This window comes from Glycine max, chromosome 2, assembly GCF_000004515.6.
Source record: "Glycine max cultivar Williams 82 chromosome 2, Glycine_max_v4.0, whole genome shotgun sequence".
Taxonomy (NCBI): Eukaryota; Viridiplantae; Streptophyta; class Magnoliopsida; order Fabales; family Fabaceae; genus Glycine; species Glycine max.
Window position 1 is genome coordinate 2,262,172 of NC_016089.4, and position 72,089 is coordinate 2,334,260.

General features: G+C 31.7%; 7 protein-coding genes and 1 pseudogene across 11 annotated transcripts in view; 4 read left to right on the forward strand and 4 right to left on the reverse strand.

Moving 5' to 3' along the window:
• Positions 1-1,918: 1,918 nt before the first annotated feature.
• LOC100784688 (protein SHORT HYPOCOTYL IN WHITE LIGHT 1) lies at positions 1,919-5,036 on the reverse strand. The gene is made up of 4 exons (XM_003519186.5): positions 4,529-5,036; positions 4,243-4,449; positions 3,322-3,387; positions 1,919-2,303 (listed from the first exon to the last, which is right to left on the reverse strand). Exons 1-4 carry the CDS (start codon positions 4,832-4,834, stop codon positions 2,169-2,171), a joined length of 714 nt encoding a protein of 237 aa, XP_003519234.4. The 5' UTR covers positions 4,835-5,036; the 3' UTR covers positions 1,919-2,168.
• Positions 5,037-5,167: 131 nt separating this feature from the next.
• Positions 5,168-8,095, forward strand: LOC100820490 (uncharacterized; annotated as a pseudogene).
• Positions 8,096-22,158: 14,063 nt separating this feature from the next.
• Positions 22,159-22,875, forward strand: LOC100305911 (subtilisin CLE36-like protein). 2 transcript variants are annotated; one of them, NM_001404665.1, is made up of 1 exon: positions 22,159-22,875. In NM_001404665.1, exon 1 carries the CDS (start codon positions 22,426-22,428, stop codon positions 22,771-22,773), a length of 348 nt encoding a protein of 115 aa, NP_001391594.1. In that variant the 5' UTR covers positions 22,159-22,425; the 3' UTR covers positions 22,774-22,875.
• An 11,237-nt stretch (positions 22,876-34,112) lies between these two features.
• On the forward strand, positions 34,113-38,482 carry LOC100794029 (serine/threonine-protein phosphatase PP2A catalytic subunit). Its single transcript, XM_003519202.5, has 6 exons — positions 34,113-35,074; positions 36,172-36,286; positions 37,031-37,139; positions 37,214-37,291; positions 37,708-37,899; positions 38,025-38,482. The coding sequence occupies exons 1-6, from the start codon at positions 34,822-34,824 to the stop codon at positions 38,196-38,198; spliced, it is 921 nt and encodes a 306-aa protein (XP_003519250.1). The 5' UTR covers positions 34,113-34,821; the 3' UTR covers positions 38,199-38,482.
• A 3,126-nt stretch (positions 38,483-41,608) lies between these two features.
• LOC100801656 (uncharacterized) lies at positions 41,609-45,142 on the reverse strand. Of its 2 annotated transcripts, none has more exons than XM_003519216.5 (4): positions 44,785-45,142; positions 44,491-44,635; positions 43,344-43,652; positions 41,609-41,969 (listed from the first exon to the last, which is right to left on the reverse strand). In XM_003519216.5, exons 1-4 carry the CDS (start codon positions 44,871-44,873, stop codon positions 41,853-41,855), a joined length of 660 nt encoding a protein of 219 aa, XP_003519264.1. In that variant the 5' UTR covers positions 44,874-45,142; the 3' UTR covers positions 41,609-41,852. The 2 variants fall into 2 exon arrangements, with proteins under 2 accessions (XP_003519264.1, XP_040866467.1); XM_041010533.1 differs by lacking the exon at positions 41,609-41,969 and adding an exon at positions 42,082-42,378 and having other exon boundaries at positions 44,785-45,006.
• Positions 45,143-47,296: 2,154 nt separating this feature from the next.
• LOC100775587 (putative disease resistance protein RGA3) lies at positions 47,297-52,711 on the reverse strand. 2 transcript variants are annotated; one of them, XM_041010168.1, is made up of 3 exons: positions 48,215-52,711; positions 47,898-47,991; positions 47,297-47,671 (listed from the first exon to the last, which is right to left on the reverse strand). In XM_041010168.1, the coding sequence occupies exon 1, from the start codon at positions 52,554-52,556 to the stop codon at positions 49,902-49,904; it is 2,655 nt and encodes an 884-aa protein (XP_040866102.1). In that variant the 5' UTR covers positions 52,557-52,711; the 3' UTR covers positions 47,297-47,671; positions 47,898-47,991; positions 48,215-49,901. The 2 variants fall into 2 exon arrangements, with proteins under 2 accessions (XP_040866102.1, XP_014619948.1); XM_014764462.2 differs by having other exon boundaries at positions 47,898-52,711.
• A 9,023-nt stretch (positions 52,712-61,734) lies between these two features.
• MYB138 (MYB transcription factor MYB138) lies at positions 61,735-64,007 on the reverse strand. The gene is made up of 3 exons (NM_001250832.2): positions 63,520-64,007; positions 63,212-63,420; positions 61,735-62,669 (listed from the first exon to the last, which is right to left on the reverse strand). Exons 1-3 carry the CDS (start codon positions 63,791-63,793, stop codon positions 62,250-62,252), a joined length of 903 nt encoding a protein of 300 aa, NP_001237761.2. The 5' UTR covers positions 63,794-64,007; the 3' UTR covers positions 61,735-62,249.
• A 5,196-nt stretch (positions 64,008-69,203) lies between these two features.
• Positions 69,204-72,089, forward strand: part of LOC100776666 (protein COFACTOR ASSEMBLY OF COMPLEX C SUBUNIT B CCB4, chloroplastic) — a 5,684-nt gene continuing 2,798 nt past the window's right edge. The window contains exons 1-5 of one of the 2 annotated variants that reach the window (XM_003519741.5): positions 69,204-69,861; positions 70,023-70,122; positions 70,201-70,274; positions 71,009-71,193; positions 71,322-71,392. In XM_003519741.5, coding sequence (XP_003519789.2) covers positions 69,557-69,861; positions 70,023-70,122; positions 70,201-70,274; positions 71,009-71,193; positions 71,322-71,392 — 735 coding nt within the window. In that variant the 5' untranslated portion in view covers positions 69,204-69,556. The remainder of the gene's footprint in view (positions 69,862-70,022; positions 70,123-70,200; positions 70,275-71,008; positions 71,194-71,321; positions 71,393-72,089) is intronic. The other variant, XM_041010461.1, reaches the window with a different exon arrangement.

Consider the following 72,089-nt stretch of genomic DNA (forward strand, 5'->3'; position numbering starts at 1 on the left):
TTTTTTCTTATTCTAAATTTCAGTTGTGTTCCCAAACATCTAAATTATTTTTTGCAAAAAACTTTTTCCAAATTTAAGTTAAGACTCTCAAACATCTAGCTTTTCATGGAAACAACTTAATGGACTAAAAACAACTTAAATGAAATTTAGTTTTCCAAACATGTTATACAATTGATTATGAGTCCAACTTAGTGTGTATTTGATATCATGTTGTAGAATTGATTTTAAATTTTGAATTGATATATATTTTTACATATTTGATTTTCTAAAAAAAGAATTTATAATTGATTCTGAGTTGAAACTTTTCATAGATTTTATATTGAATCTAAAATTTTATATTAAATTTTATTTTTAATTTGATTTTATAATAAAATCATTCAAACATAAATTACGTAACTTTAAAACTAATTTTAATCAAAATCAATTTTATAAAATCCATTGCATTCAAAATCAATTTTATCAAGGTTTCTAACACTTCCATTTTTTAATATTTTCAGCCAATTTTTATCCTATCAGACAGCGTTAATTCCTGCATAACTGTGCTGTTTTAATTCAAAACTATTTTGGTCTGTCAGTTTGAATACAGTTTACGCATAAGATGGGATTTCGTCCATTTGGTGGCGGAACACAATGTGCAGCTGTCACGATTTTTCACACGTCAACCAGAGACACTGTTAGGCAATAGGAAGAGATTTTAAAAACACTTAGGACAATCTGATTCTGAATCTAGAAACTAATTTTTAAAAAATCTTGTGATAAATCCAAGCGATGAAAGTCCAACTTTCCCGATATATACATGCACACGTCACATCTACTTTAAATGTTAGAAATGATGAACAAAATGATTCATCTAAAGCAAAACTGACAGACCTTAAAGTCATATAATTTCGCATTTCATGCACGCACATGATGGCATGACACGAAGAGTGAAACAAAAGATGTAGTAAGTCACTGCCAAAAGCTGTGTTCTTAAAGTTTAGAATCGTTAGCTGGGTTTACTCTCAGAGAAGTATGATGTGGATATCACATGCCAAAATGGTTTTATATAAGATTTGGTTTTTAATTATTAAAAATAATTAAGTAACTCATAAGATTCAGTTTTATAAAAAATAAAGTGACATAACTGATGAAAGTTACGTACTTTATATTTATTAAGAGTTGTATTGTTGATGTAATAATTACTAGTGACATGATAAAATATTAAGATCCATAACATGTGACTGTGTTTCACGATTAGAGATACTCAAAGAATATAGCTTTTGGGCAAATTTAGTCAGCACTATTAGTTTGTGTTTGATTTTTTAATTATTTTTACATACATTCCAAGTCAGTTAAATGAGAAAATATGTGACACAATAGATTAACTTGAACTTCTGCTTTGGCCCTACCAACGGATATCCAAACACACTACCAATATTAGTACCATCAAATGTCAATTGAATTATATCAAAACTTAACTTTTTTTTTTTAAGCATTTTTTAAAAATTATTAACATTTAGTTACTATTGCCGTGTGGATGAATATATAGGATTAAAACCTTACGGCTATCAAATTATATATAGTCTGATGTTTTGAATACAGCGTTGAGTTGCACTGAAAAATGTAATCGTAGCTCCAGAAAACAGTCTTGGCAGATCAATAATCAGAGCAATTATAATTGCATCATTGAGACTGACATAAAATTACACCTAATAATTCCATGTGGTAATCTCCAAATATTCGTACCCAAGGATGCCTATATTCATCTGAATAAATACATAAAAACATTTTTCATCAAGAAAATCAAATAAATTATGTACCCCAAGAAAATTCTACTTCTACTTCATATGAAAGCAATCAAAAAACTGAGGAGATATGCAAGTAATATTCAATTGGTGTGAGCCAAAGATCATAGATCTCAAAGAATAGGAAAGGAGTCTCAGAAGTAACTCATTGTGTAATTGATTGATATAATAAAGATACAGTGATAGTGTGTAAGTGCTCTATTTATAGAGCTTATTTCTATCAAAGCTACTTACTCTTAACACAATCAAACCAATCTTGGATAAGCCATTGGGTTAGTGATACGAAATTTAAATAATTGATCGTAAGTTCAAATCTCATTGTCATTGTTGGGACTACAAACGAAACTCACATAAACCGTCTTTTGTTAGAAGTTGAAGAGAGGTTTAGGCTACAGCACCAAAGGAATTCCCCCCTTGATTGAAGCTATTCCCACTTGACTGGAAGTAAGAAACTGCTGCCCAAATCACACGCAGGACCAGAATTGCAGCAAATACAGTACCTCCAAGAGTGCAGATGATCTACAATTGATAGTTAAATATTACCAATGGCCGTTATCTCCTACTTGATAAGTCACAGTTCATAGAGATTATACATTTTCTTCTTTGGTTTTGTATTTTGCTGTTTCACTGAACTTATCATTTGAAGGAAGATAATCTAAGACAGTTCATAGGAATTGCCTAAGGAATGCTGTTTCGTTTAAATAAAGAGACAGAGATATCAGATATGCATGCGTATGGACGGATTCACTTTTGTTGTAGCATTGCAAGTAGCAACACAATGGAATAAGGAAAGAAAAAAAAACCAATATTGTTTGATTTATGTTCTTTCCCTTTATTAGGTTGTGATTGGAGCCTTTTTTAAATAAATAAATAAATAAATAATAATTTAAAACAAAATGTATGAAATTTATATAAAAGGTGGGTAGAAATGATAATGTATTTTCTAATCATATAGAAGAAATTTTGCAAAGGAAATACTGAAATATGCCATAACCATAGTTCAGCCTTGCGCGTAGATTCTATGATCACAATTTGATGTCTCTTCAGCCAACTCAGAATTGAAATTTTCAATATATATTCCAAGACCTAAAAATACAATAATCTAATTCCTATTCCACCTATAGGTCATTCACATCCATCATTTCATCATTTGTTTGTAGTACTAGTAATTTAATGGGGAAAATGAGAGGTGCAATCCAATGCATGCATTGTGCATTAAAGAGTGTGCCAATTACATTTCAATACAAGATTTCTGCAAAAAACAAGTTGTTTAAGAAATGAGCGGAATGCTTTTTTCTACTAGTCACTGTAAGAGAGGTATTATTTGCTTGCACACCCTCTACTACTAGCCTTCCCTTATATCTCTTATTTACACCTCAGGAAAAGAATTGATTCAATATTTCAATTCAAGCAGTGTTTATAACAGGGAAATGCTGGGAAAATTAATAATAGGAAAGGTAAGGTAAAAGAAACTGAGATTTCAACTTCAACTAGCCATAAATTCCCATTTAAGCCATTCAGTAATGAGAAGTAATACCTCAAGAAGTGCTTTGACAACAGAAAGTGAAGCAAGTAGCAGAGTCCCATCAACGGCAAAAGAAACCTGAATTTGGCACATTCAAATGGAAAGAAATAAGAGAAAGCAGTCAAAGATTAATTCCAGTACATGAGCTTTCAGAAAAGAAGCCATAGGCACATTCAAATACTAGCCTAATGTCTAGAAATCAAAAGAAAACCAGGAAATAAGGTTCAATGCATCTAGCTTAAATTTTAGGGAGTAATTGTGTTCATTTTTTTTTATTACAAACCACTTTCTGACCCAAAATAAACTAATTAAAAAATAAGCCTAATCTTGCAAATTGAAACTTGTAAAGTACAAGACAAGTTTAAATTACTAGAAGGACAAATACTTGGAGACATTTTCATAAGTGTTTTTCGTATTGTTCTTCAATTAGAATTAAAGTTTGACATCAGTAATTTTTTGTGTAATAAAAGTTTCTATTAAATACATAAGTTATCAATGTAAAATTCTAATTCTGATTAGAAAATAATAGCAAAATCACCTAATTAACTAAGAGAAAATAGGCTATGCACTCACAGGGTAAACCGTTTTACACCATCTTCCAATCTCAACTCACAATATATGGTAAGTTTGCTGACTTTAATGATAACTATCCTAAAAATCATAACAGTATAAAACTACTTTACAATGTCAGTGCGTAATCATTAAACTCATTAACTAATTGGGATTTGAGGGGTGGGGGAAGTAGGAAACCTGAAGCTACAGCTAGAAGCAAAATTCAACAATCAATTATACACATAAATTAGGGATATACACAGCTAACTATTCATGATCTCTAATGCACTAACCTGAACCATAATTCATTAATTTAGTAGCTACAAAATTTAAACTAAAAAAATTTGATGATTTAAAAGCATTGAAGAAAGGGGCACTCACGAGCTGGGGCGATATTACAGTGGGCAAAACAGAGCGAGACGCTTTCTTTGCCCTCTTAGACACTTTTTTAAACATGCTCTGCAAGAATCTGATCAACAAATCCACGCTACTCTCTGCATCGTCCTCGTCATCACTTTCGTCTTCAACTCCATCGTACTCATCAAAACCCGCTTCATCCATCGCGTATCCCCCACCCGAGCTATTCAGCTTCAGAAGAAGAAGAAAAAAAACAAAGTGAAACAAATGAGAAATTAAAATTGAGTCACTATTCATATAAAGTATATACCTTGCCATGGCAATTGGTGATTATTGGCTTTAAACGACGGTTGTGGTAGAATCCGGAATGAAAGGGTTGGATAGAAAAGGGAGCATTGTTTGAAGAGAAGTGGCGATGCTTGGAGGAGTGTGAAGGGCGCGTGAGATTGATTAATGCTGTTGTTGTTGCAGTAGCTCCTGCCATTGGAGACAGAACATGGAGTTTGTTTTTTTTTAATATTTGATTATTATCGTTTGGACGAAGAAAGAACATGGACGACAACATTAACCTCGGTTTGTTTTTGGGAATTACTTCCTGCAGCCCCATTTTTTCCATGCACCCTGTAGAAAAAGTGAATGGACAAACATGCCCTTAATCCCAGTAGCATCCCCTTCCCTCTCCTTTGCCATCCTTGAGCCGCAAACTCTAGATCCCTGATGGTGCGTGAAGTGTGACCATCACCCCCGCTAACGTCTGTTGCCATTGGTTCACATTCGTTGTGGTTCGATGGCACAGGGAGGGTGGAAGAAAATGGAGTGGCTCAAGATAGAGAGGTTGGAGACAATTCCAGTGACATATAAGACTACAGACATTCCCAGAATCCACGACAACGTGACCCATCTTGAACCTATTCTGAAATAACTATTCTCGAATAGGAATAAAGAATCCAGAAACCTATTATGGAACACCAATTCCATGAAAAATATATTTTGGAATATTTGTTATAGAATAAGAATACTCTTTCAAAATGACCACTCCATAATAAAGGGAGGGTAATATTGGCATTTTGGAAGATTTGGAGGTGTAGGAAGTAAAAGTCTTTGGTTTTTTATTCAGTAATTAAACTTTTGCGCCTTTTAAAAGATGGGTGGGTGTTGCTAGGTGCATCTAGTATTTGCATCCAATATTTTCTCATTTTTCCAATTTTACTCTTTACTCTTACGGAAGAAGTTTCGGTAGGAACGTTTCACCGCTTCTCTGTTCTTTTCTACCCCTGCAAAACCCACTGAATGGAAGCGAATCCCACCCACCATGGGAATGACACCTCGGAGGCGCCAGCGCCGCCCATGGTGGACCCGTCCCCATCTCCGCCGCCTCAAATGAAAGAAGAGGAGATGGACGCGGAGAAAGGCGGTGACACATCTCTTCCGATGAGCGTTGTTCCGGCGCATTTGACGGTGTCCAAAGCGGCGGCGAAGAGGCCGTCGAAGGATCGGCACACGAAGGTGGAGGGTCGTGGCCGGAGAATCAGGATGCCGGCGACATGTGCGGCGAGGATCTTCTAGCTGACGCGGGAACTAGGACACAAGTCCGACGGGGAAACAATCCAGTGGTTGCTGGAGCACGCTGAGCCGAGAATCATCGAGGGGAGAACGAAAGATTTTAGCATCTCATGGCACAATAATATGTCCTTATAGTAAGAGTTCTGGTTTGTCTCATGGCACATAAAAGTGACCGAAATAATAATATGTCCTTCTAGTAAGAGTTCTGGTTTGTCTTTAGTTTTGGCATCTCATGGCACAATTCAGTTATATTTAATACACGTAGTGGATTAAATATTTGCATTATGTAAGAGTCAGGGAATGAAGGCAAAAGGAAATTCAGATTTGTTGCAGTAACACATTTGGGTTCTTCTTTAAAGTTGTGTCTTATTTGTCTAAAATCTGCAGTTGCCGTACTCATCCAACGTATGCTAAAACAAAGTTCTAGACACAATTATATGCTTTATATATTATTTTAGACGATCTTCATCACATGGTTAAAAAATAAATATAGACACATTTTTCAACAGAATTCAAACCTTCTTCGTCATGTTGCAGAAACTAAGTACATAAACTAAGTGCATATATAATTTGAAGTTAATACTATTATACATGCATTTCAATATAAATTTAGCGGATAAAAATAAAATCAAAATAAAAACAGAAGATTAATTTTGTTTTGTTAACAGAAATAATTTTACTTCAAACTAATTTTACACCTTTTGAGAACCAAATTTGCCCTTTTTCTTTTTTTTTTGCTAGACTAACCTGACTCGTTGCTTTATATATATGTCTTGATGTAACCCTTCGATGCCATGCCCTTCCTTCGCTAAATATGTTAAGATTCACACAAAGTAAGTAGCTATCAAACCAGTCAATATTCCTGGACTCACTAGTTACACAGAACCTTAATCGAGCAAATACCATCCAACACTCCCATGCACGTCACGTCGTCACAAAGCCAATTGAAAGCCGAGCTAAAGGGCACCACGTCCATTTCCTTTCAAAACCCTACCACCACTCTCTTCAACAACCCTCTCTCGGGAGCACTCAAAGGGTGCCTCGGAAGCCTCGATGGGGCATGTATATATTGAGAAGCTCTTGCTCCACTGTGCCAGTGCTTTGGAGAGCAACGATGTCACCTTGGCTCAACAAGTCGTGTGGGTGCTCAACAACGTTGCTTCCCCTGTGGGGGACACTAACCAAAGGCTCACCTCGTGGTTCTTAAGGGCCTTAATCTCCAGGGCTTCAAGAATTTGCCCCACTGCCATGAGTTTTAAAGGAAGCAACACCATTCAAAGGAGGTTGATGTGTGCCACCGAGCTTGCCGGGTATGTGGATCTAATTCCTTGGCATAGGTTTGGGTATTGTGCATCCAACAATGAGATTTACAAAGCAATAACGGGGATCCAAAGGGTGCATATTGTAGATTTTAGCATAACTCATTGTATGCTATGACATACTTTTATAGATGCTTTAGCAAAAAGGCCCTAAGGACCCCCTTCACTTAGAATCACGGTTCCATCTTGTAGACCACATGTACCCCTGATAGAACGCAGGACTTGCACCCCAAGAGGGAAGCCCGTAAACCAGCTTATTTGACGTAGACCAGTAGGTTATTATAGTAATTACGTAGCACGTAGCATGTAGTGCAGTAGCACGTAGGAGTGAGTGTCGTAAGTGCGCAATAAAGTTTTAGGATCATGTCAGTGTTGTCGGTTTGTTATTGCGTGTATGCGATCGTGCTGTAATGGAAGGTTTTAGTTGTCGAGAACCTTTAAAAAGGCAACAGTGCTCTGAATAAAAGTAGAGAATATTCACCATGCTTTTGTTTTCCTTCTTCCTCCCGGAGATTATCCTTGCTCTCGAACCCAAGGAGCAGCCCGTATCAACCCCCCTTAGTCAATATATCAATACATGAAGTTGGGTTACGTTTAGGAAATGTTGCTAAGTTCAGAGATGTCCCTTTTGAATTCAATGTTATAGGAAATACAGGACCATTAACACCAGCGGAATTGAGTGATGAATCAACTAATTTTCACTTTGAAGCAATGTTAAGTCTCGGTCGGCGGCACCCTCAATTCCGACATCCTCAGCAGCAAGACCCGAGGGAGAAGTTGACACTTCGAAAAAGCGAAGGAGGAGAGCATCAAAGAGCGAATTCATCGACGTGAACGAAAACCAGGTTTCTGTCTCTTCAGGGCTGGCACCAATCGTGCAAAGCGCGTATGAAAGTGGTGTTGGTGGTGGACTTGTTCCTCTGTGGCATGGTAACACTGCTGTTTCGGGGCCTTTCTTCATGTTCTCGAACGCTTCAAACCCAGTTCTTCCGTAAGCTTACGGACGAAAGTTCTTTTATCACGGAATAACTTCTTCCTTAATATTCTTACGGAAGAAATTCTTCTCTAAGAATTATAGAACTCCTAAGGAAGAATTTTTTTCATAATAGTGAAAGGTAAAATTAGAAAAATGAAAAAATACTGAGTGCCCAATAACAATGTTAGGTGTACTTAACAACACCTAAAATGGGCTTGAATATTAGCCCGGCCCGACCCAGATAGGTGATCAAGGAGAGAATGGTTCTCCTCAATTTTTTTTGTTGAAGAGATTGAAATTGGAATATTCAGTATTCAGTATCCAAGATATAAATGCATTAGAACCCCTTCACAACATTTTCTTCATTCAGAAACCAATTTTAAACACATTTCCTTGCATCAACACGATGAATCTTCCTAATTAAACACACCAGTAACCATTGCAAAGATTTCAAATTTCCAAAGGAAGCTGGAAGCCTTTGGAGCTGTTTGCACATGTCTAACCTCAACCAAATAAGATTTTCCAACATTCCTATTGATTCCGGCAATTCAGTAATGTTTGCCTCATGCATGTCCAAACTGGTAAGTGGTAAGAGCTTAGGGGGTGTTTGGTTTGGTTGTTTTCTGTTTTCATTTTCACTGAAAACAGAAAACGGTGATGAAAATGTGTTTGGTTTGATTTCTGAAAACATTTTCAACGAAAATGAAAACAGTAAACAACTAGAAAATGAAAACAAAAAATTTTCGTTTTCAGTATTTTCAGTTGAGAACAGAAACCTCATTTTGGTTAAAATGAAATTGCGGTGACAATGAATGTAGTTTTAAGTAAATCTAAAAATACAAAAAGACAATAAGTCAATATATCATAAATTTCCAGTATTTTTATTTCATGAAAACAGAAAACAAGAAATCAAACCAAACATGTTTTCATAATTCAAATCTTTTAAAAATGAAAACAGTTTTCAGAAAATGAAAGCAGAAAATGAAAATGTAAACCAAACACCCCCTTAGAAACCAGGGATGACTCAAGGACTTGAGAGGCCTAAAGCAAATTTAAGAATGAGGCCTTTTATTTACTCATAAAATAGTTTATTAAAATTATCATTATTTTATTTAAAATTAATTTTTTGGACTTTTTGTGATGCAAAATTATCGATTAAATTCTCGTAATTAATTTCATTTAACATTTCTTTTTCAATAGACAGTAACGCCAACCAGTTCAATCTTTGTTGAGATATTGTTGATCTTAAGTAATTTTTTTATTATTTTTAGCTTTGAAAAATTCCTTTAAGCTAACTGATATTGGTATTGTTAACATTATTCTATAAGCTATATACGTATTTGGAAAAGAATTTATTCTTTTTATATAATTAAGAATGTCAATTGGTTTATCATTTTCTAATCCTATAATTTTTTTTAAGATATTTAATTTCGAAAATAAATCTAATTCATCATCATCCAACAAATTATCATGTTTCAAAGATTTTTTAAGGTTTATGCATTTCTCTTTTAAAAGTGTACAATCTAGTAACTTTAATTTTTAAATACTAATTAAAAAATAAAAAATATTTTAATTGTTATTTACGGTACTAATAAAAAGATTAACTGTTATTTATAATATTTTAATTAAAATTTACTTTTAAATATAATTTTACAATAATTTTTTTTGAGGAATATTAATACTAAAAAATAATAATTTCAAAGCCTTCTTTTTAGGGACTAAAGCCCTTACTTGAGCTGTTTGTGCCTTAAGCGGCCCTGTAGAAACCTGAGATGCTGACCTTTTTTAATCTCAGGCTTTTCTAACATTTGCATGGCACCAATTTGATCTGGCAAATTGGTAATTTTTGTGCCATCTAGCTGAAGCTCAACAATAGAAACTAATGCTTCTATTGACACAGGCAATTTGTCATGAGAAGTGTCTCCAACAAACAGTTTCCTTAAATATGATAAAGTTAACCAATAGAAGCAGGCAATTCTTTAATTCCACTGATGTCCAAAAATAATTGTGCCAGTGAAATTAGTTTCCCAATAGAGTTTAGGAAGCACTGGAAGTAAGTGAATTGCAGCTCATCAAACTAATCTTCTCAAGTTTTTCCAAGAATCAACAGAATCTGACAATTCCTCTAATGATGTGTGATTGAGTGACAATTCTTGCAGGGAGCAGAGTTTCCCAATGAGAGAGAGAGAGAGAGAGAGATGGCTTTGAGATGTGACTTAGCTAACCAACACTAATATGCGTTTTCTTGTATTATGTCCGATTCTAATGTAGTGTTGACTTTGGTCAATGTTTATGAACTTGGGTTGGTCTCGCTTTTTCGGCCTAGAGAAATTGTTATACAGATTGTGCCCAAGCCCAATCCATAACATTATGTAACATTAATATTAGGATAAAGCTCACCAAAAAAATAATATTAGGATAAAATATGTTATTGGTGTCTCAAAATTCTGTTTTAGCCACTATAAAAGGATAAATCTACTATGAATTACTCATAATTATCAATGAGTTAAGTTATTAATCATCAAGTTAACGTTTATCATTTATTGTTAAAAAATGCATTGTTAATGGAATGATCATATGAATATGATTAATATTAGTGACCACTAAACAATATATATTTAAAATAACACGGAATGTAAGATTTTAAGTGTTGATATAACGGCGTATGTATAAGGAAACTGAACCTACGATGAAAGAAGCTTGCAAGAGAATGATGTTCCCAAGTGCAACTTTTAGTACTGTAAGCATATTTAGTGCATGCTTTTGTACCCAAAAATCTATTGGTTCCTTTGCACAGAATCATGCATTGGAGTTCCTGAAGACCCTTGTGCTTGCGACACATGTCAGACTTATTCGAGTTCCAGAACAAAATTATTAACCACATTAAACTGTAGGGGAGCATTTGGCAAAGTTGTAGTGTACGAATCCATAAAAGAAGACGAGATTCATGCAAAGGCAAAATCTGTTGCCTCCATTATGCCATATTGGGTTGTATTACTATTATCACCCTTGAGTATTTTTCTTTTTTGTTAAACAATATTGTTCTTTATCTCTCTGTCTCTGCCCCAAAAGCAGAGAGATGTTAAGACATATCTATAGGATAGAAAGAGTATCTTAGAGTACTTGCTACATTATTCAGATATACTAAGTCCCATTTTTTTCATATATATATATAGAGATATAAATTGCGAAGTAGGTGATTGAATTACATAAAGGAGCAGGATTCGAATTGTATTTGGCCACTATAAATGGGAGAAGAACAAGGCAAGTAATTTTGTTATTGATGAAAAATAGAAATTTTAATAAATTCATAATATTTTTTTATCATCATGACATAATTAATATTAGTGTGAAATATTTACTTTAATCTCGGTCACAATTTGACTTAACAATTTTTATTGGAGTCTCCTAATCTAATTATATTTTTTTTCGTTCACACGATTCAAATTTCAAAGTTTTATTTTAAAAAAGTAAGTTTAGTTTTACTCGAATTAATGATAAAAATGAATTCATAATTTATTAGTATATTTTTTTTAATAATAATATTGGTATAAAGTTGTCTCTGTTGAAAATAATGATAAATTTTTATTGAGAATTTTAAATGCATATAAAATAGATATTTTTCTTTCAAGATAATTTATTTATATCTAAGTCGGTTAAGATTTGAACTATCGACCGATTAAGATTGATTATACATTTAATTTATTAGTACGGTTAATTTTTAATTTTCCATAAATAACTAAGATTGGTTATTTCACCCTCTGAAGTGAAATTTAGTTAGACAACGCCATCATGAAATAAAGTTTTTTTTTTCTAGGGTCAGCAGAGTATGTATATGTATGTGTGCGTGTAGTATATATAATCCTGAGGACATACAGTTCTTCAAAAGCTCCTTGAAGCTTGGCATGCAAAAAAGCCAAAATCTAAATATATAAAATACTATAAAGAGTCCAGCACAAAATGAAAGTATGAAGCTGAATAATTTTTTGTTTCATACATCGAATCCAACCTTCGAAATGAAAGCAATGGTTTATCACTTCAGCGCTGTCACTATCTGGCCATAGATGCAAAAAGATTAGCCTTTTGATAACAAATCCACTAAGATACGGAAATCCAGTAATGTAGAGAGATAATCTTTCGCTTCCACTGTCTATATATGTTTGCCAGACTTGCATTAAATATCTTCCATTACCCACTTCCAGGATATATTCTCTTCATTAAAAGCATAGCTATGTTTTAGTTGCACGACTTGCTTCAACTGTTTGATTTGATTTTGGTGGTAATGTGGTACTATTATTTTATTGATTGGGCAATAAGTAATTAATAATGTATTTAAACATCAAAAACTTATACCAATGCAGTATTTTTCATAATATATGAAACTTCATGTATGGTCTTGTGGACGTGGTATTCTTTGTTTCTTTAATAGGAGTATCTTTTTTCGTTCATATTTTCCGTGTGACTAGCAAATTTACTGCATGATTTCACAAAATCTTTGGAATGAAGACTAACTAATGTGTTTCCATGTGCCCTTCAGCATAATTAATAATATCGATTCCATGAACATGGATATCTGTATCAATTGGAAAGGAATTATTCCAATTTAACCAATATTCTCGAATTTAAATTTTAAGTAAGTATATAATTATGTCAAATACTCAAAAAAATAATTTAACACATACAATGATCTTATTTGTCTCAAGTAAAATTATCTATCATACATGTAGTTTTTACCAAAAAAAATATGGGATAGTTTGCAGGACAATATGTTGTCTGGATTTCTAACTCGTTGGAATCGTTCACTACTTCACTCTGGTGAACGAACCAACCAAGCATTATAACCATGCATTATGATAATTACAAACTCACAAAATAGCAATCAAATTAATAAAGCTAGTTATGTATAAACGTGAGGCCATTTGATCCCGTTTGACTTTATCTGGTAGCAAGAGGTATACATATCATATATGAAGAGTAAGACCTTAATGTATAGCTTGGCTATATATAAACTATACAGAAAATCCTATGTCACTTGAAAATTGAAATTAATACGTCGAATAGCTTACGTATTCATTGTCCTTTAGACCAACATACCTAGTGGCCCATTGGTTATTTATAGCTCTACTGACTTATACATGCAGATACACTGAAGATTCGTATAGACTTAGGAAAGTTAATTGAAAAGTTTATTTGACTTAATGGGTTCTAAATAAAAAATGATCCTTTTTGTCTAATTTAGAATAAAATATTGTCTCAAAAACCATTTGAGTTAGTGCTTGTTAGGCAAACTTCTATAATTGATTTCTTCTTAGCATAGGATAGGTCTTAATGTAAAATCCATAATTAAAATTAATATGGACACACTTTTTGTCCCTTTCAATTCAACTGTCACGGTGTTGCTCATAGTCTTGCTTAGTCGGGTGTCTCCGACGCATGTTTCCTTTGCTCCATGACGGTAGGATTGATACTTGTAAAAACTTCGAAGCTCAATTAAGTCAATTATATATAGGCCTTGATCCAAAAGTTAGGATTTGAGAGAGACATATATGCCTTATCTTTTGTGGGGTTGGATATATAAGATGATCAATATTGATCCTAGATAATAAGGGGATCGATCTTATTTGAAAGGAAATTGATCTCTCAAAATTTGTGTAGTTGTAATGTGTGTTTGGAACCAAATCGACAACGCATATTTCTACTCTCTTTCCACGTCTATCAAAGCAACAAGAAGTTACTTTTGCAACTGTTAAGTATGTCGACGTGATTTTTATGCCGATGTGGTGGGATAATGTTGTTCCAATACTAGTTAATTTATCGTTTTAATTTAAGTAGGTAAGATGTCACATGGAAGGTTTTAGTCTATTGAGCTATCACAAACTTAGACTAACCGGGCTTCAACATATGTTTTAATCATATTTTATTCTCATCACTGAGTCGATCTTATTGATATATTTTTTAAATTACATTTATCGATCGACTCAGAATCAATTTTAAAATAAATAATAAATATTCCTTTTGTGAAAATGCTAGTTCATAAACTTTTTGAAAAAGAATATATCTCATGTATTATTATGTGCCCATCTTCTAGATGAATTAGTCACTAGCAGACAAGCCATATGAATTTTAGCCATCTGTTGTGGGACAACTCCAAAAAGTTGTCTGCAAATGAGCGAATCAGCTTGTGGCGATTTGCCCTCTGGACCTTAGCCTTATAACTCTCCATCGAATTCATTAACTTTGGTAGATGTTCGCAGGTATAAATCACTGTCAAAGTGTGAATAATATGTGTATATGTAATATTCCACACCTCAAACATGTGCCATAGGCCAAGGCATCAATTCCTAAAGCTTGTTAGAGTAATCCATCACTTGTTGCTATGATATGAATAACTAAGTTATATATATATATATATATATATATATATATATCCTCTATGTATCTTCAAGGTGAAGCTATTACAGTAAAAAGCATTGGATTCTCCAACAAAAATCACCTTTGGTCTTTCATTATTGTAAGATTCATGCATAATGGATAAGACAAAATGTGCCATATGCTTTGGCCATATGGAGAATTAAGATGTGGGACGTGTTATATATATATTCCCCTAATCACAGCCCTCATTCAAAGGAACCAGCTTCTAGCTTCTGTTTGTAATCTATTCCATACTTTCTTTTTGGGTAAACCTGATGTACCCTTTAAACAAGAGCTAAAGACGAATGTCTCATATACTAAAATTTATCTAAGAGATTGTTCTTTCTCAATAAATATTCTTTTATACATACAAATTTAAAAATTAAATCTCTAATTACATATTAACCGAATAAGTTTATCTATTAACCATAGATTCTATAGAGTTTCTGATGCATATATTCATTTTTTTTCTATTTAATTTAGCATAGAGATTCTTTATGGAAATACCTTTACGTCCAACAGATCAGAGTATATATATATATATATATATATATATATATATATATATATATATATATATATATATATATATAATTTGCAGCCGCAACTAAGAGTGGTTCACAAGATATATTAAAGCATATGTGTATGTGGGCCATTAATCTGGCAGCCACTATTAGCTGAGCATATATGGTATTAAAGATGGCAACATACTTTGATGAATAAGTGTTTAAAGTACGACTTTTTTTAACCCCAAAAAATATATTACACAAATAATATAAATTAAAAAATTATTTATCCAAATGATACAAAATATTATTTAAGATGAGAAATCGGTCCATCCTAAACCAATTTTTCACCTGCTATTTTTTTTTACTTAATTAAAAAATAGATTTTCGGGGAACTGATCTCTTAATTATTTTTTTAGTATACATTTAATGCGTTTTAAAGTCGAATTATGCCCCCAAAATTATCTTATTGACTTCATTGATATGAAAACTATGATAATGAAATATTATTTTAACCAAAATAACTAATACACATAACAATCTAGGTGCCAAAAGTTGTCCTCATGGAATGAAATCTTGAAGTTTCAGTAATTTTTTTTCTTATTTTTTATCACCTCGTTAATGCGTTTTAGAGTCAAATTGAGACCCAAAAGTTATCTTCTTGACTTCATTGACATGAAAACTACGAAAATGAAATATTATTTTAACCAAAATAACTTATACACATAACAATCTAGGTGTCAAAAATTACCCTCATGGATTTTTTTTTTATAAAAGTGTTTTTTCTTTTTATAAAAAATGTGCATGTGCATTTCTATTAAGCAATTTAATACATGAATATGCTAAACAATAAATATTAACTTAAACTCTAAAAATGTACCATTTTTACTAAATCTGACCCCTAACCCTAACCCTTACCCCTAATTCTAGACCCTAAATCTACACCATAAACTCTAACCCTAATATATTAATTGAACCATGACCACTAATCTTAGGTCAGAGATACTTTTGATTTACACTAGTACGTCAGAGAATCCAACATTTTACATCAATGTGTCAGAGATACTTTTGTTTTACACTAGTGTGTCAGAGATACTTTTGTTTTACACTAGTGTGTCAAAGACACTTATGTTTTACATAAGGGAATCTAATGCTTCAAACCCTAACCCTTGGTCATAAACCCTGATCCCTATATATAGAAGTCATATTCACCTTCATTTAACACATTTGCACCACACTTTCTTTCTCTATTACTTTCTTCCAACTTTGCAAACACAATATACAACATATCTTCCTCATTTGTTAATTGATTAGTGCACTACAATGATTAAATAATTAAAACAGATGAAGAGGAGACGTTTCAATGACCCTGCCCAACATTCTTTAAAACAAAGCAAGGTCTCACACTTAAAGCCTTGAAAAGAATAATCCACCAAAGGATCTGACTTCAACTACTGGACCAAGTCTGCGATATTTCATTTTAATACCCACAGCTAGTTGGGCATGAAATGTTCAAGTTTACAGCAGTGCAACTTATTGACGACGAAGACGTCAAAGGTATGATTGTTGTTGTTCACCAACATGAGTTTCTTACATGCATTAAATTGTATGTAAACATCTAGTTACTTACACTTCCCACCTCGAACCCTCAACCAATATCTCATGAATCTAATATTATTCAAATCCCCAGTCCCATGTTTCACATACATCTAATGCAACCCAAGAGACATTCTATTTAACCCAACCATAGGAAAATTTATTTGAACCAAACACATCTTTTTTACTTAACTTCTTTTCGTACCATTTTCCACCAATTTGTTAAACTCACAAAAATTTGGTGTTATTAAGGATCAACCTAATCCTTACTGGAGTACCCTTGCAGCAGGGCCTACTTCATTAACTCAACCAAATGAGTCTGAGTTTACAGCAGAGCCTGACTTACCAAATGAAGAACTCGGTCCCATTAGTAAGGACAAAGACAAAATTTTACACAATCAACCCCAGAAAGATCACGGGAAGAAGTTGAGCATGTTTCTCCAATAACAACCGTACCACCATACTACATGTCACCACACATGCATAACGTTGACCTTGAATATGGTCATATGTTGGATTGCAAAGAATTCCAACATTCGGTGGGGAGTCTCTTTGAAGGGATGCATTTTCAAACAAAAGAAGAAGTACAAAATTCTTCGCAGTAGTATCATGTGAGCAAAGGAGCTAACTATAAAATATAAATATCGAACTCAACAAAGCTAATTGTCATTTGTAATGATAATAGTTGTGCTTGAAGATGCAAGGCAACATACATCCCTGTAAGTAAGAAATGAGAAATAAGAAAACTCTATGAACCCCATACATGTTAAAATTCAGCAATCTCTCAAGATCATGCAAATTTGTCTTATTTGCTCATTAATAAAAACATTCATACGTTGATTGAAAATTATTCATCAACTTTAGTGCTAGCCTTGATAGCACACGTCAAAAGCATTGAAGAATACACTACCATGTACCAAAAAGCATGGTTGTCAAAGAAAAAGGTCATTGAAAACATCTACGACAAATGAAAAAGATTGTTCCATGATTTACCAAGATTGTTGCAAGTTATGTAGGAATTTCTTCCTGATATTGTTGTGCAGAAGGAAAGACTACCAATGCCACCATAAGAAGGTCAAACAATAGAGGATTTTGTGAAATTCTATCGTCTTTTTTGAAGTTTCAGACCGTGTATTAATGAGTGTCAATATTGCAAGTTTGTGATTTAGGTCGATAGAACATGGTTGTACGGTAAGTACAAGGGGACTCTCCTTGTGACAGTTGCACAAGATGGCAACAATAAAATCTTTCTAATAGCCTTTGCCATTGTCGAGGGTGAAATAGCGAAAGCATGACTCTTATTCCTCAAAATTTTAAAAAGACATGTCACTCCATAAGATGGTCTATGTTTGATTTCAAACAAGCACGAGCCAATAAAAAGTGTCTACTCAAGGCGTGATAGTGAATGGATGACATAACATTCTATGCATGTGTTCTGCATTCGACATTGCACATAATTACATGAGGAGGTTCAAAAACAACGACATAAAAAAACTAAATATCAATATGAGTGAGTATCAAACTTCTTTTTCTTCATAGTAAACACCACTTAATTTTGTATTATTAATAATAATTAAAATTATTTTTTTATAACTACTCAACATATGAAAGGATGGAGTTTCAATTCAATCACTACTATAACACTCTAAGGGAGGAGGCACAAGTTGAACTAGCAATTAATTGACTAAGGGAGATTTCGCGAGAAAAGTGGACTCTTGCATGGGATGGTGGCTGGCGATGGGGACACATGACCACCAATCTTGCTAAGTCAATTAATTCGGTACTAAAAAAACACGAACTCTGCCAATAAGTGTGCTGGTAAAATCAACCTATATAAGGTGTAATGCATTATTCAACCAAAGAGGGAGAGAAGTCACAACAATGATTATATTTGACCAAGTTTATATACAAGTACTAAACAAGGTTATGGAAGACGCACAAAGAAAAGAAAACTCTCACACTGTTCTTGAGTTCGATCGATGTGGCACACGGTTCTTAGTCCAGGAGATAATTAACTCGAGAGAGAGGTTCAACCCATTGAAAATTTTACAGTCAGACTGGATGAAAGGTGGTGTGACTGTGGCAAATTCCAAAAAATGCATATTTCTTATTCTCATGTTGTTGCTGCTTATAAGCATGTTCACCATAAGTATAAGAACTACATATATGTATACATTGGAAATTGGCTGCAACATGTACGGAGGATTGCTTAGGAAATTTTGCAACAAAGCATATTAGTTATTGTGTCACGAGCCAAGAATATTCTGCCACGACCCAAACATGAAAAGAAATTCTAAAGATCATCATGTCTCCTCTCATATACACACACCGAAAATGGATATTTAAGAATCAGGTCAATAAAAACAATGCTCTATGTGTTGCATCCCAGGTCAATCAAAAAACAAATGTCCCCACCATGTAGGTTCAAACCAACGACGTTAAGTTTATTTCATATTATTTGTATTTTAAAAATTTTGTTGTATTGTTTCAAATTTAAATATTTTATTCTATTGTTTGTAAAATTTTTTATCTATTTTGTAATTTAAATATTTTAGTTTAATTCAACTTGTTGGTTAAATATGTTTTTTTAATTTCAATTATATATTTTAATAATCAAATAAAATGAAACTATAAAGGATTTCAACTCTTAAAAAATGATAAAACATAAAATATGCAAAAAAAATTAACAACATATGTAAAATAATATTATTTTCAATTTAAATAAAACATAAATAGAGACAATTAAGAACACACAAAAAATTAAAAAATACAAAAAAAAAAATTAAAGTAAGAAATTGGTTTCTTAGGAATCAATTTCTTAACTTGGTTTTAAAAAAATAAATTAAAAGAACGTAGGAATCGATTTCTAAACGGATAAAAAAAAGTATTTATGAAATCAATTCTTGAGAAATCGATTTTTTAACTAAGAAAACAAAAAAAAAAGGTAAGAAATCGAGGGAAACTGATTTCTCACCTTGAATAATGTTTTATATTATTTAGATAAATAATTTTTAGCTTGTATTATTTATATACTTTTTATTTTTTTATAATTTTTAGGTAAAAAAGTCTTCAAAGTACTGAATTTGAGAAAAAAGAAGGAAGAGAGAAAATTTGAGAGATAGTAGAGAATTTTTTATGTTGTGTGGGCTTTAATCCCTAATAGAGTACTTATATATTGTAATGGTATTCTACTAATTTTGTATTGCAATGAATATCAAAATTTATATTATTATTATTATTACTCTAACATGAATTTGTATAAAGCCAATAATGCCAAATTGCCAATATCAAATTACTCATTTTGTTTCAAAGAAATAATTTTTCCAGCTTCTTGAATGAGCTTTTAGAAACAATTGGTTACCTAGAATTAAGCTAAAAGAAATTTCCACAAGTACAATATTGAATGCACGGGTTAATTTGAAGGCATACTTGTCCTCTTTTGTCATATTAGTAATCATGGACAAGAATATTGAATGCCCACACAATCTAACATGTTTACAGTATGATCTAATTTATTTTCGTTGTTTTCTGTACTTTTTTATTCTTAATTTACTTTTTGTAGCTTTACTTTATTGGTCAAATTAGTGTAGACTCATTGCTCCTTTTTCAATCGCACGTTACTTGTTTTTATTGTAGTTGTGTGTTGTTGTGGCATGTGGCTTAACAAGCTTCAGTCCAAGAGAGAACCAAATATTCCAATTGCAGCTTTCGTAACTAGTATTTTTCTTTTCCCTCTAATTTAAGCATTCGAAATGCTTTCCTTTACTATATAGTATTTACTTGGGAAAAATTGTCGTTGATTGGCGTGTGAGGATTTCATTACTATGCTTAGCAGTCCATCACCAATAATACAGAAAATTTTGATAATATATAATTTATTTCATGACAGTGACAACTCGTGTTATTTTAATATAAAATTGTAAATTCTTGTGGTAGCAACTAATACACATAATATCTATAAGTTTAAGAAAAAAAAATTAAAATTTTAGCGGGCCCCAAAACCTATAGCATAGATCCGTCCTTGCTTAAAGTATGAGTGAGAGACTGAGACTTCAGTTTTAAAGAAAAGATGAAGACAAAAAATGTATTTCTAACAAATATTGTCTAATTTGATGTTTTTAAAATGAAAGAAAACAAATTAGGATGATATAAATTTCATGTTTTAATCTTTTGTTTATTTTTATAAATATTATATAAGTATAAGTCTCTGAATTTAAATATAAAAAATTTACCATCTCTTTCCTTTTATTTTCTTTAAAATATCATTCCAAACATACCTATAAAAATTTTCATCTACATAAAAAAAAGTTTCTTAATCCTATATATGTTTGTTTGAATATAAATACAGAGGAAGAAAATAGAGAGCAGTCAACTAAGATGAAATTATCAAAAATTTTAATGTTTGTTTTAGAAAAAATAGGAATGAATAAAGTTTTTATGGGTCCCACATACAAAAAATATTATCTACTAAAGTGGGACATGTTTGTTGCATTTGATTTTTTTTACTTTAAAAAAACATTTTTAATATTATAAAAAATGAGAAATAATTTTATGTTAAGAAAAATAATATAGGAAAAGGTTAATTTTTTTTAATTTGTATAAAATCTATTTCTTACATTTTATTTATTTATTCCATTCAAACTTCTATGCATCTAGAATTCTAGATAACACATTTCTATTCTATTTCTCTTTTATTTATATCTTTTTAGTTTCTTATCTTTCAATTTTACTTATAATTAAACAAAACCATAAAGAATAAAAATTTGACAAGTTAATAATTTGACATATACAGGGTAAAAATGTTAAGAGGACTATTTTGTATAAAAGAAGCATTACATTAATTAAAATTTATTAAAAACTATCAAACTATGGGTATAACTTGTTAAATAAAAAGTAGAATTTACAAAAATTTATAATTTTTAATAAATTTTAAACAATACTAAAAAATGTATTTAAAAGAGTATATGATTAACATTTCTCTTTTGAATTGACGCATTTTCATGACTAAAACAACTCAAGCTGTCATTTTTTGTAGGATAAGTCAGTGTTTAAAGAGTGTTAATTAAGGAATCAATAATAAAACATTTTAATTAAAAATCACAATAAGAGTGAATTAATAATATCTTGTTTGGAAAATAAAATAAAAACTCTCCATTTTTAATTCTTTTGACCAATGTCATCATGGCATACATATTATATTTTCCATTTTGATCGATATTGTACATGAACTCAAATATTATTCCACATATATATGCTTTCCCCTTCCCTTGTGGGATTCGGGAGGCACTACTGAGAGAGTAACACTAGAAGCAAGGCAACCTATTATTTTCCTTTTACACCATTGTACGTAAAGAATGACAGGATAAGTTGAATCTTTTTGGCACACCGTAGTTGCATGAAAATACACACTCACTCACACCATCAAAGCAAAAGAATTGTGTCGTATTGGGACATCTTTCTCCGTATAAAGCAAAGGGCTTTGCCTCCATGTCACGCTCGATTCCAAACCCCTCTCTCTCTCAGTTCGAGAAAGTGCAACATATAATCCCTCCAATCTATAAAGAAAACCACACACACCCTTAATCCTTCGCAGTAAAAAAAGTTCTCATTGCCTTAACTCCACCACCCCTCTCTCCTCTTCTCTTTCCCTCTTCTTCTTCTTACCCTATTCCACTTCAATTAATCATCATGCAATCATAGATAGCCTTTTCTTCTTTCTTTTCTTTTCTCTTCATCATCCATATGTCATAGACATATCTCTCTATCTTCCTCCTATGACATAAAAATATACAAATATAACACACATAATTAGCAAGAAGAAAACAAAAACTTGCATATGGGTGGTAGTAGTAGTAGTGGTAGTAGTAGTTCTTTCCCTCCAAGTTTCTTTAAAGCACTTCTTGTGGTGGGGCTTGTTTGTCTTCTTGTTTTGGGAAGCTTAGGTAGTGGTGAAGGAACAAGACATCCAACTACACAATGGTCTCAAGAAAGGGTCAAGCATGAACGAGTGGTTGGTAGAGATAAGCCTGTGGACAGTGCAGAATTGGATTTCAACTACATGAGCAAAAGAAGAGTTCCCAATGGACCAGATCCTATTCACAACAGGTTTGTCTACCTTTTCTTAACCCAAATAAGATACACAGATTATATAATATTTTGTTTATCATCCATGTGTGTCTTTTGATTTCAACTTATGTCACTGTTCTTTACTTAATTAGATGTGTATTATGTTTGTTCAACGGTTTCTGCCACCAAGACATGCATTTCTTTTGATAACAAGACATAGTAGGTATATATGTAGTAAGTTTACTATATGATTTGTATTATAATATTGTTAGAAATTCAAGTGTGAAAGAGAAAGAATGTGCAAACTAAGTAAGGAACATATAAATATATACGTGTTTTTGGCTCCCCTGTTCCTATCATGGATATGAGGTCACCCCTGTTACTTGGCAAATATTTATCTTTTTCCCCAACTCAATTTAAAATTTCCATTGGATTATTTTCAAATATAGTAGTATTATACTACTGTTAAGGTGTTTGGTTCCACGTGTCAGACATGATTTTTTAAGTTTACTAAGAAGCTAATAATTTTAACTTCAATGTCCTAGACGTGAGTTTTTACTTCTCAACGGATTTTCAGACATGTTTTCATGTCTCTTGCGAAATAAAACTCATCAATTTCAAGTTTAGTGGTTCCTGCCAAAGTGAAGCTTAACACAAAAGGATGAAAAGCCAACTATGGGGGATTGATTACCATGCTTTTAACTGTTACATTGAATTGTTGATTTAAATTCTTTTAACATGGATACTTCTTTATAATAGATTAATACATATAAAGCCATAAAAAAGAAAGATAACTCCATCTAACAACTTTATTCCACTTCTTAATTAATCATGAGCAACTAAAGTTATTCATGTCATTCGGTTCTCTCTTCATTAAGAAACTTTTTTAACCTTTTCTTGGTTGTCTTTCTTTATTTCTATTAGCACAAGACACAAGCATGCATGGAGTGAGACCTACTATGAAACTATGTCATAAATATTGGTTTCTTGTCCATGCAATTTTTCTACTATAAATTGTATCAATTTGCATAATTATTTTGCTTAAAATTTTGTTTGATAATTTTGTTCAGGAGAGCTGGAAATTCTGGCCGACCCCCTGGCCAAGCTTAGAAGTAACAAGGGAAGCTAGACAAGCTTCAGCAACCATGCAAAAGATGACACAAAAATGTTAATTAGCCATGTACTTGTGAGAGAACTGAGAGTAGCTTCATATATATAAAAATCCCCTGACTCTGACCTTCTTAGAATTCTGTAGCTTGCAAGCAAGGGCTAATCTCTAACTTGCGGAAATTAAATTTGTTATGGGAAGAGTTGTTTGAGGCCTAACGAGGTAAGAAAAAAAAGGAAGGAAGCTTGTCCCACATGAAAAATAACCTCAAAAGATAGTTTGATCAGTTTCTACAGAAACTGCAATTTAGTGAGAGTTTTTTTTTTTTTTTTGTGAACTTAATGTGATGAGAGGGTGGGTGGGGGGGCTAGCTGTGTCACAAATTTCAATGGAATTGAGATCAGTGCTTGCATGTAAAGCAATTAACGTACCTTTAAAGTTTAAAAGCCAAGAAAGATGTATGTACAAGATGTTGTAGCAACAGCAGAAGCCATGCATGCTTTTGGAGGACTTATACAAGTTCTCTATGTTAAGGGGGGAAAAAAACAAAGGGTCTTGGCTTTGGTTTGCTCACTACTATGTTTGGAATTTTCTGTTTCTTGTTTTTGTTTTTTATTATTATTTATTGTAAAGATTAGCCATGAGCTCCTAAAGTAAAAGTAAATTCCACCATTTTAAAGGTGTTGGTGCACCTGTAAAAGAAGGGTGTTTGCATCTTGTGTTAGTCTTTTTCACTAGATTCTTTGGTGGGGATGGTGAAACTGATTGATCTATGGTCCATTCAAACATTTTAAACTGTTATTAGATTCCTATTATCTCGTGGTAACAAAAGAATAGGATTAATATTATAAAATGAAAATGAAAAAAGAGGAAACAAACAAATGGTCTTCAATGTTTTAAAGTGAAAAAAATTAAAGGATGTCAAGAACTCAAGCATTTTTATGGTGTTCTGCTTTTTTCTCGTGTTGTTTTGTTTTGATTGGATTGAGAGGCAAAGAATGTGTGCAAAGCAAGTGAGATTCAAATTGGGACATTTACCAGAAAGGGAAAAAAAAGATAAATAATTTTGAACTTGTGCTTTCTTCGTGAGATTTAAGATTGGTAAACAGCTACTTGCATTTGTGCCCCACCATTTTTTTCTTTCTGTATTTATAGGAAAATATGTAAAAAAAAGCATAGCTTATATAATGCTCATAGTCCCAAGGAAGTTTTACTTTATGAATTTGGGTGTCCCTCTTTGCGCTACGGTCATGACACCAATTGCAAATTAACAAGACCAATATACACGTTCAAACGAGAGATGATATTTGCATATTCATATTTTATACGTCATACTTGTTTCTATCTTTCTCTTCCCTTCTCAAAAATGTCTCATCGTAATTTATAATCCAAATCATTTACGTAAATAGAATGTAACCCAGAAAGAAAGTCAAAGACTCATTTCTTCGTTAATCAGAACTGAGTTGTGATGTCTGGATAATAATTCATAAGCTAAAACGATAAAAGTTATTTTTAGATACAAGAGGTCATAAGTATTAATCGCACTAATATGCTAAGAAGTCAAACTTAACTACTAGTTAACAGGCAATCACTATGTGGGAATTTATTCACACACTTGGTGATATTTATTAAAATTATTTCTTGAAATAACTAATAAATATCAAATGACATAAATAAATATGTTTAAATGATATTTTGAACTAAACTTAAATTTATTTATGGATAAAAATTATCTTTTTTTTTGGATAATTCTAATTTCAATTTTTAAATTAATTTTGAACACTTATACTTTTGTATAAACTATAATTCTATTTGATGGATAAAAATTATCATTATTTAGAACGACCAAAATAAAGATGACAAGAAGAAGGGTTCCAAAAGAAGGGCAACAACTAGTTGGCGAATCACAGTCACTTATAGTGTCGGATGTGTAGATAAGTGGAAGCAAAGAAACTAAAAAAAAAGAAGATAAAATCATTTCTTATGAAAAAGAAAAGTAAAATGTAAATTTAATAAATATTTTAAAGTAAAAAAGAGAATAACATATAAGAAACTAAAAGTCAAAATTCTACTTGAAGAAATGTTTCCTAGTAAACTACTAAAATAAACTTATTTATCAAGTATTATCATGTTTAGGATAATTGAAAATTTTGAATTTCAATTGCTTTTGCATAAAAAAAATTTGTTTGAAAATTAATTTATGTTTAAATAAATTTTTAGTAAACTCATCCAAATAAAAAATAATTTTGATTACAAAAAGTTATAACGATAATCCCTTTAATCCTTGATTTGTCATTTTGATCTCTAGTTTTTTTTAATTTTAGTCTCCATATTTTTTATAAAATCCGTAATTTTAGTATAAACTTTAATTTTACAAACGTTTTATTTAACTTATTTTGGTTGAATTGAATCTTAAGTCTAACATATTTATGTAATGTTGAATAAAAATAATTTAATTAATTAAAATATAGGTATGTACAATTGAAAATTAGATCAAACTTACAAATTTTCTAACATGTAGGAACTAAAATCATGAGAATATAAAGAGAACAAAATCTCCTATAAAAAAATTAAAGGAGAGGCAAAATTTTAATTTAGCCTTCATTATATATACATATAATCAATTATTAAAATAATTTAATTTTCATAATTATCTCAAACATTATATAATCAAACAAGTTTTCAACTAATAATAAAAGTTAAAAATTAGATTAAAATACTTCTCAAAATATTTTTAAGACATGTTAGATAAACTTCTCTATAAATATTCATAGAATTTTTTTTTAAAAAAAAAGTTTCTTTCTAAGTTAAAATTAGTTTATATCTAGTTGTATGATGTGAGGTTCAAAGCACATACACTGTCATACAATAAAAGAAAAACATTGTAATAAGTCAAATTTATTATAACTATTATTTTAGCATGTATGCTGTATAGAATAAATGTCTATTTTTATATTAAAATTTATAATAAATAAATATTTTTGCATTTATAAATTATATTTTACATTTAAAAATAAATAAATTGCGATATAAAATTAATTTTAACTATTGTCAAGTTCTTTTAAAGAATTATTGAAATCCAATTTAAAGATTGAGATAAAATGTGGGTAATTTGAAATGATTGAGAATGAATTATTTTGGTTGGTTACAATATAGTGTGTGAAATGCATATTAAAAGTATTTAATTAAAAATAGGGAAAATGAAACTCTCATTCTCCAAATTATATAATTTAAGTAAAAATATACATATTAATAAAAAGTTGAAGTGTGTCGCACCAACAAAATTTAAGCATATATATATATATATATATATATATATATATATATATATATATATATATATATATATATATATATATATATATTTGAATAAGACGTTGGCCGGCAAGCATCAAAGGCAAAAACTTGACATTCCAACTATGTTGGCAATCCAAGCTCTACCCATCACATGCTCCAAACCAAATATTATTAAAAAGAAAAGAGTATTACAAGAGATGTTCAAACCAAGGAATAAATGACATGATATTAACTAAAACGATAGTTGGGTAAACCTATTCTATCCCAAAAGAAGATGTTTCTAAGAAAATCTGAAACAATATCCCAGCATGTTGTACTGTGAAACGTGACACCAAAATTTGTAAGATGATCAACACATTCATTACCCTCCCGAAAGATGTGAAAAATAACAAAACTGATGGAACGAGTGATAACCTAGCAATTGAGGCAGTGAGTCCTAAGCCACCAAGGGAACAATTGATGAGAACCATATGTTTGAACCACTAGGGAAGAGTCACATTCAAGCCACAGACAATTCCAACCTCTCCTATGGGCAATCTCAATTGCCTCCATTGCAGCTTGTAGCTAAGCACAAAAAGTTGGGGTAACTCCTAAATGAGTTGAGAAACAACCCAAAGCACTGCCCCTATAGTCACAAAAAGTGCAACCTCCCACACCCCACCTGGGGCTCTTCTTGCATAAATTCTTACTTAAATATGTTTTAATTATCTATAATATACTTTCTTTTTCCAGTTTACTATCTATTTTTTTCATTATCTGACATTTTCAAAATTTTATTTTTGGTATCAATTGTTAATATAAATTCGTTAAATAATAACGTGATATCCTATTAACTTATCACATCATTACTTAATGGATGATGTGACATTATATTAGTTTGTTATGTCATAATTTAATGAATTGAGATTAACAAGTAATTTTTTTTGAAAAAGTCATATAGTAAAAAAAATAGATAATGAACTAAAATCAGAATATAATAGATATATAAAAAAAAAAGCATATTTAAGCCTAAACTTTTGTTGTTGTAAACTGCTTATGATTCGGTTGCCACGCCTATAAATTCACTCAACCCCTTAACTCTATTTTACCCAGCAATCTTAATTGTATCTCTTTAACTCTGTATACTCCCAATGTCCTTTCAAATATTTAATGTGTTCTTTCGCCGTACTTTTATTTTTGGTAATTAAATCATCTTCTATATCAATGGTAGTATATTAATGCATGTAAGATTTTTCTTTTCTAATTGAAATTTGATTTTGAAAGTCCACACAAGATTTGTAGGCTAGCCGATAGCCCACGCAATATAAAAATTCAGATGAAAACAACTTAAACCAAGTCAAGTCAAATAAGTTTTCTTCAATAATGTTGACTTATTCTTTATATTTTATTCAGTTATTTAGGAAAGCAATCGGGTGACATATTTAATCTGTAAGAGATTAATTTAATGAGAACATTTAAAGGATTGAAGTAATGGTAACTTCTCTTAAAAAAAACAATGAATGTAACTTTGCAAGATTAATTTGAAACTTTTCTTAAAATAATTCTAATATATTTATCCAAGCCAAGGCATCGGTCTACTCAGATAAAAGTGCAAAGGCCCAAGCCCAGTAAGAAGCTTCCATTAAAATAACACTGTTCTAGTCCAGTTTAGCTAAAGTTTTGAACAAAAATGTTTTGTTTTGGCACGCTAGAACCCCTCCCATAAAACATCAAAGCAAGGACAAAGGCTACCGTGGACCAGTTTCACAGGTGATTTATGGTGGATCATGTTTATTAACCGTTGAATTCATCTAAGATTCACAATCTTATCCTGCGTCCATTGCACCAAATTAGCCCTCAAGACAGTCTCTTCCTCTTTCGAGGCCAAACTGCCATAACCTGCAACGCCGGACCTCCGTGAGCCGCTTTGACATCTTCGCCGACGCCGACGTGTCTTGCTTCTCCTGCCATCAATTCCCCTTCCTGTGTTGTAACTTGCGAACTTGGAAAACCCCTCCATGTGTGGCTTCTGTGATTTGCTAACTGAGATTTTGGCTTCTTGGAAGTGGATCTGAACAGATCTGCAACTTTTTTTTGCTTGAACAAAAAATCGCCGCTGCCGGAAATTGTCTTCAGCGGCGATGCAAGGTGGTCCCGAGAGGTTGATGGAAAAGGAGAAAAAAGAAATAATGTAGAGTTGAGGGTATACAATAATAATGTGGGGATAAGATTAAACTAACAGTCAGGATTTGTGGGTGCACCATAAATCTCACTTGCGAGGGTGATACACCCTAGACGTCTTCCAAAATAACTTTTTTAGGTATAATATATTTTCAAAGTAGCAAATGTTTTTTAAAATATTTTAATTATTTATCAGTAATAACAAAATATTAATGCGTAAAAACATAAATGTTTATTGTTTTTGTTTTAAAAATCTTAAAAACTAAATTAATTAAAATTATTATTTGAATGATGATTTATAGATATCTTATTATACTTCATGTTGATAGAATACAATTAAATATTTCTTAAAATGATTAAAGATACTAAAAAAATGTACTACTTGCTAAGGAATGAAAGAAACATTTGACTCAATTGTCTCCTTGTAATTTTGACTTAGCGGAACCATTTAAGTTTAGTTTTTTTTATTTTCCATTCTAAAATTATCCAATAACAAGTTATATAAATTATAGGCATTATTTTACAATGATCCCTCTATGTTGAATCTTATCATCTTATGCATATTAGTTGGACCCTCAATCACTAGGTTGACTCTAATAGTTTAAATTAATATGTATTTTAAAAAAAAATCAGTTAAGGAACAAAAAAATATTAATAATATATTTCAACAGTTTTCATGCAATTTTCAATAAATTTTATTTACTTATTAACTTTTTAATTAATATGTTTAAAGTGGTATTAACAAAAGTTTTAGTTTAATTTATTTGATATGATGTTACCGAAACAAAGTTGAATTAGTCCGATGATTTCTTTTTCTTTTGGGTACTTAGACGATTTCTTTTTTTAAATCAACTACATCGTTATTGTCACAATTAATTTATGAATGATCTTACAAACGAGTTGGCTTCTCAATTAACATTGTTCTAAGCCAATAGTGGTCTATAACTATTAAGTACATAGTGATACTTACATGCAATACCTGTGACCTTTGTAAACATAAAAAAAATACGTGTAAGATATTTTTTTTATATTTTAATTTAACATAAATGATAATCGTAAAAATAATTTTAGAATAATATTTTATTTTTTATTATTAAAATTTACTATATAAATTGTTAACCTTTACATAAAATTATGGTTAAATATAAACTTTATCAAACTTAAATTATTGTACATTATATTTTTTTTCGTGTAATATGCATATTGTAAAATTTACGTAGACATTTAACAAGATTTTATCTTATTGTTATATATATCATATCAATGAATAAGATGATAGTAATATAGTAAAATGGGATAAATCTTATTGAATCTTTGTATAAGAATGTTTTACGTTTGAGTAAATTAAACTCAATAATAATTCTTAATTCTTTTACTAATGTATTGTAGTCATTTATAATATAATATACTCCTTGGTCTTATATAAGATTTAAGTTTAAAATGATGTTTGTTTTTTTTTTATAAGACTTAATTTATAATATTTTTAACATTAATTATTTTTAAACTAAAAATACTTTTAGTTAAAAGAAGAAATAAAATGTATTGATAAATCATTAGAAAAGAGAAAAGTATTAATAACAAATATAATTTTGAAAAAAGTTAAAAATTTAAGATAAATTAATTCCTATAAACTAAATTAACTATTTTCTTTAATATTGATGAATTAGGTAATCGAGTTTTATATATAGAAATAGAGAGAGTAAGGTATAACCAATTGTACGTGACAATAAATCATCAACAATGATTTATACAAGTGATAGCGACTTGAGTTTCTTAATCAAGGGGTCCAAGATTCTGTTTGACTCTTTGAGTATAAAATAAATTATTTTAGAAGGATAATGTTAAGAGAAGAGTACCCATCTTATATATTCAAGATGTTCGAGAAAGATTAATCATTACTTTCAAAAGAGATTATTTTGTAAACATATAAATAATGCTTTTTTTTTTTACTAAATAATACTTATCTCATTTTATTATGAATCAAATGTTTAATATAAGAAATAAATAGAATAGAAACTAGAGAACAATGAATGAGTATCTTCATTATCTTGTCTCTTAACAAATCATATTCCATGGCATGAATAACTAACTAAAATTTTCTATACTCCACAACAATGTTTTTCTATTCTATCAAGTTCTTACATGCAGAATTTATTTTGTCAACTACCATTTTACAAAACTTATAGCATTTCATTGATAAGCAACGATTCAATACACCTAGTAACATGATAGAAAACTGAGAGACTACGATAAGATGGATGGTGTCACTCTAGACAACCTATGAACAACACTATTTCCTTGTCTCTTTACAAAAGATTCATTTAAAACAAAGATGTTCCTACACTATTGAATAACAGAGCCTATGTCAGACTCATCTTTATCGAACTCTTCAAATTGTCTACTACCCCTTTACACAGTCCATCTCAAAGATAACATTAACATACCCTTTTGCTTGCATAAAATTTATAACTTCTAAAAGTCCCCAAGCCTCTCCTAGCTGGGCGTCCATGCAAGGCATTTTAGTCTCAGCTCTTGCCATCATTTGTCTCCCTCGCTCATCCCTTACGCAACCAGGCTCAGGTGGTATCCAATGTAGCACTTGAGAATGCTGAACCATTGAGTAGTGAGATGGTTCACTCCTTCTAGCCTTGTTCCAATTATTGAAAAACATATTTGTTCTATGGAAGACTTCCTCATTCGAAGCTTCTTTCTCCTCCCACAGCTTACCGTTCCTTCGTCTCCACATACTCCATAACGCCATAGATATTCGCTGCTGTAGAGAAGTGTTTACTGACTGCATAAGTTGAAAAAATAGTTGCCCCAAATCATCCACTCACAACAGCAAATTCTCCACTTGTTGGTGGATGTTTAAAAGATCCCAATAGCCTACATTAACATGGCATGAGGCAAAAATGTGACAGGTGTTCTCAATATCAATGTTGCATAGAGGGCATATAATAGGGAAAGACACTCCACGAGTACGTAGCTTACTTCGTGAGGGAAGCAAATTTCTGCACATTCTCCATAAAAATAGTTTAACTCTAGGGGGCACATTAATATTCCAGAGCAATTTCCAATCTCATTCAACTTTCAGCTCATCATAATTTATAAATTTCTTCATAATCATATGATAAGCACTACAGACAGTGTACATACCATTTTGATTAAGAGCCCGGATGCGTGAATCTCCTTCTACCATAGGCAAGAGAGGTGTTCTGACAATAACTTGGACATCTTGTGGTGATAAGATGTGGCTGATAGTGTTAATGTCCCAACAATGGTTGATGGGGTCAATAATACTAGAAACTTTCATGTCTTGCCCTACATCCATCATAGGTGTTATAACACAAGCATTGTATTCCCTATGAATCCACGGTTGTCCCCATATGTGAAATCCCTTCCGTTTCCAATTTTCCATTTAAATCCCTCTTTCAAGAAAATAAGCTTTTCCAGACAAAAGATGGATTATGCCCTAAGGTAGCACCCATGAAATCCCCCCTTGGATAGTATTTAGCTCTGAAGACACGTGAAGGCAAAACATCATGCATAGATAAAAGTCTCCATCCCTGTTTCCCCAACATGGCCAAGTTAAAGGCATGTAAATTTCGAAAACCCATTCCACCATCACTCTTTGATATGCACATTTTCTCCCATAAAACCCAATTGATACACCTTATGTCTTTCTTGCACGAACCCCACCAAAAAATTCATCATAATTTGAAGCTCATTCCCAAGAGATTTAGGGATAAAAAAATACTCATGCAATAGGTAGGGATAGATTGGACCACAAATTTTAAAAGAAATTCTCTACCAGGATAGAGAGTGTTTTACCTTTCCAAGAGTTGATCTTATTCCACACTCTTATATTTGATAAATTTGAACACAACTCTCCAATTTCTTCCAATAATAGATGGGAAGCCCAAGTACTTGCCACTTCCCATTCCATCTCGAACCCCAAGAAAAGAGGTTATCAAATTCCTCACAGCTCCTCCAACATTCTTACTGTAGGCAATTTTAGATTTCTCCAAATTTATCAATTGCCCATAAGCTAAGACATATTCATCAAGAATTTTATTAACAACAATAGCTTCTTCCTGATTAGCTTTGAAAAAAAGAAAGCTATCATTTGCAAACAAAAGATGAAATATTATATGAGTCCCTCTACAAATTTTTAACACCATGTAAAATCCCTCTCCTTTCAGCATCTTTGATCAAAACACATCGAGGAAAGGAAAAGAGAAAAGGAAATAGGGTCACGTTGAGGAAGCCCCCTTTATGGTGTGATAGGGCCAACAACTTCCTTTTTAATTATCAATATTTCTCATCAATAGTTTAAGTGTAGATCGGTCATTAGATTTTCATTAAGTGGAGTATTTGTTCTGTAAAAAAAAAAAAGTGGAGTATTTGTTAAATTCATATGTCATTTATTGTTTGGTTTGGATATAACGGTGTTTGAAAGTCTTTTTTGAATTGACATATATTGTATTGAATTATTTTATTTAACACTTTATGCTGATTTTTACAATCAAATTACATATTACGAAGATGCTAAATCATTTAAAGTAGAATAAATAATTATTAAAATAATATTACATGAATTAATAGTAAACTAATAACATTTTTTTTATAAAAGATTATTAAAATTATATGTTCGTCGAATTACATACATAATGAAATGCGAACTAAGAGTAACTTAAATATCTTTCATAATTAACATACAAAATAAGAATGTATTGTTGATAATATAATTTTTTTTTACATTTACATTCAATCACAAATACTATAGATCAAACTGGTCAAGATAATGTTGCTTGGTCTGGTGCGGCATCAAGAGTCTACTCCTCATCTTCTGCTTATGAATGGTTGGCCAAGATGGATACCTCCTCAACTTGGAATCCTGTATTGAGGTTCCCTATTCGTGAGAGTGGATAGTTATCTCTCCCTTAGTTTATGGCCTTAGTTGTCTTTTTTTCTTTATTCCCATGTACCAAAAAAAATCACAAATACTATATATAATTAATTTTTTATTTATAGTAATTATCTTAAAAATTATATAATAATAATTTTTAATCAAATTGCAATAAATAATGCATACAATCATTCAATAATTTTTTTGACCAAATTTCATGTCATTTGATTTGCCTTTGAGTTTCATTTTGTTAGGTTCTGGATGGCAGGCTCCCCCACCTTCGCGGCAATTTCCCTCTTCCTTTCTCCCGTTCACATATTAATCAATTCAATTGAAAACATGTAACATAAAAAACTAAAAGAAAAATTAGTATTTGTTTTTGTAATTTTCATTTTTATTTTTTAGGTCTCTATTGTTTTTGTGTACCGAGCGAAACAAAGAAAAAGAAAAGGACAGAAACAAACACACACACACGGAGCGCGGAACCAAATGAAATGATTGAGAAGAGAGAGCGAAGAAAAAAAAGAGAGCCAAACCAAACCTTTCCCGAAACGGTTCGTTTTGCCCTTCTTCGGAACCCTCCCTTCTGCGCCGCTGCTGCTGCTCCGGTCGCCGTCGGCGACTCTCCGGTAACCGAAGACCACTGCCGATCCGTCAGAAACCTCGGATCTCGGATCTGAACGAGCGAAACGATGCCGTCTCACGCGGATCTGGACCGGCAGATCGAGCATCTGATGGAGTGCAAGCCTCTGCCGGAGGCCGAGGTGAAGGCGCTGTGCGATCAGGCGAGGGCGATTCTCGTCGAAGAGTGGAACGTTCAGCCGGTGAAGTGCCCCGTCACCGTCTGCGGCGACATTCACGGCCAGTTCTACGATCTCATCGAGCTCTTTCGGATAGGAGGAAACGCTCCCGATACTAATTACCTGTTTATGGGCGATTATGTAGGTCAGTTTTTTTTCCTCTTCTCATATTCTCTATCTCTCTTTTCCTTTTCCTTTTGTTTAATTAATTAATTTCGTTAGCTGAATTTGATGTATGTAGGGTTTGGTTATTGTTTATTTATAATTGAATTTGTTCTATAGCGTGGATTTGAATTTGAAGATGGAACGTCCGTGTGTGTGTTTTGTTGAGTTTATGCTACGGTTGTTGTTTGGTGCTTTTGATGCCGTTTTTAAGTGTTAAGAGACTTTGAATAGCGTTTTGCCTTTGTTGATGTTTTCATTAGCTGGTTATATGGGTTTGGAAAGTTAACTGCTACGGAGGGGTCTGGTTGTTTTGGTTGAGGGGAATTGAAAAAAAACTGACTACTAGTTGGTTGCGTGTGTTTTTTTTAGGGATGTGCTGTCATCAACTAGTTTGAATCGGTTTTGTTAAGGCTTTTGTATGTGTCATGGTTGTTAGTTTTTGTAGGTTATTACTTATCATACTAATTGGTTTATGCTTGACTTACTTGTCATGTAAACTGTGAAATAAACTTGGTTATTTGTGTGTGTCTGGGTTTTGTGTTGTCTGTTTAACATGATTCTGCTGTTGAAATTATATAAACATCAATTTTTGAGCTCCTTGTTTTGGTTAGGGGCCGAACTAGCATTTGATGAAAGTAAAATTGATAGGTGAAGCTTGTTTTTTTCCGTGTTGTGTGTTTAACATGATTCTGCTGTTGAAATTATATAAACATCAATTTTTGAGCTCCTTGTTTTGGTTAGGCGCTGAACTAGCATTTGATGAAAGTAAAATTGATAGGTGAAGCTTGCTTTTTTCCTGCTCCCCTGTCCGTTTTATGATAGAATGATTGGCATGTGTCTGTGATAGAATTTTGCTAATGGCTGGTTTGGAATTGGAAAAGTGATGACAGAAAAGAAAAAATGTTATCAAACTGTGGATGGACAAATAAAATTGAATGTCGGTGAGAAGTCAAGGTCCTTGAAAGTCCGTTATCATCCTTTTTTTATCATGCTTCTTTTGATGATGTTCAGATTAGACTTTTTTGCATATTTGGGAACTGCTATCATTTCCTCATGGTACTGGCAAAAATTTTGTAGATCGTGGGTACTATTCAGTGGAGACTGTTACGCTTTTGGTGGCCTTGAAAGTTCGTTACAGAGATAGAATTACAATCCTTAGGGGAAATCACGAGAGCCGTCAAATCACTCAAGTGTAAGGACATTTTCTTCTCATTAGGTGTTTCTCAAAATAACTCATTGTAATTTGTGTATGTAAAGATGTTTCATGTTTAAGCAAACATTTTAGTATATAATCTATCCTGCATAAAGCTTGAGCATAAAGATTGAGAATAAGTTTAGGATATGCAGTCTCGATTCCTATATTCACTGGCTTTATGAGAAGCCCATGGGTTCCATATATCTCAACATTCACAAGTGGTTAGCATAGGAGCAGCAGTTTGACTGTGATAATACTATGGCATTCTTCTTTTCCTTGGAGCATATTTTCTTAGTATCAGGTCATTATAAAATATTAATGACTTAGTGCACTAATAGATGCATTTTGTTCTAATGAGCCTCTACAGTCCAACATTCTGACTGCTGAGGTTAGTATTATAGTCATTTTTCACTACATGTGGAAATAGTTGTGACTTGTGAAGAACATGGCGACTGGATGATGAAATTATACTCAAATTGAAATGGACCTGGTACATGGCTGCCAAGGGTTGGTTAAATAAAATGTTACGGCTAGCTTGTAATATGCATCTGAATGAATGAGTAGACATGAGTTACATGGTTTATGCTTATGAATGCCAATTTATGAGTAGTTTGTGAAGGGATGCAATAAATGGGAAAAATCTCTTTGAACACAAGAATTGCAAGGAATTTTAATATTTTATTCTAAGAATGTTTTATTTATTTGCTTACCTCTTTGTCTATATCCTTCACCTGCTTTCAGGTATGGCTTCTATGACGAATGCTTGAGAAAGTATGGAAATGCCAATGTCTGGAAATTCTTCACCGACTTGTTTGATTATTTACCTCTGACTGCCCTTATTGAGAGTCAGGTTTGAGTTAAATATGTTGCACAATGTTTCTTTGACTGCCTTATGCCAGTGTCTAACATCCTTGTATGTTACAGATTTTCTGTTTGCATGGAGGTCTCTCACCATCTTTGGATACACTTGATAATATCCGTGCCTTGGATCGCATACAGGAGGTTTGTGTTTTTAAATGATTATTGCAAGCACTTGCAATTATGAATTATTTGATATGCAGAACATTTTTTATGCAAAGTATGATGATCTTTTTGAGTTAGAAATCCTTTTTTTTAATATGGTCTGGGAAGTAATTTAATAATTTTTTTTTGTGGTTTGTAATACTTGTTTTTCTTTTAAAATGTTTCATTCTGTCTAGGATTTGCAACGATGTTTGCTTTCTCTTTCTATTTGGTTGAATTAACAATTGTTTTTTTCAGTCTTTCCGGGTGCTTTAGGCTTTTTAGGATGTCTCATGTTTTATTCCATTATGGAATTTCATTTCTGTATATACCTCTTGTCTAAAACTATATCGACGAAATTAATTGTATTTCTTGAATCTTGCCTGACAAGTGACAACTGTAACTGTGCAATGTAGGTTCCACACGAAGGACCAATGTGTGACCTCTTGTGGTCTGATCCAGATGATCGCTGTGGTTGGGGAATATCTCCACGTGGTGCTGGATATACATTTGGACAGGATATAGCTGCTCAGTTCAATCATACCAATGGTCTATCGCTGATATCTAGAGCTCACCAACTTGTAATGGAAGGATTCAATTGGTGCCAGGTGACTGACTGATCTAATATTTTGACTCAAGTACTATTAACTATTAAGTATTGGTTTTTTCATTTTAAGGATACCCATTACATTATATGTATTGATATTGATTGTTATTTTGATGAATCTTTAAGGACAAGAATGTGGTGACTGTTTTTAGTGCACCTAATTACTGTTACCGATGTGGGAACATGGCTGCCATACTGGAAATTGGAGAGAACATGGATCAGAATTTTCTGCAGTTTGATCCAGCTCCCAGACAAATTGAGCCCGACACTACACGAAAGACGCCAGATTATTTTTTGTAACTTCATATATCTCTTTGTTTGTAGCTACTGCTTTATGCTGTTACTGTAGATGTGTCTTTAAGGAGAGAAGAGTTTCACTGTTTAAGTGGACGGTTTTCATCAACATAATTCTTTCTTTTGGAGTTTGTCTGCTGTTGCCGCCGCTGCTGCGGTCTTATTTGGACAAGAAACAAATAGAAATTGACACAACTGGTGTTGTATATTTTTGATAGGAGGAAGCGGCAATAGCATGGTATATCATGTTCTGTAATTTTTTCTTAAATTAAATCTCAAGTTAGAGAGCAGATTTTTGGGTTCTGACCATCATGTTCATTTGAGACTGTTGATGGTGACAAATGCAGGTGCTGATTGTTTTTCTTTTTCTTTTTTCATTATCGAATGATAATATGATGATATCAGGGGTGGAGGGTTGAGTGGAAATGGTTGCTTCGAGACTCGAGGAATAGGGAGCTGAGGATGTGCTTGTTTTTATTTTTTTTCCTGGAGCACATTTTATTAGTAATTATCAGCTTTTTCAAAATTCGGATCGGACCAGTCTGTTCAATCGAAAACTGGTAAGTTAACAACCGAAGAATCTCATAACCTGTCAAACCAATGTAGAGAACCCGTGTTGAAACGGTGTTTTTAGTTTTTTTAAATTTTAATATTTAATCTATAATATTTTAAAATATATAAAAATGAATTCTTATATGAAAATTATTTTATCAATTATTATTAATTTTTTTATCTTATGAAACATATAATTTAATCATTTATACTGATTTATAATTTTTTAGATCCTAATTTTTTTTGTTGTAGAAATTAAATATTATTTTCACGTTTAGCACCTATAGTTGTGGATGGAAATATTATTCTGTACTTAAAATATATTATGTTGTAGAAATTATTTTTATTTAAATCTATGTAATTTATTATATTAAGATATTATTATTTAATAATTTCCGGAACGGTTAAATCTTAAATTAATGTCTTTACCGGTTTAATAATTGATCCGATTTTAAAAATCCCGGTAATTATTATTAAAACATTTCTTTGTTTTCTATTTTTAAGATTTTGTGAAGAAAGTGATTGGGAATATTTTTTTCTTCACAAAATTATAAAAATAAACGAAATATAAAGTGAAAAATAAATCAAAACCACCTAAGGATATATTAGTCAATTTTCCTTCTCATTGAGAAATAGAAAATGGACTGCTTGCTTGAAATTTAATGAAATGGTTTTATGAGAAGCCAAACGCTTATTTATCTTTGCATTTGTATAAATGTTACTAATTGAATGAAGTTTTTCATGTTAACATTTATAAATTTAATGCATATTTGATTTAATTTATTTTACCTTTTTTTTATTACTTTTGAAATTTTATTTTATTTATTTTTTGTTAGCGACTCACTTTACAATACTTATTATTTTTGGTTAAATCTCATTAAAATTATTAAATAAGAAGGGGGATTTCACAAAATTCTTAATAAATTCCAGTCGTTTTCGCTATTATTTTTCTTTCTGAGAAAAGGAAATGTCAAACATGCACTTTCTCTATCAGTCTCGTTTTAACTTATATTCACCACCACTTCGGTTGATATTAGAGAAGCAACTTTTAATTTGTACCGGTTAATTACTTTTTTTTGTAAGTAATAGTTTAAGTGGTTGAGATAATTTTTGCAATATTAAGAGTTAGAGTCCATGTGATAGTATTGTAGGAGGGTTATCATAATGTCCTAATTAAGAATTAATTTACCCTCGAAAGATATGAAAACTCACGATATGCGTAAGGATTAATTTTGCAAATTTCCTAAAATTATAATGCCAAAACTCAAAATGAAAAGATCAGAAAAGATTATGCAGAAGGCCAGTAAAGAAGCAGGATAACTGAAGTTGCTTTCTGACATTGTGGTCCTTTCCATTTCCCGTGTACAATAAAGGCAATAATTTTAAATTAGTCTTAGAAAATAGATGTGTTCAAGGATTGGATTAATCGAAAAAATTCATCCAATCTAATTACTTTAATTTCTTAATTAATCATCAATCAGTTTGATTAATAAATCCAATCCAAAAGCCGATTGGTTTTTGGTTTTATTTTTATTTTTCTTTAGAGAAAGTATTCAATAAATGGTAATATATATAATAAACATAATAAAAGATAATTTAAGATATTAAATATCTTTTTTATAAGTCAATAAACAACTAATAATAATATTAAGTATTCAAATATATATTATTAAAAGTAAATTTACATAACTTAATAATTATACTTTTCTACCTTTAATCAAATAGTTACTAAAAATCATCTTAATTCAAATGGATTTTTCATAAATAAATATAAATTGTGATAATTTTATAAATATATAAAAAAATGTAAGCATGAGTAATAATATAATTTTATTTATAAAAATCTATATCTGTATATAATTTTGGTTGGGATTGAATTAGATTTTAAAATTCAATCCGATCGAATAATTATTTTGGTTTTTTTTTAAATTGAATTAATTTGGTTTCCGGTTTATTCAACTTTCGTTTTTTTGGATTGTTTTTATTTTTATTATTTTGATTGCTTGTATAAAATTAAGAATTTTCTTGTATATTACCTGGAAATATTAACAATTTAATTAAATTACTCTAATTTGTATAATTTTCCACAGTTATTAAATAATTATAAATCAACCTGTATGATTTTTTTGAGAGAGATCAACCTCTATGATAAGATTTTAACTTTTGTAAGAATTGTTTTTAAAAGTTATATCTAAGACAATTTTTAATCGGTTAACAACGTAATTTATTTTACACTGATAATACATCAAAATTTAACTACTTTTAAATTTAAGTAAAATTTTCAAATAATATACAAAATTTACATGTAGCAGTTATCAAATTGTGATAAAATAAAATTTACTAACAAGTATTCTAAAGACATTAATTTAGGAATCAATAATATTTTTTTATTAGAAACTTTGATAAAAAAAAAATATTAAAAATTACAGTGAAGAATATTAAAAACGTTTTTTTAATAAAAAAATTTCACTTCTTATTCCTTTAGCTACCTTCAAGCATTGGCTAATTTGCCTTATAAAATTATGTATATAAAAAATATAAATTTAATTAAATACACAAACAATGTAATTTTTTCCACTATTATTCAACATACATTGCCATGTAGAGAAATATTAACAATAAATTTTCTATCAACTGAAATTTATTAAAAATCATAATTTTGAATCTCACTTTTTATTTCAGTTCTCCTTCGTGATTTTATAATTTTCATTAAATTTTAACGATTAGAAAGAGGTAATTGAAGGAGTATCTTTAAAATGTATCCTTGATACTTTTCTTACGATATATAATAATTGAAGAAGTATCTTTAAAATGTATTCTTGACACTTTTCTAATAAGTTGATACCATAAAAATCTTTACACCATTTGAGAAGAATAAAAAAAATATAAAAAATACTTGTACAAGAAAAGTTCTGACTTGTTGAAAAAAATAACCTAAAAATCCTCTGTTCCAATAAATTAGCCAAAATTGACCCAAATTATATGGCTTCAAAATGCAATTAATTGAGTAAAAACTACAAAAATACAAAAGGAGGCCACTAAATACCAACATTTACCCTATTACAATCAATATGGAGTAAAAATGTCATCATTCATTAGGCTTCAATTTCAAAATCGAGAGTTGTTCTGACCCCTTCCTGCTACATAACCAGACATGGATGCGACCTTCTTTTTTCTCAAGTATATGATTGATCCACTGATTAGTAAGAAAAAAATCACCACCCCCTGTACAGTGTGTTGAACATAATAGCATGAATATTTTAACATAAAACCTTGTTTATCATATGTTGTTCAACTTGTTAAATGAAGATTATGTAACGGTCATACAAATCAAAGCTTCACAAATTTGGACACTGGTTGCATTATATATTCTCACATCCATGTAAACACAAACTCATGTTTAAATCCATCATTATAAGTTGACAGAGAAAAAAAAGTACAAGGAAAATAATGGAAGCCTTCAGAAAATTGTTATACTAACTTCATTGTCTATCTAAGAACTAACAAAGACAGAGTAACAATCTCAAACACTACATTTCCATTGTATTTTGATATTCAGGGATATTAGATCCTTGGATGCTTGTGGAGGAAAAAACTACGTTGAACCTCATAGCTGAGGCAATTTAGCATAAATCTACATGAAGCAAATCAGCAATATGTAGCAAATGCTGACTGAAGAGAATAGAGATGAATCAACGAGGATTTTCAGATACCAACAAACTAACAGTACAATAAAGCAAAACGCTAGATGAAAGAACAAGAATAACATGAAGCACTCAGTCTCCTTATAATGCCAACTCAAGCAGGATGGATACCTACTAAAATGAGATGAAGATAAAATCTTATGGCACAGCACATGGAAAATCATCCGAGGCTCCAATATCTACCAAATGAGTACTAATATAAGCAAATGCCTCATCCTAATTTGTGAACCCAACTGGACATTTGCCAAGCACTTCATGATAGTTACTTGAGTGCTTACGGCTCACACATGGGAAAACTTACCACATGCTGATAGGAAACTATTTTCCAGTAGAATCTGAAGAATGTAGCTCAAGGTCTAATTAATAGCACTTTGCTTTGCTAGTTCAAACATTTACCACTAGACCCTCACATTAAAAGATGTTGAAAACAAAGCTTTTCTAGCAGATCAACTCAAGATAATGGTGATTATTTGTTGATTTATTATGCATATTAATGTCACACACAAGACCGTGAGCCTTGGCACTATGCTGAGGTTTTGCCTTGTGATGACGAAGTCACAGATTCAATCCTAGAAACAACCTCACTACTTGCAGGGATAAGGCTGCATACATCAACCCTGTCAATACACCACAAGGTGAGAGCCTCAAGCATTCAACCCTCCTTTGATTAATGCCACACACATGCTTTGCAAGTACACAATATTCCAAGAAATTTAGAGAACCAAATACTTAACGAAAGCTGACAACACATACACAAGTTAATTCTTTAATGTGGATATATTGTTCAACAGAATAATAAACTGCACACCATATGATTTTGTTTTTCCAAGCAACCAAGTTCAGAAGCTACTGATAAACTGTAAGAATAGGAGTAAACTAAAAGCTGCAAAATTACCTCAAAATTAAGCACCGACAACTTCTCTTCATTAACTGGGGTTATACAGCTTCTGTAAGTGATGTAAGCCTGTGAACTATTATCTGAAGACGATGAATCGTCCACTAATCTTCTATGTGATTGTGAAGGATTGATCTCTCCAGCGTCATGTGACACTTTATGAGATTCTGCAATACCATCAGAAATTTCCAAAGACAACCGACCTTTTTGAGACTTTGTTTTCTTTGCATCCTTTGTTGAATCTTTAATCTCTAAACATTTGAATGGAATTCGGTAGCCAGTCTCACTGCATCGATATTTCTCATCACCCTACAACCCCCAAAAAAAGCTTGCAGATAAAAATAAAGAGAATAAACAACTAGGTGAAAAAATATCATGTAGATCACAAAAAGGAAGACCCAAGCAAACATGCAACAGAGAGCTTATAAGTGCAATCCCAAACATAGACATGAAAAGAGGGCCAACAAAAAAAAAAGACATAAAAAGAGGTTTAAATCTTTTAAAAGCTTCACAAACTTCTTTGGATTAGGAAAACTCCGTATTATGAACTTGAATCCTATCAATATGTTTAAAAGCTAGGCTTCATGAACAAGTCTTACAAACATATATAATCTCCTCAAATGCCTTATGTTGAAGTAATCCTAAATCAACAAATAACTCAACAGTATACAACAGAAACTATACTCAGATCTATATTCATAGGCTGTTCATACATCTCATCAACCTTCAATTTTACACTAACACAACTTGATGATCTGGGAGTTTTAAGGTTGGCTTAGTGGTTGAAGGGAGAAACGGGGAGGGAGAGGTCGTGGGTTCGAATCCGTTACACTAACGAAAACTAACAAACTAAAAACTAGCATATGCTGATAAAAAAAAAAAAAGCTTGATGATCTAGCTAGCTGCAAAATGGAATAACTACACTTATGCGTTCAATTCTCTTTCAACAATAGTAGTAACACAGCAAACAATAAAATGCTTTATACTCAAAACCTAGAATTCAAACAGAAATGACAATACATAAATAAATGGAAACAATTTCTCGGTATCAAATCCCTATTCATGAGATCCTAGAGAATTGAGAAACACTACAACTAGTATAAGATCGATCAATCACCAATTTGAGGGGTTTAAAAAAAAAAGGAACCTTCTCAGAGTAGAGACAGGGCACACAAGGACCCGAAGGAGTACATTCAAAGGTAACGTTACTTCCTGAGGGCTTCTCTTTGAAACTCAGAAGAACTCTGCGGCGAACCCCATTTCCATGTTGAGTCTCTTCGCTGTTCCAATCCCTGCCCAGTTCAAACAAGGTGCAAAAGATTCCAACTTTAAGGTAAAACTAGATCGAAGCAACTTTATTTATGGATCATCAATCAGGAACTTAAGATGCGCCCTTCATAATAAAAAAACCCCATAGATTCAGAGAGAAATTGGAGCTTACGTTTGCTGCCCTGAACCGCGAAAGGGAGTTATCGCGAAGAACAACAACAACAAGAATGGAAGAAACAATTGAGAATTTGGAAATTTCATTGCTTACTCAGTGTCTTTCCTCTTCTCTCTTTTTCTGGATTTGAAACCTGGAATGCAAGCAATAATTCTGTTTTATTTATTTATAATTTACTGTTAAATTTACTTTGTTGGTCTAAATGATTCTCAAAACATGTTTCATTAACACAAGTTCAGAAAATTAGAGATTAATCTTTTTAGATGAAGAGTATTCAGATTTACTTGATGTATTAACTTTTTTTTATCTATGCTCTTTTATATAAAAAAAAAAAAAAAACTTGATTAAATTCTGCGCACATACTAGAAGATACGATTGTCAATTATATTGATTTTTTTATAATATATTTATCTCAAAAAATACTTAGGTAAATAATGCTATTATTTTACATTGTATTCAATTCAGTCAAGTATTTAAGTAAATGATGTTATTATTTTATATTCTATTAAGTTTTTTTTCAGATGAAAAAAAAAAAGGATATTAAATTCTTTCTGAAGTTACCATTTGTCAAGAGCGGTCACTGTTTCGTTCCAAATAATATTATCATATCATTCTTCTCTTAACTACGCACAGCTTCATCATCTAGATTTCTGAGTTGATAGGCTCAGCATGGCTCCATCATCTCACTTTGGTATCTTGCAAACAGTTTTGCTTTTAAAATATAAAAATTCTTGTGTGAATTTTTAATTTTACAAAACAATATTTATTTAGTTTGTTTAATTTAAAATAAAAATAAAAATCAAATCAAATCAAATGATTTTTTATAAATCATGGATTAATAGATAACTTTTTAAAACTACATTGTCCAAAATGCATGACCCCACAATCTTAACAATTAATTTAAAATTTTAATTGTTTTAACCGATAGAGAAAAATTAAATATGTTTTAAATATTATTGGTTTAAATGTCACTAGACTTAATCCTTTAAAGTCTCGTATTCGAGTTTTTTAATAAAAAAATGTAAATAAGAAAGTAGATCCAATTAAGTGAATATTTTGCATTAATAAAATAATTAATAAAAAAATATTTTAAATCTCTATAAATATTGCTCCTATTGGTTTTATTTCTTGCAAAGTTTTTTATAACTTTTATCCTAACATTATGTTAGTGTTTTATTAATAAAAAATATTTTAAATCTCTATAAATATTGCTCCTATTGGTTTTATTTCTTGCAAAGTTTTTTATAACTTTTATCCTAACATTATGTTAGTGTTCTCTTTTTTTTAATCAGTAGTGTTCTTTAGTTCTTATTGTTAACTTGCATTAATTTGCTTACTGTAAATTATAACTTTTATCCCTAATTATTAGGAATGAGAGAAATGAACGATAGTTTTCAAATTTATTCAATTCATTCATTGATCAAAGTATTACAAAAATGATATATTTATACAAAGATAGAAAATAACTAACTTGAGTAACCAACACTAACTTACTCAAATAACTTCTAGTAACTATAACTTGAGTAACCAACTAACTTGCTCAAATAAATTCTAGTAACTAACTAAATTAATTTTATGTCTAATACCCCCGCAAGCTGGAATGTGTTGAAAACACTTCTAACTTGGAGAATATAATACATCAACATTAAAGAAGAAAGATAAAAGAAAAAAGAAAAAAAAAATTGAAAACAGGAAATAAAGCGAAACATGTCGGAAATACATTGATCAAAATAAAAACTTCGAGAAATCTTCGACGGCTTCCAAGAGTCCAAAGCAAGCATCAAAGCTTGTTGGCAAAAAAACTTTGGTGAGGAAGGACAAGAAATTGTAACCAACACGCTCGAAGAGGTATCATAATGCGGTGGCATAAACGAGCACCGCAACCGCTCCACGCCAATTCATCCACAACACCACATCAGCAACTAAGCCTTTGCCGAAAACACGATGAAAGGATGAGAAACCAGTTATATAAGGACTTAATCATCAATGACATCCATGGCCATGAGAGAAAAAAAAAGAACCAACCAGGCATCCGAAAGGTTCCCTTAAAAAAATGATTCATAAGGGGGTGACCTACCCAGTTATATAAGAACTTAATCATCAATGACATCCATGGCCATGAGAGAAAAAAAAGAACCAACTAGGCATCCGAAAGGTCCCCTTAAAAAACAATTCATAAGGGGGTGGCCTACCCAGTTATATAAGAACTTAATCATCAATGTGAACCACCCGATGTGGGACTCGCAACACGCCCCATCGAGTCAGGGCTCGACGCCACAAAGCAAGGGCTAACAGCACTATCTACACCACCGGGTAGAACCATAAATAGCTTCAATAGGAAGCAAGAGACACGGAAGCAAAAACTTCTGATACCATATTAGGAATGAAAGAAATGAACGATAGTTTTCAAATTCATTCAATTCATTCATTGATCAAAGTATTACAAAGTTGATGTATTTATACAAAATAGAAAATAACTAACTTGAGTAACCAACACTAACTTACTCAAATAACTTCTAGTAACTATAACTTGAGTAACCAATTAACTTACTCAAATAACTTCTAGTAACTAACTAAATTAATTTTATGTCTAATAGGAAAACAGATTGACTCTTGTGGCAACTATATCATCCAATAGTCCAATAGAATAACAACCGTTGTAACGGTTTCAAGATCAACAATTTCTATTCTTTCCCCCAAAGAAGCACTAGAACTCAAAAAATAGCTTTTACCAATACTTGCCAACAACATATACACAAAAAAAATAAAAATGCTTTGGTTTGTAACAAGAATTTATTACAGAATTTAATGTCTTCTAGAGGAAGATGTTGATTTCCTTTTCGGTCATCTCGAAGACATGGTCTCTTGCATCAGCCATAGCACTCTGTATATGAAGTATATAAATCCATGGAAATAAAATAAAAGTTAAAATTGGGCAAAAGCAATAGCAATAGCACAAAATACACCAGCTGCCTAAATTGATTTGGTGGTATTGAATTTTAAGGCATCTGCAATGAACTCTGCTCCATTTCCCCCTATCTGTAAGTATTCTATGTTACAAATCAAAGTTATTACAAACAGTTTACATGTAAAAGATGGTGACAAGTTACCTGGCACCAACCAAGCTTAAGCATTTTTATGTTTCCATGAAACTTGAGAACTTTAGCCAATGCCTTGGCTCAATCTGGTCCAATGGGATTATAACTAACCAAGAATGAGATAAAATTTGTGTCAGGGTACACAAAAGACAAACAACAGAACAAAGACGAGAAACTAAATAACAGTTTAGGCTTATAGTGGTAATAAGTAATAACTATTCTGGTAATCACAATTAAAAAAAAAACAAAGAAAAAGAACAGAACAGTACTAATAGCAGTGAAATGCTGCTTAATTAAGGAACATGGATATTTCAAAATGTCTACTCAACTAGAGTCAGATAGATAAGTTGTATTGGATATCCAGTAGCTGAGCTAGACATGAGAATTTTATGTGTTTCAAGTCATGAGGGGGTTAATACTACAGAAAAATTAAGTGAATGTAAGAGTAATAGAGCTTCAAAGATTGAAAGGGAGCAAGGCCTTTCCAGTGAGACAAGAGGCGCTGCACCTGCAAATCATATCAGATACTTCTCGAACTGAAAAGGCATCATATAGTTTTTACTTTTTTGAATTTTGTGCCAATACAAGTGAAATATTAATATACTATAACAACTTTACAATACTAAAATTCTATAATTCTAGTTGAGCCAATAAGTTGACTCAAACTCAAACAAGTTCAATTATTCCATGGTGAAAAAATGAGTCAACTAGCTTGGAAACTTGGCTAGATTTGGGCAAATTCACATAAACTCGGTCAAAAGCATGAGTCTGCCAAGTTAGCTAGTCTATGTGAAGGGCAGATATATGCCCCAAAAATTCCTAAAACAGAGCTGTTTTCATAGGCTTCCTTGATTTTTTTTTCTTCCATTCTGTGTTTTCCTTATCCCAATTAGGACTGCTAAAAAAACTATTTTTACTAGTTATATAAAAGTAGTTATAAAACTATAACCATTTGCCTCATTCACAACATGCCCCTTCCTTTCCTCTCTTGCATTTGCTTCCTCTGGCGACCACAACAACTCCTTTGAAGAGCCTCCAGGCTGAGGTGAACCTATGAGGATCATGATCTAAGGATGAACCTATGAGCCGTAACCACCATGACCTGCAAAGGCTGCTACCTCCTGTGAAGTCTGAAACTGCAATGAGTAAACCAGGTAACCTCTTCTCAGACAGCCCTCTATGTGAACATGATGCCATTCCCATCTGTTGCTCTTTCATTTTGTGTCTGGACATGCAATATTAGTCGAGAACTTCAGAATCTGAGATCATTGTGAATTGGGATACTTGATCATTGTGAAGGGATATCACTTGTGAAGTGTGACAATTGATCACTATGAAGTTGGAATGTTTGGATACTTATAGTACTAATCTATGGTATAGTATTTGTTGCATAGTTGTTACTGTGTATACAAAGGGAAAAGGAAAACACAAGTTTTCTTATGTATGGCAATATGGACCTACAACTACCAGGCATCAATCCTTCCCGGTCTACTTGTAGACTTAAAAGAGACACTGAAGAGGACACACATGGTTATTTCTGAGTATACACATCATTTTACTATTCAACTTGTTGCATATACAGAAGTTGAATAGAAATTTATTTAGACACACATGGTTATTTCTGAGTATACACATCATTTTACTATTCAACTAGTTGCATATACAGAAGTTGAATAGAAATTTATTTAGACTTATTTTAATCTGTTATTAATATTAAATTCCACCCAGTCATCATCTAGTTTAAACTATTTTTGAATATTAGAACTCGGGAGCTAACAGGAAAGAAACAATCGGATATATAATGGGAAATGAAACAGAAGAGAAAATCGTAAAATGTATGTCTTTCTTTGAAAACTTCAAATTGTAAAGTTTGGTGACAATAACAAAATTTATTCTTGAAAATTCTAAAACTCTAGAATCTGTTGTTCCTGTAACTATGCTGGATATATACACTTTGCAAAAAGATATTAAAAGTCCCTCATGGAAGGAATATGATACACCTGCACTGGAATTATATTATTCATCGTCATGGTCTAATATGGGGAATGTAAGCTTCTTCAACTCAGGGCAAGCATCAATCGTCAATCGTTCTAGACTGCTAAGGTTTAGGCTAGATGGAAGACACGTCAACTTGGGACAGTTTACAATAGTCAATTTGCGAAGCAAGGGAAGATTTTCAAAGCAGTTGGGCAAGGATTCTAGGTTTGGAAGATCAGATAATTCTAACTCCTTCAAGGCAGTCAAATGTTGGAAAGCCTCATGCAAACCTTCCACCTCTCTACAGTCATGAATTGTCAAATGGTCAAGACAAGTTTGGCATTGAAAACTTGCCAACACATTTAACTTGCAACACCTTACAATTACTAATTTCTTGAGAGAAGGACTAGAAGACATCCACTGTGGGAAATAAGCACCTTTATATCCTAACACGGTCAAACTCTGAAGTTGTTGGGTATCAGGTTGAAGCGCTTCAAGAATCTCCTCCATGTTTTCTTGTAATTCAGACTCTTCATTTCTATCCCATGACAAAGACAATCGGTTCAATTGCTTGCTTGACATATTGGCCTCTTTGGCGTCCAATACACTTTTAACTTTTCCCATATGCTTAATGTGAAGACCTCCTTTCAGCTTCAGTGGTCTTAATTCTTCCAAAAGGAACCCTTTTTCCTTGCCAATATAGTAAGTGGATAAATTCCTTAGGGAAGTCAACTTTCCTATCCAAGGAGGCAAGCTTGATAGTTTCCAGCAGTTATTCAAAGATAGTTGTTGAAGGGCCTTTAATTGTATCAAATTATTAGGCAATTTTTGCAGATGATAACAATGGTCTAGTTTCAATATCTGCAAATTCCACAATCTACATAGCGATTCTGGAAGAGTAACGAAATGTCCCCCACAAAGATTCAAGTACCTTAGATGTTTTAAATCACCAATTGAAGATGACAATTCTTCCCTTTGTCCCAACCAAAGCACCCGCAAAGAATGACATTTTAATATATGAGAACAGAATTGGCTAGTATTATACCAATTTATATAGGTCCTCAAATATTTGACTTTATGCAACTGAATTGGATTAATGGCTTCCTTGGTATGATCTGAGAGATGATGGATTCTTTCGAGAAAAGTAGTTGCACTATTGTCTTTTGTAATGCAACAAACATCTTTTGCAACAGATTGTGCAAGATCATGAACAAGATCATGCATCTTGAAACTTCTAACTTTGCCAAATTCATCTGTCTTGATATCCTGAAAAAATGATCTCCAATATAATTCATTCCACACTCCATCACCAACATCTTCAGCATCTAATATTTCATTAGATGAAATGAATCCATTAGCCATCCAACATTCAATTAAATATTGTTTTATTATTATTTCATGTTTGGGAAATATTGCAAGATGAGCAAAACATTGTCTTAGTTTTATTGGTAAGTTCAGGTAACTTAATCTCAAGACAGGCATTATGGAGTTTTCATTGTGTGGTAAATTCCAAAGATTGCTTTCCTTAACATGAAGCCACTCATTTTCTTTTCTTTTGAAGCGTAAAATTCCTCCTAGTGCTTTTATTGCAAGAGGCACTCCCCCACACTTCTTTACTATCTCCTTCCCTGCGACAACAAGCTCTACTTGTTCTTCCTCATTTGGTCCAAAGACTTGGTGTTTGAACAATTCCCAACCTTCATCCTCGGATAACATTGATAATTCATGAGGAGGCATTGTTCCCATGATTGTTGCAACCTTTGGAAGACGAGTAGTGACCAAAATAGAAGCACCATTTGCCCCACAAGCCAATACACGTTCAAACTTCTGCCAATTATTTGGCTTATCATCCCACACATCATCCAAAACAAGCAAATATCTCTTTCCTCGAAGCAAATCTTGAAGTTTCCTTTGTAGCAGGTCTAGATCCAAATTCTCGCAAGCCTGCCCAGATGCTGCTTCTATTATAGCTTTTGTCATTCTATTCAAACTGAAATCTTCAGAAACACATACCCACATTCTTATCTCAAACTTGTTGATTACCATCTTATGATTAAAGATGAGTTGGGCAAGTGTTGTTTTTCCAAGTCCGCCTAGACCTACTATTGGATAAACTAATAAACTCTCAGAATGATAAGCATCAGCATTAGCCATCAAAACGTCTACAATCTTTTTTGTATCTTCTTCCCTTCCATAGACTTGTCGTTCACTGATGATTGAGCTAGTTTGGCGCCACTCAATGATTCTAGTTCTCTCTAGAGCCGTCTTAGTCAAATGAAACTTCTGCCTTTCTTCTGCAATTTCATCTAATCTCTCAGTTATCCTTTTCATTCTCTTGGCAATTTTGTATCGGAAAACAACATGCTTGGGATGAAAAGAGGATAAGCAAGAGCATTGTACCTTGTGTGATTGACCAGACTTGACTCCTTGGTACTCCAACCCCAATGCTTCATAGGCACACTCGTCCAAGATATCATCCAGCTCGTAAGCTGCTTCTTTTAGCTTTGGCAGCCAATCCTTTATAGCTTCGTCTGAGAATTGTTTCTCCACAGCATCTTGAAGGGTAGCCTTGATTGTAGTGAACATGCTGCGAAGCTTTTTCATGTCTCGATCGAAATCAAGGAATAATCCCAGCTCTTTTTCAATGAGAGAGCTCAACTTTTCGAGTGCAACTTCAAGAACTGCCTCCGCCATCTTCCAAGTTCTAACTCACAAAAAGAGAATGCAGGAGAGCTTCAAAAATGGCAATGCAATGATATCATCAAGTGAGAGATAAGATTAAAAAGCAAAGGAGAGATTTTGGGAAGACTTGGGAAGTCAACAAGGAACCCACACAAATAAATGTATTATTGAAATTTTTCTCAAGTTGCAAGTCTCTCACGTAATAGACTCGTGATAATTTATGGTCAATGTCCTGTTTCCACCATTCATTATTGATTCTTTTCTTCCCTTTTATGTTTTCCCTATCACCTTCATGACAAATTTCTAATTTGTCTTATTCACAAATCACAACAAGCTTCCTCTGACCTGCTTCTAGCGACCACAACAACTCCTTTCGCTGAGAACCTATGATGACCACGATTTAAGGATGAACCTGTGAGATGCAACAACTGCAACTGTCTGTCATGTCTGAAAATGCAATGAGTGAACAACATAGCCTGATCTTAAACAGTTCTCTGCGTGAACATGATGTTATTCCCGTATGTTACTGTCTTATTTTTTTGTCTGAACTTGCAATATTAGTTGACAACTTCAGAATATGAGACCATTGGTATATAATAGGAGTGTTGGCTTTGTCTCAGGTTTATCTTATTCTCATTTACCACTTTATCAGTTTGTTATTATTCTGTTTATCAGTAAATTTGAAAAGTTGTTACTGAAGGGGTTGCTGCACTATATATATATATATATATATATATATATATATATATATATATATATATATATATATATATATATATATATATATACTGCTGTATCAAACTTATATTCATAAAATTATACACCTTTTTTTTTTCTATAGATGGTTGATCATTCTGAATCGATATCACTTGTGAATTTTGATAATTGAATATCACTATGAAGTAGGAATGTTGGATATTTAATATTTTATGGTATTTTGTTTGGATATTGTAAAAGTGCTTGTAGAGAAGTTTTTTTCGAAACTTAGAATGTCCTTAAATCATTAGCATACTGTTCCAAAATCTGTCATTGATACTGCAAGTTCCGTAGAAAGGAAAAGAAAAACATGCTTGAAAGGTTCATTGATAAACTATCTACCACCGCTAAGAGAAAGTTCTCGACGAGTTGGTCTAACAACAAAGCCCGCGTTAAACAGAATACCAGTATCCATGCATCATAGATTGAAATGCAGGCAACGATAACAACTACAGAGCCATTGAATTAAAATAGGCAAAATAAAAAAAACACGGGAAATTAAGCATAGAGATATATAGAATGACAGAAGTAATGTTTAGAAAACCAGCCCAATAGTTGAACATGTCACAATACTGATTTAAGGTTTAATGGTCTAAGTTGAATTGGTGTCAATTAAATAATATATTTTCAAAAAAAATAATGATATATTAAGAAATATTAAAAAAATAGCCTAACATTCATTCATTGCATAACATTAAAAAAATTATGCATGTAAAATGTGTTCAACCAATATGAAGATTTTTGTCTTAAAAATTATACATATATTAGCATTCAAAATTTATATATTAAAACTAACTAGAGTATCTTATCTTTTTTAATTTTGTTACAATCTTCTTTTTATTTTCTTAAATTAAAAAAAAAATCATATACTTTTATTACTACAAAGAGTCTAATAAAAAACAAAATAATAAAATGTAAGTGATTAGTTTTATTTCTATTTTGTCTCAATCAGTATACTTAAAGTTCTCTCCTCCACATGAAAGCAAATAGTTTGTTTACTCCATTTGATAACAAGTATGTACGTGCTGCACCATTTTTTAGAGAAAATATTATAAAAAAACGTTGCTGTAAAATAGCCCCGTGTTGTCGTGCAATACAAGTCCCACATCGAAGTACACCAAAGAGAGAATGCATCGCTCATCCTTTATAAACAGGTTGCGTGAAAATCTAACGAGTCTTTCTCTTCTTATGAAAGGATATCAGCTATTGTTAGGAGAGTAGTTATTGGCTATACACGGAAACGATGTTTTTGTTGTGTAACACAAATCCTTGTATATCTTTTTTACTTAAAAAAAATATAACGAAAATGTGATTCCAAAGTGGATTCATTCAAAAAAAAAAACACACATTCAAGAAGGAGGGATGTGATGGGTTTGAACCGAGGATAAAATGATATTTTCTATAAATTTTAAAAGTTGATAAGGGATTAGGAGTCAATAACAATTCTTGTAGGAACCAATAGTAACTTCCCCTATTAGTCTTGTGTTGTAACCAATTTGTAAGGTACACAATTTACTCTGTAAACACTGAACAGAGAAAAAACTCTCAGGAAAGGATATCAGCTGTGGATGCCAGATGGGAATAGTGAGCAAATCCAAAAGCCCATTTTCAATGGGCCACAGTTATATGTAGACTTGGAAAGGTTACTTGTTAGGAAAGTTTTAGTTTTAAAAATAATAATTTGAGACTAATTTACACGTGTTGTAAACTAGTATTTCCTCCATTTTAAAATGACTAGTATTTTAAAGTTTTTTCACACAGATTAAGAACAACAATATGTCAACAATTTTACTAATATGTCATTAATATCATTATTCTCTGTAAATGGCATTACTTGTAACTGTTAGGTGATTAATAAAGGTAGTTGAAAAATTGATAGACACATTGGGCTGAATTTGGAATGAAAATGTTAGTATTTCATTAAAAACTGAAAACATCAATGTAGAATTTTTTTATGCTAAAATATAAGTCCAATTGAAATGAAAGGAGTATTTTAATGTATATCATACAAGATAAATACTTATTTCTATATAACTATAATTATAATAAATAAATATTTTAAAATTTAAAATTATATTATACTTAAATTCATAATAAATTATTATTATTTATTTGTGTATAATAATAATTATAATTCATCACAACTAAATATTTTTAAATATATAAGTTAAATTTATAATTTTATAATGAATAATTTAAGTTGTGATATAAGGTTATTTTTTAATTAAAATAATTAATAAATTAAGAAAATAAAGTATACAAATGAAGATAGTTTGAGATGATTGAAAGAGATATTTTTTTTTACTATAGTTGTAGAGATAGTGTGTGAAATGCATCTTCCAAGAAGAAAAGAGTAAGAATGTTAAAAATATCTAATTAAGAGAATAAGGATTGTGAGTTTCACTCTTCAAGTTAAAAATATTCTAATTTATAGTAAAAGAGGATATTAGAATACATAATTTAGAGTGAGATTCTAATTATCCTCAATATCTCAATTAAACATGCTCAATGTTTTCTCTTTTTTGTCATTTGAATGCGCAACTAGCCAAAAAAAAAAAAATTCTCTCAATTATCTCAAACTATCTTCCTAGGGTGTAGAGTTCCTTCGCCTCAAGCCTCTCAACCTCAACAAAATAAGGCAAATTGTAGATACATTTTGAAGTATTTTTAGTTTTATTTTTCATTTAAAATGAAAATTTCGGTATTTTTTTATACTGGTGTTTAATACAAATCTTAGTAAATTATTACGATAAAACTCTAATTCTAATTAAAGAATAATATCTAATTTTTTTCCCAACCATTAAAAAATGCTATCCCAGATTGGGGGGAAAAATGAGGGAATATGTTCATGCCAATGTTAACCCAAAAAATGAAAATACCCGTGCATCTTAAGAACGACTGTTTGAAATCACGACCAAAACAAACATGGTAGAGATTCTGACACGTACTTTAGCCCAAAAGGAGTGGCTTTATCTGTAGTGGATAGAAAGGTAAAAGAAATGATGTAAACAAGAAGATGAAAGTAGGAAAAAGATAAATACATAGATGGGTAGATAGAATGCACACCCACTACTAGAATTTTGGCCACAAAGTCTTTTATTACGGATTACTAGCTGCACTTGCAATGTGCATTTCGTTCGATCTATGTATGGAATCAAGAGAAGGCCTTTAGACAAAGAAGATGATTAATTTGGGCACGACTTTCATGATCCCTGCAATTAAGGAGGTTCAACTCTTGCAAGATTATTGTCGAGCTTTGGTGGATGATTATTTAAAGTTCTGGTTTAGTATTTTGTAAAAAAAGTTCTTTATTTTAATCTTTTTTATCTTTTTTAATTCATTTTTTGCTGTCAAAATGTTAGATATAGTGATAGTTAAAATAAAATAACTTTTAGCAATCAAAAACCGTTATATATATAATTGACATAAAAGGTACTACATTAAAAAATAAATAAATAACGCAAAAAAAAATCAACTAAAAAAGATAAAGTAATAAACTGAGACTTAGACAAAAATAAAAGATTAAAAGTGTGATTTAACTTTTTTTTCCCATGTTAGAATATAGTTAGTTTGGTCGGGTAGACACCTGTGAAATTATGCAGCAAATGAAGTAGTCTATCCTCAACTCCTTCTATTTCTAATTAAATGTATACATAACTTAGCAAAAACACCTTCTTTTAGTTGATAATATTTTTCTCTCTTTGTTAATGGCTATGCCGAGTTATTATCTTTTAATAAATTAGAAGGAAAAGATATATATTTGAATCCAATGTGTAGTTGCAACGACATGACTAATTAAATGTGTTTATCTTTGGTCACGAAGACTCACTAATTAGCTATTATTTGACTCTTTCTATGTAATCAAGCAGTATAATTTCTGTATTTGTGTTTGGATCTATGTTCATCAGCACTTGATCTATAGGTTAAAACAGAAGCTACTAATAATATATATAGCTTCTGGACGGGTTCTTGGGTGTGTAGGGAAAATTCACTGCGAAAGTTATTATATTTGTCTAATTTACTTATCCGTAATCTAATGGTATATTTTGGGTATGCAAAACCAAAAATATGTGAAGCCACAATGAGAGAATCCACATTAGATAAAAAAAATTTAAAAAAATATATTTTTTTTCTATCACCAGAACTTTTCTCTTATAGTCTGCAACCACCCCTCACTCTTCGACCCATCCCATCGTTGCCATCACAAAACCCTTCGTCGTAACTTGAAAAATAATCAACGTTATCACTGTAGAGAAATCACTCGCTCCCAACATTTTCGGTATCAAAATTGGACCACCTGTGTCGGGTTCATTTTCAAATCTAATGGCACTCAAGTCACAAATAGAACAAAGCGGAGACATCGATTTGAAGCATAGACGCGGATCTAGTTTTTTTTTTTTTTTGTAGATTTGGTTGAAGCGATGAAGGTTCTCCTCTCCTCTTCGTCAGATGCCCGCCTTTTCCCTCATCCTCTTTGACAACTCACAAGCATCTCAGAACAACGTCAGGCAAGAGCCAAACCCTAAGGGGGGGGGGGGAATATTTTCAAAAAACTCCAATGTCCAATAATATCTCGCATGCGGGAAGAATCGATACCAATCCATATGTCACTATGAGGTTCGATCTTTTTCATTGACGGGAATATAAGACGTATAGCAAGAAACAGAAGGAGACACACCTGACCATGAATGGTGCCTACATCACTGGCAACAAAAAAGACAAAGGAAAAATTGGAAGAGGACAAGGATGAATTCTATTTTTTTTTAAAAAAAATTATTCCAATGTAAACATGTCTACCGTAATCTTCACTTATATGAATCGTTGATTATATCTAACGTATCACATTACACAATATTTTTGTTTTGCACCTACCAAAGTCAGTTCTACCTTCGCACCCTAGTCTTTGTGTAGCTTTCCATATATTTCTCCACAATTGACACAATTTCACATGTCTTTAAACACGCTTTATCTATTATAGAAACATCCATCTAAGAGCAATCTCCTTTTGCATCCTTTTTTCAAAAGCTGGCATTAATGATTTTATTCCATATATAAGTTGTCATTTTAGTAGTCTATATTTCTTGTGTACTATCAATATTCTACCTATACTTAACTAATTTCCAAGAAAATACTAGGCATTTTCCGTTTCCTCACCCATTTTTATGTTATATATGGCTAACAAACTAGGACAACTAGACCCTAAGGAGATGCCAATGTTGTTAATTAGAGGCACATATCATCATCAACATGCATGATATATGTGCCAGAGGTTGTGGTTTCACAACGAAACTCCCACCACAAGATGAAAAAAAAACCCATGTGAGAGCAAAGATAACTTATTACCTTGGGCAACAAGACTTTTCAAGAAGAGCCAAGGATATCGATCACAAGTGACACAGAGAGGACCAAAAAGCCACGTAGATTCCTGCCTAATGCAGCCAGAATTCGAGGGTACCAAACTTTGTGAACAGGAAGTAAACGATATCAATGTTAATGTTGGGAACTATACCAACAAAATTCACGGAAAGATTCGGAAAGATATTGATACTACCAAGGGAACTACGAAATATAAAAAGCATGTATATATTTACGTACAATTTTGTTTTTATTTATAGGAATCAAAATTACTAAAAAAAATTATATCAATTCATATATTTTATTTAGTCAATTAAATTAGATCTCCTTAATATTTAATTTGGTTTTCGTTGATAAACGAATTTCATATTGCACGTACCAAAAACATGGTTTATACTATACTAATAATTTAGTGTATAAGGAACAAACTAATAGTATTCAAGAAAAAGACTACGCAGTTTAGACAACATAACTGCTGTTTATATTCGTCAATTAATAAATTCTGGTCATCTAGAATGTAGATATCGATATTTCTGTTATATGGCGGGCAAATTCACAATTAATGGTGGTGAGCCACTAGGTTGGCCAAGCAACCACTAGCTAGTCCAATATATTGAGCAGTGTGTTTTCGTTTTTCTTATATTTTCGTGAGATTTTCAACTTCTTTTGGATCGAAACAATAATTCAAATTTCTTTGAAAAAGTGTAATATACTCTAATCACAAAATAATATACTTTTTTTGCATTTATGATCATATCAAATATAATATTTCATTGACAGATATATTTATTGACTATTGTCATTTGCTAGATTAATTTTCATATTATCAGAAAATAAAATAATTTTTTTAATTATAAAATACGAGAGGTATGAGATTCACATGCGACCTACACATGCAATTTCTTTAGTGTTTCTCTCTTATAATCCTCAATCAAACACATCTTTAATATGAACACGGTGCTCAAGGCAATATGAAGTGTAACATTTTGACTGAATTTTTCTTTTTGTCATATTACGAGAGGTAATATGAAATATAATATGAATATTTTGACTGAATTTCAAATATGAAATACAATATTTTGACTCAAGTCTCTTGCACACTTTGGCATAAGGGACAAAATAAGAAAGGAATATAAGAAGAAAAACAAATAGGAAGGTGAAAAATGTGTATTTAATATTTAAAAAAGAAAAAAAAAATAGAGGATGAAAAGTTAAAAAAAAAATCTCTCTGGTTGTTTAAGTGAGTGAAAAGGAGCGAGAAAATATAAATTTTTACTATAATTTCTTCTGAATAAAAAAGTTCATTTTAGTTTTCATATTTGTTATTTTAAATAAAAAGTTATCAAATTTTTACTAGAAGAGTTATTTATTATTGTACCACCAATTCAACATTATTGCTCTAGTCATGTTAAACTCAAGCATCCATCATTAAAAATTATAAAGCATGTATAGATCGACTAACATATCCTTAAAAATGGTAAATTAAATACATATAAATCACAACAAATTCCATTCACTATTGAGTACCACATTGCTTGTCTCTATATTTTCCTTCCCTCCTTTTCCTTGGTAGCTCCCTTTTTTTCAGATATTCTTATATTGGTGTCATTCATGTCGGTTGAGTTTGGATTTTCATCTCATCACAACTTCTTTAATCAACATGTTGGGCTTTAATAAGCTCCTTTGGATTGAGGATTTATGGTTTCCTATCATTCCAGTGCTAGCTAGTTGAGACAGTGCATCGACTTGAATACTTTTTACTCTGGGATATGATGGAACTTTAACCTACTCGAATGATTTACATATCTTTTGTAATTACTAACTCGAAATATTTCCTAAGGTTGGGTTTTTTAGCTTAGTATTCTCACTTAACTTGTGAAATCATCAATTGAGAATCATTACATTACCGAGTAAAAAAAAGCATTAATAAAAAGATGAAAAAGAAAGTTTACAAAATTAACCTTATTATTATTAATTATTTTTTGTTTTTTAGTTCATACTTTAAATATAAGAGATATAAGTGAAAAAAAATAATTAATGTTATATTTAAAATTTAAAATGATAATCATTTTTTGCCAATTTTTTTACACGACAATTATTATTAAATGAAGAGAATAACAATTTTACAAAATTAATTTTATCATATTAATTTTTTTTATTTATATGTAACTCGTATAATTAATATTATGAGAAATATAAGTAGTGTGTTCATTACATTTGAGTAAAATACTTGTTATTCCATTAATGATTAATCTATTTTCATTACTAAATTTATCATGGGGGCATTTGTTTTACATGTAATTTTTAATCTTGGGAATACTTTTTCTTGGGACAATAACATGAGAATATTATTTTTGGATATTGTTAAAAAAAATATGTTTGTTTAACTATTAAAATTAGTGGAGATTCCTTTTTATAGAATCATTAAAACATATGTTTGATGAAAATTTTTTGGGAAATATATATTATAATTACTAAAATATTTTTATTACAAAAATTCTCGTTACATTCTTTGTCTATTTTCTATGTGTTTGGCGATTACGATAACTAAGAAAAGAGCAAAAATTGTCAATTAAAAAAAAGAGCATTAGAGGGAGAGAGAAAATTATCAAAAATATAGAAATGAAATTTACAATAAATCAAATTACAAAAACATGAATTGGACACGAACAAAATTTGTAGGATTGAAAAAAATTGAAGCATATATCATGAAGGAATAACGAGAGAGTAATAAACTAGTGATTACTAAGAAAACATATGTGAATTTTTACTCGTAGAGAAATTTCTTGTCTCACAAGAATAATTTTTCCTGACTTCATCTATCCGAACTAAATATTTATAGAAGATGAGACAATATTTTTTTAAAAGTAAAATATATAGAGAATTAATTTTTTATGACCTCACAGCATAAGTATGATAACTTTTTCTGATCTTGTATTCTGAATAATAATAAAATAATCCACCAAACAAACGGCCATGAAATTAAAACTGGTATGAAGCATGTTAGGAAAAAAAATAGTTGCTGAACGCACCAAGCCAAACAAAGAAACTAAACTAAAAAAACATGCTCAATGGCATGTGCACAAGAATTCAACGGTGAGCATGAAATATTCCTTTTGTCTAATCTAAGCAATATTTTAATGACCCCAGTGGCATTACACAGACCAATCGCTTATCAAGAGTACCCGGTGCCCTATCATTTCACGGTCACACTCCCCCATACATATAGAAACAAGAATCCCTCAACAGCTAGAGAATATGACAACCCATCTTTTTTAATTCCACTAAACCTGTACACTGAAATCAGCAATTAAATTGCCTAATTACCTACATAACCTAATTACCATACATATCTCTTTATTTATTTTTTTTCTAATCATAATTACCATCATACTCATTTAATTCTAATATCCTCTCCCTCCTACCTATATCATACATCTTTCGTAATAAACAAATCTCCAACACATATCTCTTAGATTTTTTCCCTGTTGGATACATGCCCGATTTTGTAACATTAATTTACATACCCAAATTAACTACTAAGACCATACTTAATAAGTTAATGACACTCATTTGTTCTTTGTTTCCTTCTTTTCAAGCAACGCTGATGATACTATCCCCCCCGCCGCCGAACTTCGCTGCAGACATAGCCTGAAAAGCCGCCGCCGAAGACGATGACGGCGACGAGTGGCCACTATTCGCCGGCGACTGATCCTGAGACCGCGGCGTTGGCGATGGCAGATTCAACGACAACGGCAAAGGCTCAATGAGATTTGTCCGAGAAGCTTTCCCTTTCAAGTTCAAATTAGCCATCTTCGAAGACGGAGGCACCGGTACAATCGGCGTCGGCCTGATCGGCTTGGTCAGTCTCTCACCACTCACCGGCAACACCACCGGAGATAGACTCATCGGAAAACCCGCGCCGGGAAAAGGCGGATATGCGGCGGGGATAGGCGCCGCCATCGTTTCTTGCGGAACTTGTTCTTCTTCCATTATAGTAGAAGATTCCATCACCTGAAATTCCAAAATAAAAGTCAATTAAAATTAGATCTATTAACAACAATCTAAAATCATATTGATATTATTATTTGCACTATAAAATAAATGTTAAATCACTCAGTTAATTTCTAAATTATTTGAAAAAAAATTAAATACATCTGTAAATTAAATTTTTGTAATTATAAATTAAAAGGTATGTTTCCGAAATTAATTTATGGCAATTTTAAAAGTTATGATAATTTAAAAATTTATCGAGACTCAATTGAAAAATAGTTACATATTCAAGAATTCAATTATTATTATTTTTAATTTAGAAAATTTCTTACAAATTCCTAAATAATTTGAAAAACAATTAACTAATTTAGCTTAAAATAAATTAGTAAATGAGTAAATAAAATCTAATGACAAAAAAAATTGATATTCATTTTAGAGCCACAACATTTTTAACAACTTATTTTTTTAAAAAAGTATCTATAAATTATTTTCTCATTAGTTTTTAGTTTTTATTTCCCCTTTTTTTAGTGAGAGGAGAAGAAAATGAAATTAATTAAAAGTACCGTATCCGTGGTGATGTCGAAGAGGCTAGATCTCCGGCGACGGCGGTTCTGGTTGTGGCGGCGGAGGAAGTACTTCTGAGCGTGACTAGCGACCTGAGTAGGCGTGCGAGTTTTCACGAAGTTTCGAGAAATTCCTCTCCAATCTCCTTTTCCGACTTTGTGTAACCCTAACAGGAACAACCTATGCTCTTCCTCCGTCCAAGGAACACCTTCGATCAACAATCCAAAAACTCCATCGCAATTAATCATCCCTCAAACCAAACAGCACTTAATGGAAAGTGATTGTTAATTTCTTAAGAACTACTTACCTCGCTTGCGCTCGCGCGTGCGGCCGGAGGCATGAACAACGTCGTCGGAGGCGTAGCCGGCGTCGGCGGCGTTGGATTCCGCGTCGTACTGTGAGAGGTTGTTCATGCTGGCGCTCTTCCGGAAGGAGGAGTTAGCTTCGGTCATAACTCTTACGCCGAACAGCATGATGCCGTTCTCCCTGGGAGACCCGCCGCAGGAAGCGGCGGCGCCACCGTCGGTGCATGTCCGCGAGTTGTGGCCGTTGTTGCCGCACAGTGAGCACGTGCGAGACATCTTATCTTAACAGCCCATGCAGGGAAAAATAAAACGAAAAAAATTATATCTATGTCTTAATATATGTGTAAGATTAATAGATATGATATGATGAGAAATTAAGAGAAAAAGAGGGTTGGGAGGGGTGTTGTGCTGAGTTTTTCTTTCTGATGGAGAGAAAGAGAAAGAGACATGGGGAGGTTTGGGTGATATATAGAGGGGTGTTTGTTTTGTGGTGGGCGCTGCCGTACAATATAATGAACTTACTAGGGTTAATGCTTTTTTTTCTCATAGATTAATTTTATTTTTGAGAAATCTAAATGATTTTTCATTCATAAATCTCAAATTAAAAACTTTGATTCAAATAATTAAATTTATTAAGACCATCATCTTATTTATTAATACTACTCGATATACCGTGGGAAAGGAAAGATTGGGTGTTTCGCACTTGTAATTATGGAGTTGTCGACGAAGTATTGGTGGTGGTGTTTCGTTTGGGGGACAGTATCCATCAATCAGAACCGTCCAATACTGGGCCATGTAACGTACTAATGGTTTGGTGTGTTGCCTCGGTAAGCACGAGACTAAACGTGTGTTCTACGTTCGCTTAGAATTTAATGTCCGATAATAATTATGGACACGGTTCAAATCTGGGAAGGAAAATGATCGATAAATACACCGAGAGAAAAACAAAATAAAAGACGTAATGAATAAAGTGATGTAATAAAAAAAATCAAGTAAAGGAAAAATAAAAATATTACAGTATTATTAAAAAAATGATGATGTATAAACACGTTGTAATCATAGACATGCAGAAAAAGAGAATTGTAAATATGTGACATCTGATAGTAAGAAGGGAAAAAAAGTGACGACCGAGTATATATACTATGAATGTTTATTGGTCATTAGTCTACTATTGATTTTAAAAAATATAATACTTACCCATTGAAAAATTATAATGTATTCAATGATTTAAAATTTAAATTTAAATTTGGTAAAAAAAATTAAATGTAATCTGATAAATATTAATATTAATTATTAATTAAAATATATAGCGTTTTACTTTTCCATTTCATGTTAATATTATTTACTAATATCATCTCCTTTGCACGTTTTTTTAATAAAACAAGGAAGTAACAATTATTTTTTTTCCTAGTATTGTCATGTATTAATAATGCAACTAATTACTTAATGAGTTACTAACTACATTCTAACTCCTATAATAAATAATTGGTTTAATTATCCATTTCATCTTTATAGTTTTTAAACTTATTCATTTTAGTTTTTATAATTAATAATTAGATTTTTTAGTTCATAACGTTTAATAAATAGATTTTGTAGTCTGATATTTATATTTTAATTCCTAAAAAATCCTTATTATTATTTTTTTAACTCTATTAGTTAAAGAATTTTAACAAAAATTTAAAAATTATATAAACTAAATGGATAATTAAACTTAAATAATTTCTATTTAAATAATTATTTTATCATAATAAGTTTTTAGAAATATAACATTTTTTGTGAGTTAGAAATATAAACATTATGTTAAATAGAGTATTTTTTTTTTTATTAAAGAAGTACGACTAACACGTAAAGTTGTACAGAATGCCTCGATCTAAATTTTATCCACTTTTTAATATATTCTCTAAGTTGCTTTTACTATCTTTCTATAACGAGACATTACATAGATATAATATTCGTTCTACAAATTTTATTATCGATTAAAACTTATTAAAAAACTATAAAATTATAAGAAATTGGGTAAATAAGTAGTGAGATGCTTAAAAATTTGTAATTTTTAATAACTTTAATTAATAATAAAATATATATGAAAAAAAACGTGTTAAAAAATACACGACTATAGGAAATGTCCACATATCCTTACTGTTAAAGTTAAAGTATAGCATAAAGGCTCTTCCAACGAACGATTTCCTTGGTAGGTGTAGGTAGATTGTAGGCGGGGATCAATCGACCATGAGGCATGTGCAAGTGATCACAAGCTATGATTGACTTCATCAGAAACTATGGGAAACCTAACAATCAATCATAAAGTCTAAACTCACAACATTAAGAAACTTAAATATCTCTCGTCCACTGATCCTTGACGTTGAAAGTTGCTATAGTGATATAATTGGTGGGAAAATGTCAGCGTGTTAATGGAAAAATATAATATAGCTTTTTCTAAAAGCAATGACTTGAATATATTTAATGAGCAATGCAAACAAACAATATAGTATACTTTATCATCAACCACACTTAAATTAATTAATATAAAATTATTTCAGTTTAAAGAGAACGTTTTATCATTTAGAATGATTCTTTTTGGTTCAGACAAGATTGTGTTAAAAATAAAAATATATATGTGATCTAGACACCAAATATGTATTATAAAGAAAAAGGGGGGGATGGTGGAGAATCAGGGTGCTTCTGAACCGTGAATTGGGCATATTCGGTGTTGCTTTGATAAAGATTTGGTTGTCTCGTGCGTTTATAAATATGAAGCATTTTTGCCTTTGGTTTAATCATCCAAAGTTGTGGGTGTGGTCGTATGGTTGGATAGGATAAGCAAACATGGACCCCACTCTTTCTATGTGGCTGTGGTGGTGACTCGTTGGTAATGGTGGGTGTGTGGTTGGCACCTTTTTCGAGAGCTTTCAAGTACTAAATTCAACTTTGATAAGGGATCAATGGACTTGAAAGTTGAGTGGTAGTAGTATGATTGTGTGTTTCACCCCAAAAAGTCAAATAAAGTCGTCCAAAATAAACATGTTAAAAATGAATTATTCAAAGCTAAATAGTTTAATTACTGTTTTATTAAAGTTTCAAATAAATGCAAGCAAGTTCTTTACAACAAGTAATGTTCGATTTGGTTCACATATCATATATGCAAGTTCTTTATATATATACATGTGTAGTTCACTAGGAGGATCCACAATTTCATGTAAAGCGAATACCACCTAGCTTGATTGTCACTCAAATTTGGTAGTATCTATTTTTGTTTTTTAGAATGCATTTTTAATTGACACAAATAATAATAACTTTGTCCCTTAATTAAATGATTCAAGATTCTATCATCTTTTTTTGTGTTAAATAATTTAAAGTAGTTGAAGACTTTTACCAACAAAAACAAATACCGATAGAAGACTGACACTCAAGTTGCTTACTTCTGGTTTTATACATAAGAACTTTTTATCAACAAGAAAAAACTTTTTATTACTCCACTGTAAATCTGTAATTAAGAAATGTTATTAATTTGTATATTTATTTTTTTTAAAATAACTTAATACTGTTTAGTCTATCAAATTCAGGGTTGGTCTTTTTTAGTCTTCTAAATTAAAATTTATATTTTTTAGTCTCATTTTTAAGGTTTGAACTATGAATGCTTATTTTGTGACTATTTTTTACTGCAAGAGAAACTAAAAAAAGCATTTTATAAATTTAAAAAACTAAAAAAAAAAATATAAATTTCAATTTAAGGAACTAGAAAAAACCAAACCCCTGAATTTGAAAAACTAAACACATTTAAGCACAAAAAATTATTAAGGCTTGTTTTTTTATTTTTCTTTCTATTTAATTAATTATTTTATCTCCGCTGATAACCTTTTTTTTATTTAATTTTTAAAATTAACATTCTAATTCTTAAAAATTGATCTCCCACAATAAGCGCAGAAGTTCATTTAAACGAAGAAGAAAAAGAAGAAGATGGTTAGAAACATTTCATGCTTGAGACATGCTTATATACACAAATCTAGGCGAAAAAATTAATTAGATGGTTAGAATCACATAACTTATATGACTCATGTGAGGGGTCATACGTCCCACATATGCTTGTTTTCAGTAATGATGACTCAGAGTTATTAATCTAATCAAACTAAGTATCTTCGAAGCATCTTAGTTCGGATGAATTCCCAAGATACTACTCATTTAAAAATATCCCTTAATCAAAACCTTTTCATCTAACAATGTAAAAGCTAATTGTGTAAATATATGAGCTACTTTTTTAGTGCACTACGGTGAACTAAAAAAAGAGTCTTGGCAATCAACTTCAAAAGATATGCGTCTCAAACACAAGCTTTCCTCTAACTCCCAACCCCACCAATGTGCTAAACATAGACTAAAGTATTTTTCCATGTACTTCTTTTCTCTCCATTCTATTCCCCCTTTACTAAATATAGGTACAGGTAGTTTTTCAATGATAATTTATTTGAAACAATGTGATCACTTCATATGTAGACACATTTTTTAGTGAAAAATTGAACTTTAGTTTATCATATTTTGGAAAACTAATTATTTCTACTAGATCAATTAAAGATTCTCAGATAGTCTAAAATTATTATGATATTCTTATAATTTATACATAACACGTGATTGAGTGTTACGAATCCTTTATTATAAATTAAAAACTTAAATATTACTGTATTACACAGATATTAGGGGACACTATAGACATGTGGTGGTAACAAGTAGAGATTAAAAAGAAATTGAACAGTGCACAAATATAATTGTACTATGTTGTTAAACTGCTTTGGCACCACCGCACAAACCTGTGGCCGCCAATGTTTATGGTCCATAATGGTGGCTATCAACGTTATCAAAAAGTTCCCTTCGCTTTCATTATTATTATTTTATTTATTGTGACATAAAAAACAGAAAGCTAACGAAGACCTGCAAAAAACTGACCAATAGAATCAGTAGGAGTTTCACTCATTCTCAATTTGATATGTCATTTAAAATATTTTATAGAATTAAATTAAATTTATAATATATTTAAATAATACAAAATCAAAAATATATCAGTTTAATTATTTGAATAGAGTACGGACGTGAAAATCAAAATTTGGAAATAAAACTGCTTAAAACTTATGGCATATGAACATCAGAGATCAATTTGATGCATGTGAGGGTAAAAATATAGAGTGAAAAAACATGTATAAACTTTATTTGAAAATTTGTATTGAAAAATGATAGATGAAAGTTTTGCATCTACCTCACAAAAATGAATATTTTACACGAAATCATATTAATATCGACAAATATTTATTAATTTGATATTCATATATAAATTAAAAAGAATGAATAATCAATGAGTTTAATTGGTATTTTTTTCCTCAAGAAACTCTCTGAATATATATGTCAAATTGCTTTAGACGCACTTTAACCTTTTATATTCTTTTCAACAATCTCATTACCCCATTCCAATGTTAGTCTGATGCATGTCGTAAGTGCTGCAGTCTAAAATAAGTAAAATGCCATTTGAGTAAGCACTTTAAGAAAACAATTACAGAAAAAATAAAATAAAAGCATTTGAATTAGTGCAAAACATGAGTTGAACTTAGTTAGTTTTTGGGTGTTCTTTGCTTCCTTTTTTTCTCTCTCTCTATTTTTTAGATGCTTATATATCGGGTGTTATTTTACTCAATATTTTCATCACAGCAATGGATTTGAATGGGTTTGAAAAAAGTCAAAAAACCTTTATTCATTTGACCTAAATCAATCCAACTCACACATACCGAATGAGATTGTATTGAATTTTAATTTATATCACTTGAGAAAATTAGAAATAAAAATAAAAATTGTTACATGTGATAAGTCACAAACGAAATAAAAAATTTAAAAATAAATATACTAACACGACATTGAAGGAAGGGGCTAACGTTTTAATTTGTGGGCTGAGCCTGGTTTTTCTGGGTACAAGGCCAGAACCCAACTTGTAGAAATTCAAGCCACCACTCATGATTTTTACATGAGAGGGCTATCTGAAAATCGCATTGATAAGAAAGTTTAATGATGGAAGCGGGAACTGCTCTCAGTCTCCGACTCCACACTCGCATTCCCATTCCCATCAACACTGCCAATTCAAATACCTTATTATTCCAACCTCGCTTCACTCTTTCATCTCATTCTCCTTCTTCCTTTTCCGCTTACAGTTACAGAGGCCCCACACCAAAACGCCCCTTCCTCGCCGACTGGGTCTCCCAAAACGACGACGTCGTTCGCACCCTCCCAATCTACGTCGGCTCTGCCTCCCTCTTCGCCATCCTCCTAAACCGCTCCCTGTCCGGCATCGCCCCCGTCGTCGACGCCGGCAGGCACGTCCCCAGTCTCTCTCTCTCTCTCTCTCTCGCTCTTTGCTTAGCTCAATTGATTCAGAAAATGCACGAAATAGAATTCCTAAATTGTGGCTTATTATTAGGCCTTGTTTGGTTGTGGTGACTGGTGAGTGATTGGCATTGTTGTGCTGTTTTTGCAGTTCGCAGTCCCGAGCTGACCTCTTGACTTTGGGATTGGCCGTTACCAATATTTTGGCAGGCCTCGTTTGGCTTTCAGTAAAACCTAAATCTATTACTGTGGTGAGCCTCATTCTCCTCGCTGCATCGCTATTTTTTCATTCTAAATGTGTTTTTAATAGGCTTGTGTTTTTGGTCCAGGTAAATCCTCGAGGAGTTGAATGCAAGAGTTTGTGCGCTACACTCCCTGAAGTTGCACGTAATGAGTTGCTTTGGTAGGTGCATTTTGATTTTTTAGTGACTAACTTAATTAGATGCATTGTTTGGATGAGCCTTGACAAAATTGATTTTGCAAAATTGATTTTGAAGTGATGTGAATTATATTTGGATGTTTTTATTATAAAATCAAGTTAGAAGTAAAACTCAAAAATTTTGACCCAATGCAATTCTGGACCCAAAATCAATTCCAAAATATTTTCCAACGTGAAATCAACCAGGTCAAAATTTATCTAAAATCAATTATGAAATCAAAATCAATTCTCCAATGTGAAACCAAGCATGCATGTAATATAAGTTTGATTGTGAAGCTTATTAAGATATTTCCTGAAGTCAGCGATTTAATGCATCCATGTATTCTTTGATTCAAGACCATTAGATATAGATTAGATGGTTCAAATATCAAATATGTATTTTAAGTATGATATATTGAGGTAAAATATTAGTTATTCGATTTTCATCCAACAGTTCCGATTGGTTGACTGCATGAATGTGTGAAATCCAATTGTTATCAAATTATCTAATATGTGTTGTTTGAAATTGAAGAATGAATACTTTGTGGCTGACGTTTGATCATGGTGCTGTTAATAAAATTGATGTGAATAAAATGTGACATCTTATTTTACATAATGGAGGAAAATTCAAGTTCTGTGATCAGTGAGATTGGAAGGTACTGCATTAATTAGGTTTTACCTCCTGTTCATTGACAGTATATTTGATAATCTGTTCTCAGGGTGTGGGAATCTCTATCAGATGCCACTTGTTGTCGTTCACTTGTTGTTGTTTATGAGAGCAGTTGTGTACTCCAAATTGGTTTTGCAGCAGAATCTTCTCCTGGGGATGGTGACGCTGTAAGTGTGGATGCCAATAAATTGATGCAAGGATCAGTATACCAGGGGGTTATGAAATCTGGTGCTCGTAAGTTTTGAACCATATATATCAGCCATGTGTCATCTACACAACTGCTGCTACTTCAATACAGTACTTTTCATGAAGATGTGCTGTGGTATTAATTGAAATGTCTTGAATGTTTTTCACATGTTCAGAGAGTTACTTGGCTAATCTATCTCTTTATCCTGGGAAATCTGAGCTGCCATTTCTACCTTCAAATACACAGGTATTGTGCTTCCATGTTAAACTTGTCCATTTAGCTATTGAGACACGTCTATGATATTCATTATTACTGTGTTCTAACTAATTGTCTTGGTCTGTATTTCAAAACCAGTCTTAACTCTTAAGCACAAACTTTTGTACAGGAAGAGTGAAACACAGATTGTGGTGTGGGTGTATAATGGGGCCAAGTGAGTCTATGAATCTAGCTGCATATCTAGTTATCCTGGGAATTGGTTACTTGAATGACTTAGCTCTTAACAGTTTTTGGCAACTGGTGTACTTAAATTTTTGGAATGAAATTTCTGAAAAGAAGCTGCGTAATTTTGATGTGAATATGGTATTTATGATTTCAACATATAACACAATTGGCAAAATTAGTACTTTAGTCCTTTAATTTTATTCTTTTCTTCAGTTTGATAATCCTTTAACTTTTATTTGTCTTACCTCAGTCATCTAGTTTTAATGTGTCCAACAAATTGATCCTTTCCATTAGTTTCATTTAACTCTGTTAATGACAGTGTTGTCTTCATATCTTGATGCTATTTCATTTTAGTCCTCTAACTTTTAGAAGTCCAACAAGTGGGTTATTTCATTGGGGTTTTTTTTCCTTTTCTATTTGCAAGAATTTCAATCTTCTGCAGCAATGTGTTGAAAATAATGGTGTTCCAATCTTTGGAGTGAACCAAAGGCATTGCTCTACT

Bases quoted from the DNA above. Each gene is read 5' to 3' on its own strand.
- LOC100784688 (XM_003519186.5), bottom strand. From the start codon at position 4,834: ATGGAAAAAATGGGGCTGCAGGAAGTAATTCCCAAAAACAAACCGAGG. The intron at 3,388-4,242 runs GTGAGTGCCCCT...TGCCAAATTCAG, and splicing joins CTGTAATATCGCCCCAGCTC to GTTTCTTTTGCCGTTGATGG. The intron at 2,304-3,321 runs GTATTACTTCTC...TATCAATTGTAG, and splicing joins TTGTCAAAGCACTTCTTGAG to ATCATCTGCACTCTTGGAGG.
- LOC100305911 (NM_001404665.1), top strand. From the start codon at position 22,426: ATGGGTGGTAGTAGTAGTAGTGGTAGTAGTAGTTCTTTCCCTCCAAGT.
- LOC100794029 (XM_003519202.5), top strand. From the start codon at position 34,822: ATGCCGTCTCACGCGGATCTGGACCGGCAGATCGAGCATCTGATGGAG. The intron at 35,075-36,171 runs GTCAGTTTTTTT...AAAATTTTGTAG, and splicing joins GTTTATGGGCGATTATGTAG to ATCGTGGGTACTATTCAGTG. The intron at 36,287-37,030 runs GTAAGGACATTT...ACCTGCTTTCAG, and splicing joins AGCCGTCAAATCACTCAAGT to GTATGGCTTCTATGACGAAT.
- LOC100801656 (XM_003519216.5), bottom strand. From the start codon at position 44,873: ATGAAATTTCCAAATTCTCAATTGTTTCTTCCATTCTTGTTGTTGTTG. The intron at 43,653-44,490 runs GTTCCTTTTTTT...TGGGGGTTGTAG, and splicing joins CCTGTCTCTACTCTGAGAAG to GGTGATGAGAAATATCGATG. The intron at 41,970-43,343 runs GTAATTTTGCAG...CACACTGTACAG, and splicing joins TGTCGGTGCTTAATTTTGAG to GGGGTGGTGATTTTTTTCTT.
- LOC100775587 (XM_041010168.1), bottom strand. From the start codon at position 52,556: ATGGCGGAGGCAGTTCTTGAAGTTGCACTCGAAAAGTTGAGCTCTCTC.
- MYB138 (NM_001250832.2), bottom strand. From the start codon at position 63,793: ATGTCTCGCACGTGCTCACTGTGCGGCAACAACGGCCACAACTCGCGG. The intron at 63,421-63,519 runs GTAAGTAGTTCT...TGTTGATCGAAG, and splicing joins CACGCGCGAGCGCAAGCGAG to GTGTTCCTTGGACGGAGGAA. The intron at 62,670-63,211 runs GTACTTTTAATT...TTGGAATTTCAG, and splicing joins TCGACATCACCACGGATACG to GTGATGGAATCTTCTACTAT.